At 41.0% G+C, this 72089-nt stretch overlaps 1 protein-coding gene and 1 long non-coding RNA gene across 3 annotated transcripts; both read left to right on the forward strand.

Moving 5' to 3' along the window:
* The first annotated feature begins 19906 nt into the window (after positions 1-19906).
* On the forward strand, positions 19907-45129 carry nr2f5 (nuclear receptor subfamily 2, group F, member 5). Of its 2 annotated transcripts, none has more exons than XM_031279447.2 (4): positions 19907-21143; positions 34135-34415; positions 38195-38441; positions 42983-45129. In XM_031279447.2, the coding sequence occupies exons 1-4, from the start codon at positions 20765-20767 to the stop codon at positions 43300-43302; spliced, it is 1227 nt and encodes a 408-aa protein (XP_031135307.1). In that variant the 5' UTR covers positions 19907-20764; the 3' UTR covers positions 43303-45129. The 2 variants fall into 2 exon arrangements, with proteins under 2 accessions (XP_031135307.1, XP_031135308.1); XM_031279448.2 differs by having other exon boundaries at positions 19911-21131.
* A 13361-nt stretch (positions 45130-58490) lies between these two features.
* LOC118496063 lies at positions 58491-66095 on the forward strand. The gene is made up of 2 exons (XR_004898537.1): positions 58491-58609; positions 65944-66095. It is a non-coding gene; the product is annotated as an uncharacterized LOC118496063 (long non-coding RNA).
* Positions 66096-72089: the final 5994 nt, after the last annotated feature.

Genomic DNA, 72089 nt, shown 5'->3' on the forward strand with positions numbered 1-72089 from the left:
TGTGTGTGTGTGTGTGTGTGTGTGTGTGTGTGTGTGTGTGCGCTACAGATGTGTGTTTCTGTCTCCTTTTGTTTTTGCACACCTGCACATTTGCAGGTTTGTGCGTGTGTTTTTGTGCTTCCTCATGCTCCAGGACGAGTGTGCAGGTTGGATAGCAAAGGTTGACATCTATGCTCAGTGCAGAGTCAGGACCTTTCACTTGTCCAAAGTGTTTTAAGAGGACAGGTCACACAGATAATGGGGAACCCGAGAGAAAAGACCAAAGACCAAAGCTTTCGTCTTTACTGGAGGTCGTGGACGGAGCCTTTGACGGCCTGTCACTCCTCTGAGCACCAGACAAACAAATAGGACACAATATATCTAGATGACAGCTTACGTTGGGGATTTCATTTGCAGCCGATTCTCTTCTTGCAGGTTTAGGAATATTGAGAGTGTGTGAATTATTACGTGAAATACAGAGAAAACATCAAAATTGAGGTTATTTATTAGGACAGTAGCCGTGAATATCTCAAAGCGTACATTTAAAAAAAAAAAGTCCTGCAACAGTGTTTTGCAGGACTTTTTTTTTAACAAACCTGAAAATATTCCTATATTTCTATATAAATAAATTATATAATTGAAAACTAAATTAACGACATGCACTAATGCCAACTCTGTTTTGACCAGAGGAACCGGTTGTTTGCTAATGGTGTATACTTTACTTTATACGTCAAAGCTGTTCCCACAGCCAGAGCACCTAATAAACTGATAAACTGGACCAATTACTGACTCCATTAGAGGGCTTCCATCCAATCCCAATGCACTGATGACTTTAGAGGGCCAATAAAAGTGCTAGGTTGTGACCTTAACGTTAAGGAACCTTAACAGAACGAGAGGGGACAGACAGAGGTCAACAACATCTCACACTTGTCACACCTCAGTGTGACAAGTGTGTTTACATCTCATATCTGTATCTATACTGTTGGAGATGAGGCAAATTGAACTGTTAGCTTGTTCAAAATAAAACATAAAAAGAAAAAGACAGTTTGTTTTCTTAATCTTTTAGGTGTTTTTTTTTTTATATCAATTTGCGGATTTTAAAGATTCAATGTTTGTTCATTAGACGGCATTAAGACGGTATTTTGAATTCTTGTGCGGAGGTTTTGATTTATTGGGCCAACATACTCAACAGAAGACAAGTCTTAACCCTTGTGTTGTCTTAGGGTCAAATTTGGCCCAATTTCTGAATTTCTATTTTAAAAATATGGGTTTCTTTTTAACTACCAAAAATAACATGGATGATTCCATACAACGTGCTTCGCGAGTACAATAAAAGATCAGATCTCTACTTTCATAGACTTTTGTTCAATTTTTTAGCATTTGAAAAAGAAATTGATTAATTAATTTTGAAATATTTTCAAAACAGTACCCTCACTCACTTTGTTATATGCCCTTCTGTGATTATCCTTCCTTTAATATGAGTCTACATAATTAATAATTTCTGTTTTTTTAACTCAAGGATTAGGTATAATTTTCATATAAATAAGTGTAAAACTAGTGGTAATAAGTTGGTGTTAGGGGTGTTTATATACATAGTAGTGAAAAGAAGTGTAAAACGGCAAAAGAAAGCACCAAAAACATTTTTAAAAAGCGCCGAAAGTGTCGAAAAAGGGACAAAAACTGTTGATTGACCCGGGAGGACGACAAGTGCATGGTCCAATGGAAGACAACAAAAGGGTAAACTTTAAAGAAAGGCAGGGGGCTCAATGATAAACTCTTAATTAATGTTACAGGCTAATTCAGATACTTAATAGGCTTTATTTTGTCCAATCAGATTAATATTGACTCCAATATTATTATTATTATTATTATTATTATTATTATTTATTTATTGTTTGTTTTTATTATTATCAATATATAATTATTAGGCCCATATCTGCCTTTTTCCCTTACTCTTTGGATAGTTTAGTTTTTGGATGAAAAAGTAGACTCAATGGCCACTTTATTAGGTACACCTGTGCTGTCTAAGGTACCTATTCTGCCATAAAATCTACTTTTATGATGCCTATCATTTTTGTTCAACAAGTTAATTCAATTATATGTTTTATTATTATGATGTCACAGTTAGTGATGGGTTAGGACTGCATTAGCCTATACATAACAATGACCTTAATAATAAACATATAATTGAATATACACATTTCTGGCAGTGTCTCCAAAAGCTCAACATTATAAACTTCATAAAATGTAGAATGTATATGGCAGAACAGTTGCTTTGGATTGCAATAGATTGTACAGGTATACCTAATAAAGTGGCCACTGAGTGTATATGCATCTATGAAATTAAAAGTAGTGGTCCAGAAGTCTGTTTTAACATTATTTTAATTGTTTAATATTTTCAGAGATATATGGATGTCGCTGCATGTAAATAAATTAGTAAGATTCATGATGAATTGTTGTGGCACTTTTGTCACTATTAACTTTAATTTTCTAAATCTCTTCTAATCTTTAGTTTGATGTCTTAAAGAAGATAAGAGGAGCACTCTGTTAAAGTGTGTATTGCAGGTGTATTAGTTGTGTATTGAGGACAGAAAGCCTGCATCAGTAGTACATTAGTGAGGTGAATAAATTAGCAGCAGGCCTCACTGAGAGGCCTAAAACTGTTGCATTAGAGGGAAAAATGGAGGGAAGGAGGATGAGGAGGAGGAGAGAGGCAGGCCTAATCACTTTCCCTGCTGACTTCACAGGAGGGAGGGAGGTAAAGATCACAGTTCCACCAGCACATTGCAGCCGTCCTCCTCTCCTCCCTCCTCTCCTCCCGGCCTTTTGAAGGAGAGCCCGGGGTGCCTGCTTCCCTCCCTCTGCCCACTGGGCTATTGAAGGAGTGATGGATGGCTTCATAAGGAGACAAGATCCATCTCTCATTCACAAAATCTCTGCTTCTTTAAATGGCCTTTACATTTTCAAGTCTGTCTTTCGCCGTCTCCTTTCAGTTTCTCTCTGATGTCAGCGATAACAGCCCTGACTTTTTTCTTTTCTTTTATTGCCCGTCTACTTTCTGTTGGTCACCTGCCTTCTTTCTTTCTGTTTCGTGGATGAAGGAATGTTTCCCTCTCCGTCTCATTCCCTCTCTCTTTCTGCCTAAGGCTTGGGACAGATGTGGAGGCCCTCCTTTCCCAGCATTCCCTTGGGATATTAGGGACAGGCTTTAACACCCTTTTGAAGAAGGGAGGAGGGAGAGGGAGAGAGGAGGGCAGTTTGTTGTCCGAAGGGTCACGTATTGGGAGTCAAGTGATGCATAAGTAATGCTTTGTTTGGACTGATCTGGGGGAAGGAATTTACTGGATTTGCCTGTAATTGGGTTATTTTCCTTTGAAATGGCTCATGAAAAAAGATTGGTATAGGTGAAAGAGGTCAGTGCATCATGGGAACTATTATAACAGTCGGTCAGAAACATCAGAATTCACAATGATGCCTTAATCAGCACAATATTTAAAATGATAAAATAGATATAAAATCTGGCTCTATTCATCCGATTGCAACCACACAAGTAAAAATGAAGGTGAGCGCTTTAAAGATGCATTCAAGAAACCTGGTTTTCAGTCTGGACCAAATACATTTTTCCCAAAGATGCTTTCTGTCATTATAGGTAGTTCTTATCACGCGGTGTATGGGCGGGACTTCGATACCGCGGCCAACAGTCTGCTGTCTACTGCGCAGACTCTGGCTACAAATTACAAGATGGCAGTGCCCGTATCTGGGATACTTTGGCATCACTTTTGTACAGTGGGAGGAAGAGGAGTCGGTTGTCCATCTTTATATACAGTCTATGGGACTGACCAACAGACAGACATGGCCATCCTTTGAACCACACCTCTAGCATGGCTAAAAGGTTTGCCCAGCATGTCTTTTGATTGTGTCTGTAAAGTTAACTTTGCAAAAAGGATTTTTGTGCATTCAAATCTAGGGATCACAGGTGACATATAGTCCACATCACACAGTCTGTGTGTGTATCTGGACAGGAGTATGAAGGTATAACCAGGTTCTTAAAACATGTACCTTCCCACTGTTCAGCTCTAAGCAGCCTGCTGGCTATCTACTCCTTCCTCCTCGGGCGATTGGAGTGACAGCACACTGTGGTTGTGCTATGAGGAGCCATTCAGGCCTCACGGACCTCACAGCACAGGCGTGAAAATCAGCTACATTTAATCAGCCATGGTAGAGGATTTAAAGAAAGGGATCAAGAGAGCTTTGTCTTAATGGATTGGCTACAGTTTAGGGGTCCAGCATACCGAGTTATACCTAGTTAAAAGCACATCACTTGCTAACAATATAACTCAAACCACATGGCACTTCTCTGAAACGTACTCGCTTGGATCTTTATTCCATATTTAGAAATGGAAAATAATATGTTGGTTCTTATATTTTTTTCTATGTTATGTTTCGACAGTTGAGAGCTGACTGAATTTGTGCAGTTAGACCCAAAGATGATCTTGATTGATTATTCAGTCAATCTTTTCATCCGTGTTCAAAAAACAGAAAATTATGGAATAAGTCAGCTTTTGTGTATTGGAAGTACATCAAATGACTCACGCATACAGTGGGACAATTCTTTCAGTCTGTCTGTACATTAGAATTTCAAGCTAACGGCCACGGCAATTTTTACCAATACAGTAAGGCCATACAAGACGTAGGCGACATTCAGAAAAGGGCCAGTGCAGTCAAACAAAGCACTAAATCAAGTGGCTTGACACATGCTCACCAGACAGTTTGGCGTTTGTCACAGCGCCTGAATGGAACTAAAAGCAAAGTTGTGGACGCATCGGGGTGATCGGCATTGCTCAGATACTGCACAAGAGGCCTTTTCAGACAGCTGCAACACTGATTACATTGTGTGAAGGCCAATCAAAGGGGAAAATGACGAGAGCAGTCATGCCGGACACACACAATGCACAAATGGCAGTGGTCAGATGGTGGAGGGGAGAGATTTTAAAGACGCATTTTGGGATACAGGGACAGACGTATGGGAAACTCTCTCTCTCACCCAGCATACAGTACATCACAAATAGGCACGTAAACAACTTTGTAATATGTGAGCGAGTTTGATTACATAAGTGAGATAAAATATCACAGCTTCTTTTGATAAAAGTTACAGGTTTACAGGTTGACCTGTGTCCGAATTTCATGTTAAATCTGTAGAATATGGTCATGGCGTTAGATTTTAAGATGTACATAAACAGACAAAACTTTAAATTGTTCTAAAAATCAGATTAAAGGTGCTTTAAACGTTGCAACCTGGGCACCTTTGTAACAATTTAGGAAAGAAATACTGAGAATCTTCTGACAATATCCTCTTAATAAGACCTATTTGAGGAACTGATTTCTGCCAACTTCTGTTGTTTTTTGATGTTATGATTGTTGTTGCTTAGTTTTGTTTCCCATGCAGTTATACCCAATATCTCAACTACAGTATTTACTACTCAAAAATTAAGACTTTTAAGGGATCAGTTCAACCAAATAAAAAAAAAAGCCCTCCATATTTTCTTTACCTTTGGTGGTATCTAGTAGAGATGAGCCGATACCGATTCCAGTATCGGTATCGGCTCCGATACTGCCTAAAACGCTGGTATCGGGAAGTACTGGAGTTAATGCGCCGATCCGATACCACGTAATAAAGCCCTAAAGAAAATCTACATTAAAGTAGTTTATTTATGTTCTTTTTCCGTTATAACTGACTGTCAAACTGGATAATAAAAGAAAGTTCTGTGGCATTCATTGTTTGTGTTTGTTCATGTTTCACAAAGAGTTTAACCTGAGCCAGGCCGACAACAAAGATAGAAATAATATCACATCCATACATGATAGTAGTATACAGTTGTTAAAATAATAATCATAATAAAATATATGACACACTGGCAATGGATCGGTACGATACGCAAGTTCAGGGTATCAGAATCGGTATCGGGAAGCAAAAAATGGTATCGGGCCATCTCTAGTATCTAGCCATGCGGATTGGAATTTATTTGTCCAGCTTTTGAGATAAAGGCATTTGTACACTTTAAACGAAGTGCTTGTCGGATCAGCAAACGTCTGAAACTTTCTCCACCCCCCACCAAAGTGTGGAATATTGGCTTCACACAACTACTTATATCACTTTATTTGTCTACAACATAATGCAACACCACTTTGTTTGTTCCAATCCAACCCTGGCTTAAACAATGTAAGATTTCTGCCACCCCAATTAATATGGAGATGAATGCAATTTGAGAGTTTGTGGTGCATTGAGCATTGAACAATGACATTCAAAACATTCAACTGGAGTGTATCTTTCATGTAACAAATGTCTTGATAACCCACAGGCCGCAATAGGAGCAGTTTTCATTGGAATTGCTTTCTACTGAAGAAATACTCTCTATGAAAATGATTGTTCTGAGTAACAAAAGATGTTAATGTTGAACTTTTTAAAGTTCTTTTTTTTTTTTTATTCCACTCACTCCACACTCATTCACACCATTGTATTTGGGTTGACGCAGAAATCTCAAAGATCTCAAATTAAACCAAAACGAAATACACGACCAAATACCACGGGATGAAAGTGAAGATTTACCATTTTTATCTGCAATCTGGAGGCAGTGATAAAAGTGTAGAGCCAAAATGTACAGATTAAATAACCTTTATTGCTACTTACGAGTAAATTACATCAGAATATATATTCTTACTGCCACTTCTCAGCCATTTGGAAAGGTAGTTTAGATGGAGATTTTAAGGCAGGTGAGACTCCAAACACACGAGAAATGTTATTTACAGACACACAAAACACACACTGACACCACATAAACACAGAGTAAGGGGGCAAATGACAGAAACACATGGCTGTGACACTGTCTGACTCTGTCTCCAGTCTCTTTCTCTCTGTTGATGAGGACAATGAAGATGATTGTGGCGATGATGATGATGATGATGGTAATGATAACAAGTACTAGCTGTTCTGTTGTCCCTTCACTAAAGCCTTTAAAGCTTTAACAGCTTTGTTGTCTCTTTGTGAACGAAGCAAAGAAGGGATTTTAAAAGTTCCTTGCTACGAATACACACACACACACACACACACACACACACACACACACACACACACACACTTATCTGCTACCTACATAATGAGAATCATTTTGATCATGCGCCTCACAGTAACCACAGAGAGTGTTTGGCCTCAAATTCGTCCCAAATGGGAATCAGTGTGTGTGTGTGTGCCTACTATGTTTGTGTGTGTGTGTGCCCATTTATGTGTGGGAGGGCTGCTAGAACAGGGGATTTTTTTGTGTTGGGGAAGAGAGAGGCTTGGGCACTTCATCTTCTCTTGTGTGCACTGCCAAAAAGGGCAGAGGTCAAAAGTCAGGGCGATTGGAGAATTCCGCGCTGCATGCCGACAGATCGGGTTTCAAGGGTGGGGGAGGTTCATGGATCGCCCTAGAGGGATAGGTGCTTGCATATGTGTGTGTGTGTGTGCATGAGTACATACATACATGTAGGTGTCGTGAGCGTGCATGTGCATGTGCATGTGCATGTGCATGTGCATGTGCACAAATACGTGTTTATGTGTGAGCTTGTTCGGGCAGCCCATTTTTTAAAACTTCTTTTTGCACCTTTAGTGCTCAGAGCATTTGGAACTTTCTCTTGATGTTTACTGCTTTGTGGGAGTCATCGAGGAGACTTACCCATCATAAGGCAACACCTAAACTCCCCTGACCTCAGTGTCACATCGTCCGCAGTTGAAAGACATCTATTCCAAAAATGCTTTAGATCCATTTTGGGCTGTATATCAGTCAGGAGCCTTGAAACCTGTCATGATTTGTAAAAACCGAAATAATTTTTCTTTTTTGTCTGAGTTTACTTTTATGCTATCGGTCATCTTCTTTGCAATGTGCTTGTTTTTTTTTTTAGTAATGGGTAATTCTTGTTAAGATGAAGCATCTTGGTTGCTCAGATAATATTGTATTCTGCCAATTGGAGACAAAGTAAGTTTAACCAGGGCTGATGGATCAAAACGTTGGCCTCCTTTTTAAATGGTTTCCAATAGGATGGATGAAACTTGGATTAAACATTGGTCGAAACCATTCTTCATTCAAAAATATCCAAAAGCTGCATTCTCAACGGACAATAAAGAACTTTTACAGAGATCACCGATTGAAGAAGTCTCTTTACAACTAACTAAAACACCTCACTCAGTAAGAGTTTAAACTGTCGACTCAACCGCAATCAATCGAGGGAGACACATCCTGGGTTTAAACATTTAGCAGAAGGTGCAGTCATTCAAATGGTTTGAGATGCAAAGTAGTACAGATCTCAGTAACTTGCAACTCCCATTGTGGCTTTTGTAACTGATCATTAACGAACATGTGCTCCGGGCCTCCGGTGACTCCCGGGGAGCCCGGACTGATCACCACAGCTGTGTTTCTATTGTGCTTACCCGCGGTGCCGAAAAATAACACAACACCGCAGCTCGGGCTATCTGCTGGAATTTATTGTATTTACTTTCCAAAGCGTAAAGAAGCAAAAGTTGGAAAAAAAAGCTGCAGTGGTCCAGCACGTAGGAAACATTGAGGAGGATAACGAGAGCGCTTTTATGAAACTGAAAAACAGAGTGATTTATGTCGGCGGGATGTAAAAGTTTCTTTAGGGATGATAATGTTACATGAAAACTGAAGAGAGTAAAGGCAAGGCAGGGTAAACTCCATAGGGAATGGCTTCACTCAGTGTTTGACTTTTGAGACACTTAAATGCAAAAGACAGATATTCAAAGACTGCCTTGTTCTTGGGTCACGTCTACGGATTTTAATTACATATCAGAACCCTTAGATTTCAGATACATTTATAAAAGACACTTTTACACCTTAGATTTTTGATACCGTTGCTCTTTGCAGCAGAACAATGAACTACAAAACATCCTGAAAAAAAACGCTAAATGCTATACATTACAATAAAAGCTCTTTGTCAGCTGTTTCAATGTGACAAAGAAAACTGCCCAGCTCCCTCATGACACTTACTTTGTCTTATATTCTGCCTCACAATATGTGAATTGTGGATTTATGCCTTTGGCACTCTGCGGTTTTTGTGTTTTTTGTGGTGGGTAGAGGAAGTGCCATACTTTGATTTTGCAATGACAGCAGATCCAGAACAAGTAGTCTTCTCTCTGTGCCGTTCGCTGTTTTCAGGGGAGAAATTGGGGTCAAAGAATCGGTTAAATCACACAGAACAGATATTGTATGCAAGTAGTGTATGCTAATTAATTTAACCCCTTAACAAGCCAGCCGGTGGGCATCGGTCATTACAAACTCATACTGTGCAGCCAAATATTGTTTAAACCCAATTTTATATTGAATTCTAGTGGTAATCCCAACATTTTCAAAAATACCAGATATGTCCGGCTGAATTCGGGGGAAATGTGTATACAAAAAGAGAAAACTGTATGTTAAGGTCTTTACTCAACAGATATTTAAAGTTGTTTCACATGACAGATATATGAAGATATTCATACAAACACAAACAACCTAAATACGTTGCACACTGGCCAGTCCTTGGTGTATGTGCATGATGTGCAAACGTATTTTTAGGTCTCCACCAGTTTTACGCATCTAAAACTAGAAGGGCTTTTGTTTCACAGTTTTTACTGCACTGTTGTACACACATGCTCACACCAGCACCTGTGCTCATGTTCAAAAGCATGAACATGTTATCCATTTGCTCACACACGCCTCACTGCCTTTACTTCTTCTACATGGGAAGGTTGCCACTTTAAAAACGCCTGTTACACTCAAGTCTTTTTACAATATCAGATCCTTTACTGCCCATTTCATGCTTCACTGTAGTTTTTGTTTCTTTTCTGACATGGCCAGGGATCATGAAAAAGTGCAAACGAGTCATTGATGGATCGGATGGAGCAGTCTAAACGTGGGGCTTGACCTCCCTGTCCCTCCCTTCCTCCACTCCAACGGGCTGTTTGAGCAAAGCGTTTGGATCAGGACCGACTCTCAGGCCCTAATGGAGGCAACTCATTTCGAGGGGGCTTGTATCTTTGATGCCGAGCCCGTTAACAATGTGTCCTTTCTGTGACTGGGTAAGAATTGGTCAGCAGGGTTCCTGCAAGAGGGGAAAATGTAAACGGGGGATTAGCCGGACTAATGGCCCCAACTTGTCATTGATGTTAATAAGCGTTAATTAGGACCCGCCTCATTTAGTGGGTTGGATTGAAAGGCCATGTTTGTGCACACATGGTCAAATTCTCATGCACGCTTTTTCACACTTACACACACAAGCCAGATCACTTTCTTGTTAATTTCAGCATCTTGTTGGTACTAGCACTCGTGCGCTGACGGCTTTCTTCTGTTTGTTCTTTGCTCGTTGTCAGAGGCCATTTGCTCTCGCCACAATGGCTCCCTTTCACTGGGTTTGATCTTTGCAGCTATTCAGCCTCTTTTCTAGTGGTCAAGAGAAGAAACTACCATTCCACCTCAACTCTTTGCACAGCCCTGAAGCCAACCATACCTCCTCCCCCTCCCCATGTGTGTGTTTGTGTGTCCACTGATCCAGGGGAATGACAGTGGTAGGATTTGGGATCTTTTTGCTTTTAAGGTTCCTTCACTGAGACGTAATCAGCCACTTTGTTGGGTCGGTTAACCCCGTATTGTCCCGGAGGCCCCTTAGTGCTCCGATGATATTCAGCTTGCTAGAATCCCCTCTGCTTCTGGTGGCAGCTTTGTGCAACACGTACATGTGCAAACACACACACAGTCAGGAAAGGGGTGACACTTACACATACACACACACACAGAGAGGGCATGTCCTGCATGCTACCTGAGGCTTGTTTTTACTTTGACATGCACGGCCACCCCCTTCCAACGGGCTCGCTCTCAGGCTCCATGTCCCAGCAGGATTCAGTGGTGTGAAATGGGGGGCCCACAGCTTGCTGCTGGTGGGAGTTAAGAGAGAAGAAGGGGGGAAAAAAACGCTTCTCTCTGGCCAACACCTGGTATCACTTTATTAACCCTCGGCTGTCTTGACCCCTGAGAGCCAAGGAACAGCAGGGCCAAAGGGGGCCGCAAGGGAGTGAGTGGGGGGGGGGGCAAGGGGTGTATGGACGTCACCGCACAGCCTTTGAAGGGGGAAGCGATGCCCCTGCATTGGAGCCCCTGCGATGACTTTACCAGTACTGTGACCCCCCTTGACCCTGACACCCCCCTCTGCCCAACCCAAAACCCCAACCCTCTCTCCCTGCAGCTGCTGGTTCCCATTGGCCCGCCGTGGGCCGCTGTGGCGGAGGGGAAGAGGGAATGGACGGAGAGAAGGAGAGCGAAGGAAAGAAGGGAGTAGGACGGGGGAGCAGCAAGAAGGGGGCCATGCAAAAAGGTCAACTGTTGGTCAGAGGTTTTTATTGGGATTGAAGGAGGGAGGGAGCGGGAGTGGGAGTGGGAGTATGCGTTAAAGACCACCGTCTGAGATTTTAACTGCAGGGAGGGGAATTTGGCCTTTTTCCACCCCTACACACGTTTAGCAGTTAGAGGACAGGCTCTGTGTAGACCTGTGTGCTAGCGGCCGTACACTAAAGTACAGAGCAATGCAGGGTCATTTCAACTGCAACAGCTTCAGTGACTGATTTTGCGGATTGTATACTGCATGTTGACTGGCGCTGCACAGCAACCAGACAGCAAAGTTGAGAGAATACCCTCACGTCACATGCATTGCTTATTCAGGGTATTGAAGATCTCTCGGGTCATGTAATTACCGTCGGTTGGTAGGCCTGTAGAAATTCCATCAGAGGGACGTCATACTGGAGGATTAGTGCTGATCCAATCAGAGGTTACGATCAGTCCAAGGAAACTCTGAAAACCATGTATGAGCCTCTGATTAGTTGCTGGCACAGTCAATAGGGATTCACGATCCACAAATAGAACCTGTAGGAACAAGTTAACTCCTCTGACCTTTCATTAAAATCACTGTCAAGATGCTTGCTGACCAGTTGTCAATCTCACCTGTACTTCATTCAACTGCTGCACTTTCACAGTCAAGTATAGGAGAGTAAGGCCGCAACATAAATGATTTATGGTATGAATTATTTTTCTGATTAATTGATTATTATAGAACACAGAAAATGGTGCAAAGTGAATAGGTCACTTCTTTTGTCTGAACAACAGTCCAAATCCAGATATTTAAAGTCCCCCTTTGCTCAAAAATGTTTTGTTTTTATTTTACTTAATTTGGATGTTTCACTTTCAATGAGCAGAGTTTGACACTAGAAGGCTGTTCCATCTGTTGAAGGAGGAAAGTTAATCTGTGCTCACCTTAAATCTGAGTTTAAGATGTGGATCTACAGGCAGGATTTTGTGACATCACTACTAGTCTGGAAGCAACTCTTGGTCGACTATGCAACTTACACATGTACACAAGTGTGATGTGGAAACTTGAAACCTCCCACGCACATACACTAAGAGTGGGCTTTTCAGTAAAGTAGGAGACATCTTGTGTGCAACAGTTAAACTTCTGAAATAAGAAATGACTTATTCATAGATACATAGATTTTTAATGAGGGAGAAAGAGTATATGTGATTTTAAGAAGTTTTAACTTATAAACTATAAACTACAAATTATTTTAAATGTTTACGTCTTAAAATGTGTCCAGAGCTTTGGCCTGCTAATACAAAGAAAATCAGCAAACCCTCACAGTTAATGTTTGGCTTTTTTTGCTTTTTTTTTTTTTTATTTAATCGGTATTTGGTTATTAAAATGGTTCGTTGATTAATTTTCTCTCAAATCACTGCGTACAAAAATACACCCTGATTTCTGATCATAATGCCATCGGTTCCAAACACACTCGATGTAGCTGACTTTAGACAGCTCTGAAGATCGTTCAACTCACTCAGGAGCCAATTGGAGAAGAATCAGAACTGCCCTCACTATCTCCAGTCTCTCATCACTCAATTCCCTTGTTGCCTAATTTTTTGCTGTCCTCCTTATCACAACCTGAGTGCACACAAAGATGGCCCCCAAGTTCTCTGAGATACACAGCAGTCCCCATGTCTCTCTGCAGGGGAACAGATTACAGGCTTTCTCTGGGTTATGTTGGGCATTTGGCCAGACTTCACTCCACGACCAGGAAGACATTGTGAAAAACAAGGTTATCTCCTGACTCAACCCCTGCAGTGCAGAGTCAACACTGTTCTGCAGCTCGCCTTGACCGGCGAGTCACAAGGGCTCAGCCTTCAGCCAGGGTCCAGAGGTTAATTTATTGCCTGATCGCATGACCGCAGTTTGAAGTACAAATGGCAGTAAACGTTGCATTATGACGGTGGAGGAAGGGTGGAGTATCAGAGTCTGCCTACAGAGTACACCGTTTGGTTAAGTGCATTGGTCACAGTCTGAATGCCTGACGGTTTATAATCAGGGCTGCTTGACCACAACTGACCAAACAAGACCGTATGTTTTTGGGCTGGAAATGAATCAGATAGATAGATAGATAGATAGATAGATCGATCAGTGAATCTTCACTGGTGTCACGATTCGATTACAATTATCCTGTCAACCATTCGATTCGATATCACGGTGCATCATCTGCTCAATATTATTATATATTGCTACACATGGCATTATCAACAAATTCAAGCAGTCAGATATGTATGAACTCCCATTTTTATCATATCTGAAGACACTTCCTGAATGTAGCAGAGTCTAAACACAGCAGACAACAGACAAAAGGCAAAAACAAAAAAAGCAGCGACCGGAAAATCAACAAGTAACATCATTAGGCAGTAATCGATTATGGTCTGTTGATGCAGAATCGTCCAGGTCCACATCACGATGCATTGATGCAATGATTAATTTCAACACCCCTAATAGATAGATAGATAGATCTCACTCTCTCTTCCTCTGTCTTCTTTCATCCTTCTTTCTATGTCTCTCTTTCTCTCTGTAGGCATCTTTTTATGGAACTGACATTCCTGGAGTGGTCGAAACAGAAGCTCTTTTTTAGAGGCGAAACCCTCCCACCCTATCCCTTTTTTCATCTTCCTAGTTTTGGAGCCCTGGGTCAAAGGTCGAGACCCCCTTCAGCTTCAGAGACATGTCAGGTCATGCAAGCCACATAGCATTCCCTGTATAGCCCCCACCACCCCACCCTGCCTCCCCTCCACCCCAGCAAAAGGCCCGCAGCCTCTTAACGGTGACAAACCCCCTTACACAAGAGGTGTGAGGGTATGTGCGCCTGAGTGAGCGTGCGTGTGACATTTTGAGAGATAGTGAGTACTAGCAATCACTTGAGGATTTTACGTTGTTGAAGGTGGTTTTTGAGATGTTGTCTGACAACCGATTTTAACTGTAAACTTTCATATAAGCACGATTTAAACACAAAATGAGGTTCTGGTAATCTAAATCTGGTAGCGTAATAGTAGATAATAAAACATGTAATGAAGTTGTGAATTATAGATATGTATCTAAAAAGCTGTTTGCAAATATTATCATTTACATTTTCTTGCTGACAGATTTCCTACAGTTAAACTGATTAATAAATAAATGCCACTTCTTAGAAATAGTTTTCAGTGTCCTGACACTGTGATGGATCTAAATGGCAAAAGTAAATAAACATGAGATGCTGGGTTGCAATAATACATTGATGTGATGTGTATTGATGATGTTTTTCAAAAAAATCTAGAAAGGTTATACATTTTCCTGTGTGAAATGATAAACCAAAGTTTCATCTGTCAGCATTGTAAGCTATGGTTCGCTGCCTTTGTGAAACATCCGCAAGCAATTTAATGAAATAATGCAAAAATAGGAAATAAAAGACCATAAATTAAAGTGGATTTGAATTAAAACTGTCAGGCAGCAATTTGGAAAACACCATAATTCCTCCAAATGGGGGCCAAAGTTGAACAGATAGCAAAATACGTGTTAAATGAAAATAACCAATTTTGGGAGGGTATCGCTGCCAAATGTTAAAGGTCACGAGACTCGGCGGGGCCTTCGCTCGTGTCCTCTTCGCTTAGTCAGCAAATGGAACCAGCGCCATAATCCCACAAGAAACGACATGAAAAATGGGTTTGAGATGCACAAACAGGGCTGAGATGTAGTGCAGAGAAAAGGGTGACCCCTTCCAACAGATAAACAAATAACCAAATAAATCCTGGGGACACTGGGGGTGAGGGAAGCTACCCCCGAGGGGTCAGAGCAGGAACAGATAAATCTCCCTTAAAGACGCCAATGCCTCTCCACAGTTAACCTCTTAATCAACCCCAATTGGCCAAAGGAAACAGCACTGACTTTCAAAAACTATCAGCTCTGTGTCTCTGCAGTAAGTAAACACCCTCGCACATTTGCACAGTGTACAACCAGTGCTGTGTGCGTGTAGAAATGTGGGGTCATCCACTCTTGCATAATGAGAATTTAATTACAAGTTCCCTGTAGTTCATCATCGGTGTGTCTGAATGAGATTCAAATGTTAACATTTAGGTTACACTTATTCACATGATGTCCTTTGTGTACACACACACACTGACACACACACTCACACACACACACACACACATTTAGATAACTACAATTCACTTTTCCTTGTCTGTCCATCAGTGAGTCTTTCTGGATCGCTGATGGACATTTTAAAACCAGGTGGAAACAGGTTTTAGAGCAGGGCATCAGCGATTAACCTCCTGTGAGCACAAGAGCTTCCAGATAGTATCTGTTCACGGGTCATGCAAGACACGGGCTGCAGACGTAAGGCCTCTTAACAAACATGTCATTCTTAGCTTTGAATTTCTATTTTGGTAGCGCACTCAGATTACATACCTGGTCGCTTGATGGCTCCTTTCCTCAATGGGATCATATTTAGCAGGCAGAGCGTTGCATTGTGGGCTCCGGTGTTGTCAGGCCGTCCATAAATTTTCAAGCAAACCGGTGGCCTCTGCATTTCCCAGGCCATCCGGTGCGGTCATGTTTACCACCCCTTGCCCCCGTCCTGACACCCTCGTGTGTCAGAGTCACACCGCACCAGTTGGTCCAGCCATCCGTCACTGAGCATCAAATACAAATTGGCAAACTATTTTTGTGCATTTGTTTAAGATACTTTTAGGTGTGATAGTGCGATGTTTACTGTGGTTAGACAATTTAAGGTGCGTCAGCTAAATCAATCACAGAAAAGATGTTAAATTCATTTTCCACAACTTTCTTTCAGTGAACTACCTAGAATATTTTTTACGGCTCTATGTGACTATGTAGCCTCGATGTCGGATGAAACAAAAAGTACAAGTGCTGTTTGATCCAGGTTTGCTTATGATTTTGAATTGGGAGTTTGAAAGTTGGCTTTTGAAACCAACGATTACATCTTTAAACCTATGTTTTATAACAAAACCTCTCAAAGGACATTTTTTTCATGTCTATTTTAAGACAATACTCACTTGCCCATGTGCATTGAAACAGGGTATGCCCCTGTAATTGTTCCTCCTGTCCTGTCCATACTGGTCAAGAAGAGATCCCTTCTTCCAATTCCAATATACTGTAAGTGAAGGGGGACGAAATGCACAGGCAATGCTAAATAAAGTTCAGCTGAAGCTTATAAGAGAATTCGGCAAATAAGTGAGTACTAAGTCCACATCTAAGTGAACTTGTATTGCAGGCGTCATTGTCTTAGCCTACTCTAAATACAAAACAAATCACAGTATCTTTAGTAAAGATACTAGTAAAGGTATGTGCCTGAATCTGAAAACAATATTTGGCAAAGCAGATACAGTGAGTTTTATACAAATATTTGCTCTTTCCTTACTTTACTTGAGTATTTCCTTTTGATGCTACTTTTTACTATTACTTCATCTCCGAGGCAAATATTGTTCCTTTTACTCCACTTTATTTGTCAGACAGCTTTTAAGATTACCTAATTGTTCTTCCCCTTCCTGTCCAGTAAAAACCATATATCTCCAGATGTGTGCATTGTCACAAAGCTGAAAACAAAGCTGTTTTTCATTAAAACCATATGATGATCTTATAGAATGTGATGCATTGCTGTAGATTAAACTACCCAACAGTATATAAAGGAGTTAGAATTAGCACAACCTTAAACATCTACAACAGTAAAATGCAACAGCGGGGATAAAAATCCAGAAAGATAATAGTAAAACACTGACACTGGGAACACTAAGAACATTCTACTGCACAATGAGTAGTTTTACTTTTGATACTTTAAGTCAATTTTGCTGCTAACACTTACATACTTTTACTTAAGTAAGAAAAAGATCTGAATACTTCTTTCACTGAAAATAACCAACAGTGCCCATTCAAGTTTTCCTGTTTACTGTAATTGGATGCAGCTCCAGGGCTCTTACTTTGAAAAAACAAAACAAAAACCAAAATGTCCTTGAAATAAGAGTGACCACATACATGTCAGAAAGGGTATTGTCTTTATTGAGGGATTAATAGGTAGACATCACATACATTACTAAACCTGTAGTTGATCCTCATTTAATTAACCCCTCTCTGGTCAAATTCATCATAAGCCTCAGCTGTATAGAATTACACTCTAATTATTAGGCCCCAAACCCTGAGGTGCCCTTGGTCACTGGCCTACAGCTCATGGAATCTCCTAATAGCGAGTCAGGGCTAATTGGGAGACAGGTAAGGTTACATGTGACAGCAATTAAGCCGAGCGCAGGGCCAACCTCATAGCCTCGGGCGAGGCCGGCGCTGCACTCAAGACCCTAGTGTGGTTTTGCCTTTTTAGCGCTTTCTTTACTTTTAGGAAAAAGCAAAGTTGGGACCTACAGTTCCTCTTTTTTTTTGTCTAAAGGTAGATACGATTGGTTTATAAGGTCCTGCTATTTTGTATTCAGCTGCTCTTGTTGTATAAATATAGCTGAATAATGACTTATTCATCAGCTGTTTCACTTGTCTTTTACTTTACTTTCCCCCTGTTTATTAGCCTATTATTATTATCATAGTTCTTTTTTCATTATGTTTATTGTTTTTAAACCTAGGGGTGTGATTTAATGGCAAACAATAGAAGCACATGCTGGGTAAATGTCATGACGTTTGTTGATAGGCCCACACACATATCAAATTAAAAACATATTTATTATTTATGATGGAGTTTCGTCTCGGGAGTAGGAACGGAAAAGCCCAAATATTTTAATCAATCAGATAGATAGAGAGGTATAGAGACAGATATATATATATATATATATATATATATATATATATATATATATATATATATATAGATAGATAGATAGATAGATAGATAGATAGAGAGGTATAGAGACATATATATATATATAGATAGATAGATAGATAGATAGATAGATAGATAGATAGATAGGATAATATATCCATGTCATTGAGAGGGGAAGTGTGAGAGCGTGTCTAAACACATTATCACTTTTCAAACCTCAGTCCCATGCAGCAGAGGGGCGGTGGGACACTCGACCCCCTGGCAGTGGTGTTGTTGGAATTACCTCCACATGACAAATCAAGACCCTTTCTGGGAAAATAATCAGGTCCCTGCTGCTCTCGGCGTGGAAAAAGCCCCATTAGAGAACAACACTGTCACTGTTAATTACTGCAGTGGTCTTTTGTTGTATTACACAACAAACCGTCAGAATCAACACTTTCTTGACTGGTAAACTATTTAGGGAGTTTTTATGACTCGGTGAGAAGTTTGGCACCTTTTGTTATTGTTGTGGAACTGAGAGGAGTATTTCTGGGATATTTGAAATAGTCATTCTGCAAGATTGGTTGTTTTTTTGGTACAGTTTAGGCCACAATATTTAAAGGTGGGGTTAAATAAGATTTTGTTGATTCCAATCAATTCCAGACCAAAACATCAGTGGGATGACATGCACTGGACAGCTGACCCAGGATTGATGACAAGGCAGTGCTGCAGGGTAGATAAAATGGTTGGTATACTGTGACCTCCAGTCCTTGCTCAAAAGAATAAACAACATCACATATTTTCCGAAAAAAACATAAATTTTTATTTAATGTCATCAAATACCCCTAAAAATACCCGGAGAATCAGACAGCCAGGGCCCACACACATCATTTCTTATATCTTAAAGACGTGTTTTACAAGCATATTCAAATAGTCTTTTTGAATGATAAGTTACACTGACTATAGTTTTCTACACAAACTAAGTTGAAACTTGTTAAAAATGAGTATACTTCTTCCCTCTAATTGACAAATCCAGAAGCGATGAAAATGCAAATATTCATTAAAAATCATTTCAAAAGTTTAACTCCTACCTAAGTAAATTCTCATTTTATGTACACTGGGGTTTCATGTTTCCATATCACACTTGTGCAAGCTGCATAGCCTCCAAATTAGTCACAAAACCATATGCTCATAAGTACAAGTCTTAAACTGAGATTTAAGACGAGCCCAGAGAAACTTTACGCCTTCCACCTGAATGTGAAAACAACCTTCCAGCCTTCATCATTCTGCACAATGGAGGCCAAACATCCAAATTAAGTAAGAAAAAACAAAACAAATTTTTGTGGAGAGGGACTTTAAATCCCTTCCCTACTCATTATGAAGATTAAGACATTATGCTGGTTTAACAGAATATAGATGCAGCACTAATAGTTTAAAGTTAATATTAATTACATATTAACGACAGGTTTATTAGACCTGGTCTGGGCGCACAAGATGCACAGCACTGTATTGTCAATGGGACACTAGTGTAGCCCACTTTAAAGTACTTGTATCACAACAACCGCTCCTGTCAGTCAAACCCAGCCTAATCGACCGCCGTCCAATCAGAAAGCTCCTTACTTTTTTAACAGACTTTGAGGGCCTATCACAACCGGCCCTTCACGTCTCACCTCTCCCGCTGAGGGGAGGGGATATGACCTTATTTGGCAGTTATGACCTTATATGGAGCGCCGCCAGGGGGCAAGCCGTACGAGGCAGCCTGCTGGAGACACTTTCCCCCAAATTGTAGCTTTGACTCTCGGAGATGGGGCAGACAGTCGTAGGGTGAAGCGATACACTCGAGCGGCAAAGATTGTTGTGCGGGCAAAGTGTCTCTTGTTGAAGCTTCTCCCACACGGACGGTCACCGAGGATATTTCAGGCTGTGTGTTGGGTAAATAAAGATCAGACTTCGCTCTCCAAAACCTCAGTGCGGCGCGCAAGAACAAGAGGAACAAGGAACGCCTCGGGACTGCGCTTGATACTGTTTCCACGAGCTTGATGGGACTAAATAAATCCGTCACAGAATAACATGAAATGCGGCCAGTGTTGACTCCAGTGTGTCATTCAGGAGGCAGAATTGATCTTGAGTGAATCCCAACGCAGTGCGGCGGACAGACTGGAGCGACCGGGGCACAGGGGCGAAACACGGTTGTCTGCTATTCCGCCGTCTTTCAAATTCTAGAGGGGCGAGAAAGAAGTGAGATAACATTTTATCTTTACAGCCGGCACGCTGACTTATTGGACTGACTTTTCCAAGAGGTCACACTCTGAAGAACAACGTGTTTATGGATTGCTGCGCAGCTAGGAACACCCGGAGTTGTAAGCTACGCTCGCATGCGTCGATCATGTTGATACCTCGCTGTTGCTGTGAACTTTGATAGATGTTTACAGGAAAAAACTCAGTATTACAGATAAACGATTTAAAATAAATACGCTCAGATTGACCTCTGGAGGAAGCGCTTTTTTTCGCCCTCCCTCGTTTTTTCTCTCCCAAGACGTCAGGACGGATCCCTATCACTCAGTCTCTCCTTCTGTGATTTAAACAAAGACCGAAGTGTTTGGGGATAGCATGGCAATGGTAGTAAACCAGTGGCCAGAGAACATTTCTGCAGATCCGGGGTCTCAGCTCCAGATATGCGGCCAGGAGCCCGGCGGGGCACCGGGAACTCCCAACGGTTCCACCCCAGGGAACGACGCACTTTCCGGGGACAAGATCCCCAACGTGGACTGCATGGTGTGCGGGGACAAGTCCAGTGGGAAGCATTACGGGCAGTTCACCTGCGAGGGATGCAAAAGCTTCTTTAAGCGCTCGGTGAGGCGGAACCTCTCGTACACCTGCCGGGGGAACCGAGACTGTCCGATCGACCAGCACCACCGGAACCAGTGTCAGTACTGCCGGCTGAAGAAGTGCCTGAAAGTCGGCATGAGAAGAGAGGGTAAGACCATAGGTGTGTGACAGATGTCAGTGGGAAGTGTGGCACGGGAGACATTTGCTTACTAACCGTATTATACTGTGTAAATTTGTGCGTAATGTTGCTCACCGTAAAATATCAATCTTAACAGGCCATTAAGTCTGGAAGGCAGCCGTAAAAGATTTTACTGTTTTAAAACAAGTGACTGACTGTTAACATCGACTGAGGCTCCTTTTTAATTGCTTGTATATAAATAATATATTTGCACCAAGGTAGATCATCGGTTGCATGAAAACACATTTGAGAAAATTCTGGGCACAAACATTTGAATTGAAAACAGTTATTTTACCACATTTTCGTCTTGCTGTAAGAAAAAGAAAATGCATTTAAGATTAAACATGACACGCTTTCTGTAATTATGCCCTTTCACATGTCACTAAAACATGCCAGTGAGAGATTATGTGCGTAAAATACGCGTCATGTTTTGTGATGCCTGTTGATCTAATGGTTATAGTTTATAGTTTATAGGCACTGTTGTTATAGGTAAATAATCAGTCACCACCTGCAGCAGCACAATGCTTATTTCACATTCATTTAGGCTACCAAATCCAAACCATTCGCCCTGGTTCGCTCTGTTCTGTGAAATCCCTCCTTTGTCCCGCTGTTTTAATTATGCTGTTTGCTCACCGACACCCAGAGCCGCTATAAGAGGATGCCGCTACATTTGTTGTATTGTGTTGGATTAACAACGGGTCAGTTAGTGTCAAAAGGGAGCAGAAACGTGTTGGTGGAGAAGAGGCTTCCCTTATCAATGATCATTCAGCAGCGTCGTCCCATTCATGAGAGATGGGACGCTGCATGTTTTTAAATGTTTTAAACCGAATGGAGCCAACATTTCTTTCTCTCACCATCTGTGTTGGTTACTGATGGGTTCTTTTTTTGTTTGTTCATGCACTTTGGATAACTGAACTCAATACTTTATTTAGATAATATCCTGATGTAGAGGCAACCGTTTTTATGATCAAAAAGCACTAAGAGTCTGTAGAAATATTAGATTGTCTGCATGTATAATATAGCCTATTTGGGAAATTAATGAAAATGTCAACAGCAACGTGCACACCGCTAACTATCACACAGCTTTATCACAGGTGAGCCATGGGCAATAAGGCTTTTTGTGTTGTGTGAGTGCAAAAAAAGTGCGTTTCAACCACTTATCCTCAAAAGTTTTAGTCTTTAATGAAGATGTCACCCTTCGCCCAGTTTATTTTCCCTATCAGAGGACAGAATAGGGTCAGCAGCCGCATCTCAGTGAGCAATCTTGCTCACGGACACTTCGGCAGGGGATTTTGAAGGACAGACAACCCCGCCGCCCTTTGAGTCCAAATGTAAATCCACAGACGGTGGAAATACCCGTCCTGATTAGAGCCTGAGATGAGATGATCCCTTAAGGGTTTCCGCTGCTATGCCTCTCTGACCGTGTGTGTGTGTGTGTGTGCGTGTGTGTGCGTGTGTGTGTGTGTGTGTGTGTGTGTGTGTGTGTGTGTGCGTGTGTGTGTGTGCGTGTGTGTGTGTGCGTGTGTGTGTACTGTACACACAGTCTCCTCATGTAAAATACCCGCAAGGCACACCGACTCGGTCGTGCTTGTTTCCGACTGAATGAACCCGAGGTGATCGCCTGACGCGCCGCAGCGTGTTTACTGCAACAGCAACAAAAAAATCTGCTTCAGTCTGGTAATGAGAAAAAGTTCATTCATTCAAACAGGCGAATCATTCTATCAGTAGAGGGGAGATTTTTTTTAATGTAGTCTATGTAAATCCACTCATCTAATTTGTCTTATTTTGGAAATAGCCTACTTTATCACTCAAATAAAAACCGGAAAGTTATTTTGCATGCAAAATAGAAGGGTTATTTTACTTCATGTGGCAAATCCTTAAACTTTTTCGAAGGGAAAAGGTTTCTAGCATTCAGTTCAATTAGTACATGTTTGGTTAAATATGAGATTCTTGCAGTGCCGAGCTTACTGCGTCGAAGGCTTCATATTCTTCATGAGATAGGCGATACGCCTTAAGAATGGCATAGAAGGTAATCCGTTTAGATGAGATAACATTACGATGATTTGCTTATAGACTGTAGAATATAGTCTACACTGAAAAAAAAAAATGCATCTTGACAAAGCAATTAGTGTCTTGATTTTCTTAAAATAAGTGAAATATATTCTCCAGCAGAAATGATTTCTTTCAAATCATTTTGAGATACTTTCAAATGTTAAAATTGTGATGAAATAAGGCCAGAAAAATCAATTTAAGGTTTTAAAACTCATTATCTGCTCATTATCCTCTTTTTTTTTTTTTTTTTTTTTTTTGCAGTGCTGGCTTATAGTTGTGCGTAAAAAAAAGGCTTAAATGTGGAGCAGGTCAACTTACATTGGCTGAGCTCATATGTTGGTGCATTTGGGGTCAGCAGGATTAAACTGGGCCATTAAATCCTCTTTGTCGGCTGACTTCTGTTTATCAGCATCCATTTGTCTGCTTAGGACAATTTTTGTTAGGACGTTCTTCTGGCAATTTGTAAAAGTAGAGAATTAAAAACCAGAATTTATCATCCTATACTGATAAATGTTCTGCATCAATTAAGTAAATCACAGGCATTCAATTCCCCTAGCTATTTAATCATCACTCCCATTGTTATTATGAAGTAAAAGTCACAAAAAAGACATATTTGAATATTTGTGTACACATAAATATTCATGAATATCTGAAACAAAACCCTGGCATCATTATTTTATCGTTACATCTACAGGAAATTAAACACTGCTGCATCCTAGAATCCAAAGATTGAGGGTGTCAACTGAAAAGTGGCCGGGCTGTTAAGGCACACATACTCTGTCATCCTCCCCTACATACATAAGTCATGTTTCATCTACATTATTCATAACAGGTTCACCTCAGGTTGTCAAAGGGACGCAGTGTTTATTCTCAGTTATGATCCAGGTGAAATATGCATTTGATTTTTCTGTTTTACATTCCCAACAATATGCGAAAGTTCCTGAAAAGATACTGTCGAAATGAAGCGGAAGATCACAAGTGAAAATGTATGTTTGCTAAAAGAGTTTGGCATGTTATTAATCATTTAAAAACCTTTTTACTTAGTTTGAAATGTACAAAAAGTCTGAGGGAAAGGGCTGGTTCATGGAACAAGTTATATATTTAGGTATAACAATTTGAACTTGTTTTATTCACAAATGAAGTATATTGAGCTACGTAAAGAGGATGTTTATGGATAGCCCTGTGATGTAACTCCACCATTTCCTCTTACAGAAAATCAGCAGGAGAAAGTCTGATATTGGTAATAAAAAGTACAGCATCGTTTGGTATCACTAACACTGCTGCATGACTTTTCTGTTAAGACTGAATTAATATTTAGCTTTCTGAGAAGACATGCTAAATGTTTCATGAGATTTAGAAAATCTTTGCTTTCAAGTGAGTTTCCTTTTTCTCCCAATGGAGGATGTTTGACCTCTTTCTGCAGACTGCTGTGTAGAACATAATATCATTTGTTGGATACTTTTATCCAGAGCAGCTTTCAGCACCATGGCAGCAAACTTTTTTGCTGGGCTCAGTGGGAATCAAACCATTGAAAAACCTTGGCAACATTACGTTTCATTGTCTCACCACGCAGCTACACAGAACTCTGCTCTTGTCTCTCTGTCAGTTTCTTAGCTGAATAGGAAGCAGAGAGGCAAAGAAAATCAGCCTGACAGTTCCTTTGAACTGGAGTGAATGTTTTAATTTCCAAGCAGCCCACAAGGACGAGCTACTGACGTCACTGAGGACAGACAGACACGCGTGGTAGTGTACTGATTAATGCATTCGTGCACAATGATAATGTCATCTTGTCTGTTGTGTGTATGTCTTGAATCAGATACCTGTGTAGCTAAGAGCACACCAAATACATGCAGACACACAAAGTTAGTAGAGTGTAGTGATAGTAAATAGTCTTTTATCACAGGTAGGGCTGGATATCGTTCCAAAATTTTCAATAACGATACCGGTGACAATAATCTTTAAATCTTTTAAAATCTTTTAAAATCCATTTTAAAAAAGGAGTTACAACATTACACATTTCGGTACAAATCTTTTTTTTTTTTTTTCTTCTTAGCTCCATTACATCTATGTGACTCACACTGTAATCAAGCCTCTCAAAATACAACATACACACGTTGGCCCCGTTACTGTGCGTAACGCATTTCCTGCCTCTACGACGTGTAACATTAGACAGCCAATCACAAGCATTAAATAGATCTTGGTAGAAGCATGCCGCATGCTAACTGGCTCACTGACGCTAATGAGATTTGCTCCTTGGGTATTGAAATTTGGTATTGAATGAGAAGGCATTTTTCAAATCTCGATATTACGGAGGCATTTCGGTCGGTGCCAAAAAAGTATCGAAGTTCGGCACCCAGCCCTAATAATAGGAATCTGTAATACCTGCATGGAAAGTGTGCAGTGGAAATGCTGCTGCCTGCTCTGACCCATATTGCACTCTGACAAAATACCAACAGTAGCGGGAAATATAGGTCAACCAAAACTAAAACATTAATAACAGACCGGCTCGAGTCAAAGTCCCAATGTGTGAACCGGCTGGAGCCTCTCCAGTGAGTAAACACCACTTATTTGGGAAATTAATGAATGATGACACCACTGCCCAAACCACTGGGCAATTTACACCAAAACACTGCCGTCTGGCCTGCTTTGGCTCTGAAAACCTTTACTTATCCCAGTAATTTAGCTATTGACAAATTCAAATACTTAACCCCTGTCACCACTTGTCGTTCATTATCAGAGCCACTCAGAGAAACATGGTTCCTATTCACATATCGCTCAGAACTGCCCAGCCTCCATTAAAGTGATACACTGGAGGTTGCGGCCTTATCTCCAAGGCTAACTTTAATGTTACAGAATAGATGAACGATGCCGTTTTTTTAATGCTTCTGGACACATCAAGGTGAGGAGGCTTCATGTCACAATATAACACAACATGACCTCTTCCCTATAAAGGTTGGGCTTCTTTCTGCACATCCCACTGTAGCACTGATCTCACAAAAGTAATGTGACCCTCTTCAGGTGCATTCAGTCAATCATTCTAACAAACCGACTGACCCTGGACTGTTTTGTTGTTGACTTAAGTAGCTCAACCTGTTTTTGCGTGTCACTTGTTTCACTTGTAATGACACACACACACACACACACACACACACACACACACACACACACACACACACACACACACACACACAAGAGAGAAAGAGGCACAGAATTTGTCAGAAACATTTAACAACCAACAAGGCTTCTATATTTTTTTGTGTAATATAGCGCTGTGGTGGGATCTGTGTGCATTTATAATTTAGGCATTTAGTTGATGATCTTAGACACGTTCACCGAGTGGGATTTCAGCATGATAGGAGTAGATGAAAAAGAAGCAGAGGAAGCCACACGATGCACCAATAACTTTTACTATTTGTCCCAATTTCGGATCAACAGTTTTATGTTGATGTTTTATTAAAGACAGGATATTGGTCATGTCTTCCACCATAATATGATGGAGGCTCCCCTCTGACCACAGTTATATTATTAAATAGTCATATCATCAAATTCCTCCCCCCACAAAAGGTTATTTAGCTACTTAACCCCTTGTATTTGCCTTAGTAGTTTTGGTTTTATTTGCTTGGGTTTAGAGGTCCGCCACCCTACATACAACAGAAAGTAATGGTTAAGTAATGCTTTAAGTAAATGTGAAAATGTGTTGTTTTTTGTGTGGACCTTTGTCGCCAATAATGAAATAATATATTCCTTTATGACAGAATGAAAAAGCCTCTGAAATAGCTTGATGTGAAGCTAAAACCTTGTGCTGCAACACAGACTAATACTTGTCATGTATGTTGGTTAGCAGCTCTCTTATTGGGTGAATGGTTCTGGTTTTGAGCACCAGAAACCAAATTTAATTCCCTTACACTGTATTTGGATGGCAGCAGAAGTCTCAGTGGCAGATATCTCATATATCAAAAAAAATAAAAGTGAACCAAAAATATCAGCATGGCTGGATACCACGAGGAATAAGTGGTAAATAAATGTTTTAGGTGAACTGGCCCTTAAAATTTATTACCTATCTTACTGTAAACATATTTGGTAAAGTAAGGGAAGCTCCAGCACAAAAATTGGTTTACCATCAGTTTCAAAAACTCAAATAATTCAAGTCATAGGCTCTTTTTTTACTGATGACACATGCTGATAAATTACGGATGTCTTCTCCAAAGGCTAAACTCCCAGAAAACACATACAACGTATTGCCCTCCTGTGGCCCATTGTGTGTTAAATAAAGAGGGGAGGGGTGGTGGTGTGTAAGTATAAATAAGGATGGCGTGAATCACTGAGTTGGGGGTGAATTTGGTCTAATTAATTCAGGAACTGCCTCATCAAAGTCTGAGAGAGAGACTGAGGCAACAGCATGCACACAGAGCAAAGCCATCAAACTTCCTCACGCAAATGTCCTCTGCCTTCCATGTCTCTGTCTCTCTCCGTCTGTGTCACTGTTTTCCCTCTCGTTCCTGCACTGCCTCCAGTTTTTCTGCACTCTCGTTCTGTTGTGTCTCTTATGTTTCGCCGCTCGACACACAACTGAGGACAGAGTCAGTCCTCTTTCAGTGTGCAGATGCAGATGGCCTTTTATTAGCAAGGTTAGCTGAGTAGTAAAGTTGTTATGAGCAACGCGTTTATATAAACAATTTTGCTATGCTCTATTTCTTTCTCTAATTTGATGATGTGTTTTTCTTCAGTGGGGCACAACAACTAACAATTTTTAGCAGGCCCTCCTGTACGGTGGCTGAGACAGTTCAGCACAAATGCAAAAGCCACAACACAAACCCAAAAGCCACAACACAAACCCAAAAGCCACAACACAAACCCAAAAGCCACAACACATACCCAAAAGCCACAACACAAACCCAAAAGCCACAACACATACCCAAAAGCCACAACACATACCCAAAAGCCACAACACATACCCAAAAGCCACAACACATATGCAAAAGCCACAACACAAACACAAAAGTCACAACACAAACGCAAAAGCCACAACACAAATACATAAGTGACAACGAAAGTGAGTGACAATGGAAGTGAGCATGTTGTTGACAAACGGAGCTGGCGGATGAGCAGGAGGAAAGTTCTTGTATGTTTGAGAAGTAAGTGAAACATGGTTCCTTGCTAATTATGTCACTATGTGATTGTCACAAATAAGCAATGTTATTCAATATCTTTTTTATTTTCATATGTATGTACACTGCCATTTAGGCTACGAATATAATATTTGTGTGATTTAAACAGCTTCACTAAACATGACAAACTATAGACTTTAAACGTAGCACTCGCGTGTTAAAAGACGCTGGGCGCCATTTAGATAATGTTATAGCTGTAGCCTCGTAGTCTAAATGGCAGAGTACATGCATATGAAAATAAAAAATATATTGAACAACATTGCTTATTTGTGACAATCACATAGCCACATTAATCATAATTAGCAAGGAACCATGTTTCACTTACTTCTCAAACGTGCAAGAACTTTCCTCCTGCTCATCTGCCAGCTCTGTCTGTCAACAACATGCTCACTTCCGTTGTTGCTTATGTATTTGTGTTGTGGCGTTTGTGTTGTAGCTTTTGTGTTTGTGTTGTAGCTTTTGTGTTTATGTTGTAGCTTTTGTGTTTGTGTTGTGGCTTTTGTATTTGTGTTGTAGCTTTTGTATTTGTGTTGTGGCTTTTGTGTTTGTGTTGTAGCTTTTGTATTTGTGTTGTGGCTTTTGTATTTGTGTTGTGGCTTTTGTATTTGTGTTGAACTGTCTCGGCCACCGTACTCCTGCACTATCGAGCACCTTTTGTTCCATTTAGGTTGTAAACACTGACACTTTCAATGTTTTCTTCTCAAAGATACACAAACCAGCATTCACTTACTTTTATATTAGCAACTAGTATCAAGACATGCACCTACAACACCAAAACAAATTCCTTGTATGTGTAAAAAATGTACTTGGCAATAAAGCTTTTCTGATTCTGATTGTAACAGTATCTTTAAACAGATTTTTTTTCACCACTTGGGCGGCAGCAGAAACAACTTGTAAACACAACACTGACATATGTCTTTATAAAGTTGATATTTCCACTAACTCCTGACGGACACATCTTTCTCTGTAGCTGCTAAATGCTCCACTATGTGTCTGTTTGGTGCTGAGCAGGTAGCATACAGTGGTTTTTTAAAGCTTTTTTAAGAGCAGCGAGAGTAAACCAAAACAGTAAAGTTTATTGGCCGGAAAACTAAAACAATAAGCTGAAATACGCTAAAAAGCCCTGTAAAGTAGTCCTGTGATCTGTTTCAGCTTTAATGGATAACCGTTGTGAAATGTGTTGTAAATGCTCAACTAATTGTTTTGACCATTGTTTTTCTGGCAGCACAAAATGTTTCTGTAGAATAAACAGAAGAAGAACTTGCTCTTGCACAATAGCATGCAACGGGACAAATACTGTGGACCATGCACTCAACCAGACTGTGTGAAGCCACAGTCCACAGTATATGTACCTATCATGTTCATAGGCAAGTACAAAGTTATGCATCTTATTAACAGTCTAGTGACCCCCCTAGAGCAGTGTCAGCCAACCACAAAGGCTCCAACAAAAGAGAGCATCACAGAACTGCCCGCTGTTTGATTGACAGATTGTATATGAGAGTATAGTTCCATAACTCTTTCTGCTCAGTAAAATCCCGTTGTTTGTCTCTTTATCTCTAACTCTCCTGGTTTACACATTAGCTCCTCTCTGCCTCCTATCTGACTCTCGTTGGGAGCTTTGCCCTGCTGCAGAGCAGTGACCTGCAGGTCAAAGCTCAAAGCCAAAATAAAACTGTGAGAGCAGCAGGGATATTACCTTGGTGTCACATCACACACTGCCCTCTGAGCTGGAGCACACCCACGTACATCTACACAGGCTTACAGTGGCACACACATATAGGCACTGACACATATGAAATTATATATTTCTTTTATCTTCCAAAATGTGTTTTTTTTTTAGCTTTACAACCATGTGTTTTGATGTTCTTTTGATTGCAGGATTGCAGAATGTTTCTAGTGTTGTAAACCTCTCTCATACACAAAAGCACATATGCACGCTGTGGGAAGTGGTGACGTCAGGCACAGCTTCATGCAGGGTAACGTGTTTATTTTCCGCTCGCCGTTGGAAGCTTTAGAAATGGAAAATCTACTCATTGAACACAATTGTCTGAGCCAAATCTATAATGCGTCTGTGTTGCCCCGGCACCGTGACCTTTGAGTCCAAATGTTGATAGGCCTTAATTGTATTTAGCTGCTGTAATTCCACTAACAGTCTGACCCAGAGGCTAATCCAGGGCAGCCAGGCAGCAAACTGTGCACTCTGCCAGCTGCCGTTTGCTGAAGTGGCTTTTTAAAAGTCACAGCTGAAATGTCCCAAGATACCTCTGTTTGCATGCACTTTCCTCCTCTCCCTCGTTCTCCTGCCCTAATTTTTTTGCCCTACCTATGTACACGGGAAGCAGTTTTGCTTTGGGTTTTAGGGATTTGTAGCTCTTTTTTTGTGCTTTTTCTGCCCTCAATTTGGAATCAAAATATTTGTGTTTGCCAGGAAGAAGGACGTTGTATATCGTTAAGATTTCAAGTTTTCTTCCCCTCTTGTTGTCTGATGACGAGCTCAGTTAATAGCATTAAGCTCACCCACAGTGCACCAATTAAAAAGCAGGACACAGCTTATGGCAGACACCCAAATCTATCGGACTTTATACTCCCATCCCCCTTCTTTATTCTTTATCTCTGACCCTGCTTTCCTTTTTTGTCTTATCCTCAGGCATCTGTTTTTTACTAATGTCATTTCTGTCTCTCTCGCTCTCTTGCTCCCCTCCTCTATGTCAAAATAATACAGCTCTCTGCCTCTACGCTTGTCCGTCTTTCTCTCTATTCCTTTGGACATTTCCATAATTACCCCCTCTTTCCCTTTTCTTTCTCTCTGCTCCTCAGTCTCGTCCAGCCAGCTGTAGGCGAGGAAAAACAGAGAGTGATGTGTCTCAGTCAGAAGTACTCAAGTGCTCTGCCTCTCAGCCATGAGTGACCCCCCACAATGAGGCTTTTGAAAAGTCAAGTGGATCAAGTAGATGCGCCACAATCTGCAGGATTAACCACTAATCAATATGAGAGCAGATTCCTAACTGTGATTTCACATATCAGAGGCGTGAGAGGCAGCAGGGTCCCAACAGGTTGTGGAATTTGTGGAACGTCATTGAATTTTGAAGAATTTGATATATTCCCCATCAAGGTTAGGGACAATGCATTATTGAGAAGCCCAAAAGCCAGGTTGCTCACCCCAGATTTTTTTTAGATGAAATTAACAAGCCAGGGCAGAGTGACAGTTCTAGGTTATGGAAGTGATCTGACTTAGATATGTCACGGTAGAGTCTTTCAAGACTGTCCTCTCAGGGAACAGAACAGAATCGATCCTTTTAGAAAGTGCTCCAAAATGACACAAGTTCAAGCCTTAAAGTGCCCATATTATGAAAAAATCACTTTTTCTGGGATTTGGGGTGTTATGTTGTGTCTCTGGCGCTTCCACACACATACAAACTTTGAAAAAAATCCATCCATGCTGTTTTGAGTGAGATACAGTTTCTGAATGTGTCCTGCCTTCAGTCTCTGGGTGAGCTGTTCAAAATCGGCACAGCTTGTGACGTCACAAGCCGAAACGAGCAGGCTAACCGCAACCATTAGCTCGTAGTGTTAGCATGCTAACGCTAGCATGCTACCTCGTTCTCAATAGCAAAGCACTGCTACAACACACACAAGTTCACCATAATCTACAAAAGAACTACTTACATGTGCGCCCTCATTTAGAAGTCTCCCAGCTAATCCTGCCTTGTAACTGACCGAAGTTGTAGAAACAGCCTTTCTTTTACTGTCTATGGAGCTAGCTGACATGACATGATCTACATCTGAGCTACTGGGCATGTGCAAGTGCAATCAAAGATAGTACAGAAGAAGAAAAGAGGTCTCACTTTGTAGCTAAAACAGAGACCAGCTGAAAAGAGGATCTGCAGCAGTGAGAGAGAGCACTGCAGTACAACAAAAATATGGTGTTTTTTGAAAATTAAACCATGTAAACCTATTCTGGTACAACCTTAAAATACAATTATGAACCTGAAAATGAGCATAATATGGCTGCTTTAACTAAGTGCTTCTTTGAACCAAAACTACAATGATTCCCCAACCCTAACCACAATGTTTCTGTGCCTAAAGCCATAGCATTGTCAGACAATGAAACAGATTTATTCTTATAACAGGCAGTTACAAACAAATTGTTTGACGTTAATTTGGAGGACTTGTCGAGTCTTTCACTAACCTGCATTACAATAACTTCTCTGAGTGACAGCAGCAGCACTGTATGATTTAGCAGTCTTTCACTTCACACTCAAAGCACCTCAGAGTGACTGAAAACATATTTGGCCAGGTAATCTTTGTGGAAATTGCAGTGCCTTGCTCTACTTTCACCCCTGCTGCTCACGGCGGTGTTTCATTTTTCAAACCCTGCAAAGACAGACATGTGGGGCTAATCTGACAGCCGGCCTTTGCAAAGCAAGACGAGAGCGGCTGGAGTGCCAGTGACAAGGAATGTCCCATTGTGCAACATCTTTGTGACAGGCAACACCTCTTCATAGATCAGCCCAGCAAGACTGTGCTGTTTGCCAAAGGAGACCGCATTCTTTTCTGGGAACACGCGGGTTGACACAAGTTCACAGGGAAAATCAGTCGTTTGAGGTCAACACCTTTTGTGCAGAGGTATTTTTTTCTGCTCAGAGGACAGGCTAGAATTAAAGGCATTTTTATAACACTCTTGAGTGTTTTGACCTCTCGTTTTTCAGACGTGCCACGTCCGCGTTCAATTGACACAGCTGCTGTGTGTGAGGTGACAGGTGATGCAAAGTTGAAAAGCATTTTCCAAACCCCTCCTCCTCCCTTTTATTACACCCCTCTCTCCACCTCCTGCTTCCACCTGTCTCTTTATGTAAACCATTGCTCCCTATCTGAAGCCTCATCTCAGACTACATTCAAATACATTGAACTCTGCACCTTTTCTGTCTTTCCCCTCTCTCTGCCCTCAATCTCCCTTTTCTCAACGTATCACCTCTTCCTCTTCATCTTATCTCGCCATTTCACCCTTTTACCTCATTTTTCCCCTCACACGTCAGGCGCCTGTGTGTGTGTGTGTGTGTGTGTGTGTGTGTGTGTGTGTGAGTGTGTGTGCACAAGAGCTTGGCCTCTGCGTGCCCTTTTTGCCTCAGCCTGAGCCATTTGCCAGCAGAGAGAGGGGGGGCATCGTACCGTATGTATTTGTGTGGTGCGGGCATGTGTGTATGAATATGCGGGTGCATAACATATGTAGGTGTGAAGAAGCGTTATATCTTTACCAGCTGCTGCTTGTCATTACTCGTTGATGCACAACAGCAGTGCAAAATGGCCTTGGCCTGGCCACTTTCCACCGCTCCACTGAAAAGGCAAGCGCTGACATATTTAGGAGTAGGAGAAATGTTCCCGTCTCCACACTTTTTGCCCCTTTGACCCCATTCTGCAAACCCCCCACCCGACACATTTGACATGCCCAATTTCACTCCTTCTTTTCTGTCTTCGTCTCCTCTCCCTTCGGCGTCTCCTGCAGGCTTTTAGGATTACTTGGCTTTACATACAGGCTGTGCAGAGGCCGTTTGGATGTAGTTCAGGTTTAGGTGTAAAGCCGGCCTCCTAAAGCATAAAAGTGTAATAACAACCTGATGACAGATATTTACTGTTAAAAGTTGGACTGAGATGAAGACAAAACACAACCACTAACAAATGTCACATTTTCATTGATTAAAAGTTCACATTAACGCGTCCGAATTCTCATCTTCACCTGTCTTGTTTTCCATCAGCTGTACAACGAGGACGTACATCGAACTCCCAGAGCAGCCCAGGACAGTACCTGACCAATGGCACCGACCCATACAACGGCCAGCCCTACCTATCCGGCTTCATTTCTCTGTTGCTGCGCGCCGAGCCCTACCCCACATCTCGCTACGGGGCCCAGTGCATGCAGGGAAACAACCTGATGGGCATTGAGAACATCTGCGAGCTGGCAGCCAGGCTGCTCTTCAGTGCTGTTGAGTGGGCCAAGAACATCCCTTTCTTCCCCGATCTGCAGCTCATGGATCAGGTGAGTCAGCGATTTTCATGACTGAATAGAATTTACTTTAAAATATCCGACCAGCAACTTCAAAGGAATAGCTTGACATTATGGGCTTATCTAGGGTGACCAGACGTCCCGGTTTGACCGGGACAGTCCCGTTTTTCAGTTGCGTGCCCCGAGTCCTGACAAAAGCCTGTCGGGACGCTAAAATGTCCCGGTTTACACCAACCACGATGAAATTGTCCCGGCTGTCATTGATTACATAGCTGACGTGGTCTTATTATAGCCCGATCATTAACTAAACCCATGTAGAAAGACTAATAAAGCGTCCAGCGTATGGTTTTAACAATGTGTGTGTGTGTGTGTGTCAGTCAATCGTAGCGATCTGCGTCTGCATAATCTGTGCAGCCAGCATTACAATGTATATTTGTAAACATTGTTACAATGCCTCTTCTTATCTGTCTCGTTTTAACAATAGACAGTGAAAGAACATGGACACAGCGACACTCGATGGAAAAATTTGAGCATTTCAAAAGCAGGGAGATTCCGTTCAAAAATGTAGGTCTCCTTTGTCAGTTCGCCATGTATCTACCGGGCACAAATGCTCCCGTTGAGCGGATCTTTTCGCTCATGAACAACACATGGACTGACGAGAGGAACCGCATGACCATTCCCACGTTAAAGGCACTACTCGTCACACGCGACAATTTTGCTGACACCTGTGTGCAATTTCACAGTAGGCTTTCAGCCAACAAATTGATTCTTGAGCAAATTCACTCCTCTAACATACAGAATTCATGTTTCCAATATGGAAGCTATCTGCTCTATCAAATGAGATTACATTTGTGTGTGTGTGTTGTTGGTTAGAATAACACTGGTAACACTTTACGGTAAAGGTACATGAATTATCACGAAATGTGGTCATCACTGCTCAAATTCTTATTTGAATACAACTTGTGCATAATGATGTACCCACCTTACCTAATGCTTTAGTTGATGTGTTATTCATGCATGTGCATGGGGTCATGAGTGAGAGGCTATGAACTCATGTCAATTCCTGATGATTCATAAGATATAAAGGAATGAAGTACTGCACAAATCATGAATTAATTCATGCATGAATTCATAATTCATGTACCCTTACCGTAAAGTGTTACCATAACTTTAGTTCAAGCCTGTGGCAGAACTTCCAAATAATACGTTTAGTGCCATGCAATGAAAAATACTTTTTCACAAAGTTTTTCACAAGTTCAGTGGGTGCATTTTCAAAAAGAATGCTTTAATTCTGAAAAATAAAGTTGATCCCACACGAAACTCACTCAATGTCTTTTAATATTATTTCTTAGTTATGTAGGCTACATATCAAGAAAATTCATGAATATTAACTGAGATACCCCATTATGTTGTGAGCAGTAGGCCTACATGTGCTGTTGGCAAAATTGTGTCTGATCTGTCTGTGTCTATGTCTGACCTGGGCTGGCACATGTTCACGTTAACAAGCCGAAAGCATGTACGTGCACGAGCACTACGGTCACGCGCAAAGTGTCCCGTTTTTAGTTCCGGGAAATCTGGTCACCCTAGGCTTATCACTTTCTTGCCAAGAGTTCAATGAGAAGATCGAAACCACACTTATGTCTGGACGGTATACTCTACAGCCAGTAGCTGGCTAGTCTAGCTTAGCATAAAGACTGGAAACAGGGGGAAACAGCTAGCCTAGCTCTGGCCGAAGATAACAAAATGAACCTACCGTCCTCCAGGACGTTACTGTACATGGCCTCATCAGAGTTTTTCTCCATGTTTCCAGTCTTTGTGCTAAGCCAAGCTAATTTGCTGCTGCCTGTAGCTAATCATATTTAGTGTCAGCAATAAGAGTGGTATCATTTTTATCATCTAACTCTCTACAAGAAAATTGATTTAGTAAAATGTTGAATTGTTCCTTCAATAAAGCATGCAAGGATCACACACACACACACACACACACACACACACACACACACACACACACACACACACACACACACACACACACACACATACTAGGAGAGGGGATTTGGCCTCCAAATGTAGAAACTACACTATATAACATACTGGGTGCCTTTCTTATATATATATATATATATATATATATATATATTTCTTTATAATATCAACCCAAAACTTTGCAACATTTTTCGCATCACATTTTTTTCTGTTCAAGTCTACTTCTATAGAAAATGTTGAGCCAGTAAAAAAGATTTGTTGCCATAATCATAATTAAATTATCCTGTTCCATTTAATCAAAACCAAAAAAAGATGTAATCCAATGAAAGATCATAGTTTCATTAAGTATTATCAATTAACACATTATTTATCACATGCACCCTTTGCTTTCATAAACAAAAAGAGACTATAAATAATTAAAAAAAATGATTTTCCTTATTTGTGAATCAGTTGCATATCTGTTTGGTTAATATTCACTGAAGGCGGAAACAGACACAACAGACCTGATGTCAACCCTGTACATGTAGATTTATACTAGCTGTAAAGTGTTGGCACGGAATAATCGCCTGACCTATATATATTCACAAATATGTCATGCTGTAGCTGCACTATATCATTAATATATCATTAACGTCATGTCAAGATGTAGAATACATGCATCCTGTCTCTCTCAGTAAGTGCTTTGTGGTTCTCTGCTTTCTATAAACCCGCTTTTCATGATTCTTTTCAACCTGCTATCAAAAGACTGTTTACACCTGGAGTCAACACGTGTCTTGTAACTTAACTGCATCTAAATCATACAGTATGTGTCTAGATTATCCAGGGTAGACAAAATAATGTAAACACCTATTGAATGCTGATTGCAGGCCATGTAAGCCCCCTGTGTGTGTGTGTGTGTGTGTGTGTGTGTGTATATATATATATATATCTATATATATATAGATATATATATATATATATATCTATATATATCCATGTGTGTCATAACGAAGCTTGTCATATCCTTTTGCAATCTTTTTTATAAAGATAATTTTTTGGGGCATTTTTACAGGCCTTTATTTGTATAGGAGAGTTTAGACCTGAAAGGGGAGAGAGAAGGGGAATGACATGCACCAAAGGCCGCAGGTCGGAGTCGAACCTGCAGCCGCTGTGTCGAGGAGTAAACCTCTATATATGGGCGCCCGCTCTACTAACCAGACCGCCCCATTTTACCATCTTTATGACCTTTTAAAACTGACAAAGGTTTCATCACATTATAGTAATTCGTCCTTACAATCAGTTTTTGACAGTTAAGCTGATTTGTGTATGCTTCCTTCTTTTTAATTAACATATTACTTGTTGGGGGGAGAAATTGTGCATGAACGGACCTGTTCTTTATCTAGTTTGCATTTCCTCTTTGATAATGTGACCACATTACGACTATTTCCAAAGGTGGTTTGAATTATTGGATGTTTAGTGCATCTCGTGTTCGTTTACACTTAGAATTAATGTGCTTTTGTGCTATTGAATTACAGATTGACTCTGTAACTCAAAGGCACTTGTCGGTGTGCAAATGTGCTGTAACTTTTAAAATCATAATTCCTATTGGATACATTTGAATTTGATTTGACCCTGTAAACACACGTTTAGTAATTTCAATGAATTCTTAGTTTTATATTTACGATTAAAAAACAATAACTGTCTTAAAGTAGAAATCTCAAATCCAGATCTGCGGACCACATGTCATTTAAAAATGTATGTTTTTTTTAGATATTCTGCTGAAAGTCGAGCAGGAGTAAAAATAATTTCCTTCCTGTAATAACCACTATATGCTACCTGTATTCTAGGTGGCCCTGCTGCGCATGTCATGGAGCGAGCTCTTCGTCCTCAACGCCGCCCAGTGCTCCATGCCGCTTCATGTGGCTCCTCTGTTGGCAGCGGCAGGCCTGCACGCATCGCCCATGTCAGCAGAGCGCGTGGTGGCCTTCATGGACCACATCCGTGTCTTCCAAGAGCAGGTAGAGAAGCTGAAGGCCCTGCAGGTTGACACGGCTGAATATTCCTGCCTCAAGTCCATCGTGCTCTTCACATCTGGTGAGTTCGAATGAAGCACATGTGTCATATAAACAGTGGAGAGTCACAGGGAAACTGCATGAAATGGCAATGGTGTCACGTAATGTTGAAACAGGATGTTAAAGATTTAACTAGTGGTGGAAGGCTCCAGACTGGGTAATCAAAAGTTTAAAAATGATTCGAAAATTATGACCCCAAAATGTTGAATCAATGGTACAGTATTACTGTTCTCTAAGCTCTCTAAGAAAACGAGACAAAACTTGGACATTGGAAGAGAAATAGGAGAAACCACAGGAGAGGAAATTCAAAGAGCGATCGTGCCAGATGGTTGAGGATGCAATTGATGTTGCAGGGAAAGAAAATTGTTAAATTATATAAACAGACAGTTGTAACTGTTCGTAATAAAATAAAGTTTAACAGTAGCATTATTATAAGTCAAATTTTGGTAAAAGAAAATCAAATACAAGTCCTCCAAAAAAAGATCAAATGATCAATTACTTGTTAAGACTAACTAGCATTCTTTTCACTTGCTCTTTACCCTCGACTCAGACTCAGACTCACAGAGGATTATGGGTAGATTCTGATCATCACCTGTCTCCTGTGAGTAGCTTTACAATTGCTCACGCAGAAAGAGAGGAATTAGCAGGCAAGTGAGCTGACTTCCGTTGGCACGGGAACATTTGGCACAGGTTTATTCATGTCGACAAGGACACTTCATCACAGGATATGGGAGCACTTGTAAACGGCTTAACCTGAGTTAGAGAAATGACCAATAGTAGGGTTATTCTGTACATTTAAAGAAGGTAAACTCGGCAGATAATAACATTTTTTAATTATTAGGGCAAAATACATTGAATTAAATAATAATTAATACATTTAATAAATATTGATTTAAACAATATTACCGGTAAATAACTTAAAATGCAACCTAAAATTTCCTTATATTGCTGTTGCCGTGTCTGAATAAGCGCTCAAGTAACTTTTACGTAAAATTCATAACCGCAATCTTACGACATAGATTGGACCTAGTAACATTTCTGCAAGACTTTCAACACACCACGAGTCTGAACTGAATTCCATCAGATTAACGTAAAGGCTGCGGCAGCACAAGGTGAAACACGCACAGAAACTAATTACATGTGCGTCTTCTTTTGCCTTTTTAAGAGCACTGTAATACATCTCTCAACCATCCTCTCCTTTGCACAAAAAATAAAATAACTTTAATAAGTTAAGTCGTCCAGGAGATCCTTCTCATGTTCGATCAGTCTATAAAAATGTCCGCAGTGCAAGACAAATGCTTTACATACAGCATGTGAGTAAATAGGAATTGATGTGAGTATCGAACTTAACGTTTTGTCATTCAATGCTTGTGCACCGTTGGACAGTATAAAAGAAGAGAAGAAGAGGAGGCGAGCATCTTTTGCACTCAAAATGGCGGCAAATTAAGGCTTTTAAAATCTATCAGTTAGAAAACGTTATGTACATTTACATAACTGACACCTATGTCTACATGACAAACGGCCATTCAACTTATAGATGAAGCCAGCAATGTATTCATGTCTAAAAAGCTGGCTCATTGCAGCTTTATTGTTTACTAAATAAGAAGCCAAAAGGTCCTGCAGGCATTCATCCTTGATCAAGAGAGAACCAAATTCCTGTCCATGATTGTACATTTTTTCTTAGTGCCAACAAACCTTTCTTCCGTCTACTGTGTTGGAATCCAGTTTAAGCTCACGGACGCACAATGCCGACTTCAACTGTACTTAACCTGCAACCTTTTCACCTCTGCTGAGCCTGACCGAGATGTGACCTCTAATAATGCTGCAGCAGATATTGTCTGATTGGCTCCATATGTAAATGCTGCTGCTACAGTCTTCCCACCAGTCAGTCATGGTCTCTGCCCTCCATGAATTTCACTGTAATTTGATCACTCTCTCATACTGTAAAAGACCGCTATTGATCCCGTGAGTAGCTGCTTGTGCCTCACTGTAATCACTTTTGCTGGAGTTAACCATAAGCTTTTACCTGAAGCTTTTACTTTGGTATTTAACTTTGAGTGCTCCTTTGCTAAGCTGTATTTTGGTTTCTGCCCATGCAATACGTTGTTCACAAAATCTTGTGGGAAAGACTGATAGACAAGTATATTTTTTATTTAGCCTACAACACACCCAGAAAAGTATATAGATACATACATGCTATCTGAACCCACCAATCCATGTTTTTCTACCTCTTAACAAAATCTTTGTGACATTGAGTTAACATGATGATGATGGCAATTTCTCACCTAAATTACACCACTCTCCGTTTGATGTAATTACAAAGAAAATACCTTTTTGTCTATTTAAGGCTGTTTGCGTCCAAAGCTCTTTACAAAAAACAACAGGGGACTTGTCCCTCACACTCCCCACTGAGCTGCAGACAAGATTAAATAAAATACAATTGTGTTACACCTTGAGGAAACTCAAGAGATAGGCATTGTTTTGATACTGAATGTATACAAACCCTGTTGAGGTTTATCCCAACAGTCACTGTGCTCTAGTGCCAGCCAAAATACTGTCGCACCTGGGATATTTCACTGAGAGATCATGCTTTGTGACCCAAGGGGAAATGGATGGTGAAGAAGCCAACACTGAGTCTCTCATCCTTGTATTTTTTTTTTTTTATTGCTTTCCCCTTTTTTTCCCTTGCATGGCTTGTCAGATTCACTCTGCATGTACCTAGCGTCTCTCTTCCATGCATGTGGGTGGCTGTGGATCCACCTCTCCCCTCTCTTCCTTGCTTTCATCAGCCACCTCTCCTTCATGATCCTATCTATTATTGAAACCAGTCATTCACCCCTCCTCCCTACGCTCCCCAAACCCAAGCCCAGCCCAGGCCCGGGACCCCGGCCCCCACCACGGGAGTTGAATTATGTATGGTGGGTTTCAGTGAGACGGAGGATTCGCAACAGCCACAGCCATGACCTACATAACCCCTGTAGCCCTGAGCATCCCATGTGACTTCCCTCCATGTGGGCAGATGTGCAGAAAACAGCAAATGTCTTGGCAAAAGAAGACGATACATTTCGAAAAAACAAGCAGATATTAACACAGAAATTTGAATTTAATGGAGACAGACATGCACACATGCACACACTTGATAGACCTGTTAATGAACCTGACTCCTGCAGACCTGGTAGGATGAGCTAACAATCTACGACAAACACCAATCGTCTCTCACCTCCCTCTGATTCCCCTCCCTCCACTCTCTCAGTGAAGCACAGTCCCATCAAGGCACATCAGAGAACAGGCATCTCAGTCCTGCCACCCTGATCCCTCACCCCCACTGACCCAGTGTGTGCCCAAGGATCAGACAAAAGAACACAACGCTTGGCGTGTATGGGCGCCCACAGAGCTGTCGCTTCGGCACGCGATGTGGTTTCAGTCACACAGACAGCTTTACTAATCTCAACCAGGCAGTGGCGGCTTTGTCACGAAGGACCCAAAATGGCGGCCCGACAAAAAATCAGTCCAGCTGCCCTTCCGAGTGGACGGACACAGCTGAAATGGGAGCAATTATTCACTCAGAATGATGAGAATAATTGCCACTGGGGGTGGGGAGGGCTTGACACACTCAGTTAAGATATGACGTAAATTAAATCTTTTGGTTGTATGGATCTATGGCTCAGCAGGGTTTACACAGGGGTCCCCTTTGTCATTGACAAAGGGGACCTATGATGCAAGGTGACAGGTTTAAAAAATATGTGCCTGCGCTTTTAGACTAAAAGAACGTGCTTAAGAAGACATTGCCCTCATCTAAAAAACCCGTCTTTCAAATGAGGGTTCATTCAGGGGGCAGAGTCAGAGAGCGCACCCACTGAATGTACAGTATGTGAAATGTGTCTTTGTTTTGAGTTCACATATCTCTGACCTCCTTTGCTAAATCCCCCGTGCTCTCCTCTGCACACACAGGGTGTGAAAAGTATCGCACACAGTGTTACCCACTCTATCGGTTGTGTGAGACTCTTGCCAAGGCGGGGGCCTGAGGAGGTGTGAGGAGGCAGGAGGCAGAACATGACCTCCAGCTGCAGGGAAAGGAAATGCTGTAGTGTGCTGTGAACACAGACCACGGGGGTGTAGTAGATGCGTATCTCTGTAGTGACAACCTCGATTTCCTCAAGTTTCAGCAAGATTTCTCTGACTTGAGAAATTAGAAATTAGAAAAAATTTCATGTCAGCTTTTTATTACATTTGATTACCCCACTGTGATGGCATTTATCTGTTTCAATCAACTAGATGAGATTTAAAGTACATGTACAGTACCAGGTCAAGACTTCACATTGAGCCACCCACTTAACATCCACCACGAGTTAAATCAAAGTTAAATTCTCAGTTATCAGACACAATATCAACCTGATAACAGGAACAAAGATAAACATCAGATATGACAATTTATCATTTGACGCCTGTAGTCTGTCATTGCTAATGTTTTGCAGATTCTCTTTACTTTCTTGCAGTTTCCTTTCAGACACTATAATAAGAATGATAAACCATAAATCTTTACATTGTCTTCCTTCCTTCTAGATGCTATGGGGCTGTCAGACGTTGCCCATGTGGAGAGCATCCAGGAGAAGTCCCAGTGTGCCCTGGAGGAGTATGTAAGGAACCAGTACCCCAGCCAGCCAAACCGCTTTGGACGCCTCCTCCTCCGCCTGCCTTCCCTGCGCATCGTCTCCTCTCCGGTCATCGAGCAGCTGTTTTTCGTTCGCCTGGTAGGCAAGACACCCATTGAGACACTGCTTCGTGACATGCTGCTCTCGGGCTCCAGCTACAACTGGCCTTACATGCCCACCGTGCAGCGCGACCGACCCATCTCCCTCCACTACAACGAGAACGGGCCCTGAGGTGGAGAGACAGACGGAGGAGAAGCTGTGGGAGAAATACAGGCTGAATGTCCATCTGACTACTCATCCATCCATCCTTCCTTCATTCTCTGCGTTCAACTTCTCAGCTTTCCCAGAGGAAGCATCGCTCTCACCATTCCACTCACAAATCCAGGTCGATGATATAATCCGTTACCGTCCCGGTTACACAAGCCAGCCAATCATTTACCATGGCCATTTCAGAGACTTGGTGGTCCCTCAGCCGACGGTGCAGTCTACATTTGAGATGTGGCACGAGATGGACAAGTTGGTAGAACGGGTTATTGCAGTTCACCAGCAGGTCTGTTGGACTCACTTCAGATGTCAGTCTCACACCCCATGAAAACAGGGGCAGCAACAGACAAAACATTTGCTTTATTGTTGGTGCTATGCCTACATTTACAGAGGCTGTGCAAAAGCACCTTAGCATGGTGAATACTGAGCAAGGGCTTTGCCAATGGGACTCTACAACCAAGAGCACAAGGCCCGTTGTATACTTACCAATTTTTAAAAAGAAAGCCAGAAGCCATTAAAAAAAAGACAAATGCAAAAATGTCTTGGACTTTTGCAGAGGACATGTTTTGATGTGTGTTTGTATTAGCACTGTTTATATGGAGAGAAAAAAGTCATGATTGTGTCCATATGTACAGTATATCGTTGATTCATCTAAAGCATATTAGGGTAAAGCTCAGGTTCAAAGGGTGGGGAGACAGACAGACAGACAGACATGCCAATATCAGTACAAGAGCAAAAAAGACAAACCCACTAAAAATTTACACTTATCAGCAGCCTGTGCCAAAGCTGGAAAAAGCATATTGTTTGGATATTTTTGTGGTAGTGTTGGTGATGAAAGTTTAATGTTTGGTTTGTCTATAATTTGACTATATACTTGTTTTTGGGTCTCAGGGGGAGAGAAGGAGTTTGTAAAAAAAGAAGAAAAAAAAGCTTAGGCACTTGCATTGTAACCTAGTCAGAACCTACACTTATTCACTCCTGTAAAATCACAGCACTGGTAGATTCATGCTACCCTTATGCCATTTGATTGATCTACATTTTTACTTAAAAAGGCCCATTAAAACTCCTTACATGTTGTTGTCAATATTGGACCTTTTGGACTGGGGGGGGAGCATTTTACAAAACTAGCTGTACTTGCCTTAGAACAAAGATTTTGTCACTGAGCATTTATCTTATGACTGTGCCATAATCTCTCGTTACCTGTTATAACAGGTATTATGTCCTGTCAGGAGGGGAAATGGACTCACATGATGTCAAATTGATTAATGTGCACATAAAGTCACATATAGAAAAGTGATGCAAAATACAGAGATTTTATTAATGCATCAATAGAGAGAATAGGCATTTCTGCTTTATCATCAGCACTTTCATTTAGACCTCATGCGAGTTCTTTTCCACTTCCTGAAGATATTGTCATGTAGGGAAAACCCCCTCGACTCATGTCGTTTGAGCTTATCGTAGCGATACCGTAGAGAAGTATCACTAACCTCTGAAAACCTCAGTCTATGTTACAATATTATCGCAGTTGGACTTATGACTGTGACTTAGCTTAGGACTATTTTAAGTTTTTTTTTCTTCCCCTTGGTGGAAGCAAGTTTGTTTTGACATTTTCACATTTCCAACATGGCACTGTGGTATCAACATTGGTATTGGAAAAGCCATCTGGGACCTTTAGAAAGCTGTCTGTTGATAAATGAATTCACAGAAAGTTCCTATGAGTTTGTTTTTATCCCCTCTACTTTTGTTTGGAAATATGGATTATCCATTAATTGAAATAAAATTCTGTTGTTCACAGTACGTTTCCTGTAGTCTTTTACTGTCATATATAATGTCTTGTAGCACAAAAAATGAGTACTTTAGTCTGGTCTGTGATTGGATGTTTCTTGAGGGAATGCACCTTGGAAGACATATCTTCTCCCCCCAAAGTTAACAGTAACACTCTGTAAGAGATACATGTATGTTGAGTGTGAACAACAACAAAAAAGGAACAATGCAATAAAAAATTAAGGATCATGTTATTATGGGTTATGGTTAAGTTAAGGATTATTGTTTCTCTACATAGTTTAAAGAAAAGGTTGCATATACATTACAAGGTTCATTTATTTGTCATTTTACAACACAAAATTGCACAATGAAATGTAAGTTGTAGCCCTCCATGCTATGATGCTACACACAAATAGAACTAGCCACAAATATTTAAATTAGAATATAATGAAATAAAATAAAACAATAAGCCTTATACAGTTATTTATATATAAGAATCCTTAAACATATAACAATATAGAGAGACAGTTTATCGTGGGAATGAGGGTCACTGAGAAATCACGGATTTAATGCACCACCCGGCCAGCGCGCCAAGTGACCCGAATCAAACACACCTAAGATATGTGAGTAACAGGTGCATGCTGGGTGTAGCTAAATGGTAACATGCGCTTGGTGGATCCTGACTTCTGCATCCACTGAGGAACTTTTTAATTTTTTTTATTTGAGGAGCGAGGTGGGAAAGAAAGTTTGAGTGGACTGGTGTGGTGGTATTGTGCATTGAGACTGAACGAGCAGAGAAGTGTAACTGGAGTAGATTGTGGAGGACATCGCGGGGCTCAGGGACGCCTCGCAAAATGACTTTCAGACTGTGGTTCAGACAGGTAAGTAACGTTAGCCTACAATAACAAACATTGTGAGTCACTACAGAGGAGGACTCAACAGCATAGACAGTATATAAGAAGCTCAACAGGCGTGTTAAACTGTGCAGACTCTCTTTTTGCTGTAATGTGATTGTTTGGGCTGCAGCTGCTGTCGAATTCATTGTCTTTGACGTATCTCTATGTTGATTGCTATGCTGATGCTTTATTCTGCTGTTAGGGTCTTGTTATAAATGCATAATGTTTGCCTATTGCACCCGCTGCGGTGTAGGTCTTTTTATTTATTGTCGGTCATTTTAGTGTACTTGTTTTGTCCCGTCAATTCTTGTAAGGTTATACAAAGAAAGGTGTTTTTTTTCTTTTTAAATAAAGGTAATTGATGCACAGGCTGTAAATATCCATCTATAGAGGGTGAATTGTTTTGCAGTGTGGGATGTAACTAAATACATTTACTTAAGTACTGTGTACAATTGTGACGTATTGTAGCCTACTTTGCTTTGCCAGTGCTGCCAGGTGTTCGGCTAATGCCGCTGTACCACAGTGGTATGCCATCAGCCACCGACAAATGCCGCTGTAATGAGCGACATGTGCCGCAAGGGGATTGGCATCTACCACATGCCAATGTGGTCGATCTGGGCCTTGCTGCTCTTTTGACTGTGTTGAAATCTATGTGGAAATCTGTGATGCAATCTTTTGATTATAGTTGCCCATCTATCCATAGAACCAGAGTTTTTTCAAATTTCATACACTAGTAACACACTTCCACCTAAGATCATCAAAGATAAGTAATTCTACTGCTTGCTTGCAGACATTTCTTTTTCTAAAGAGCACTTTGATTCAATGAGGGAAATAGACACATGTGCTAATCAATACTGCAGATCAATCAATGATTTTAAACCAAGTGGGGGGTTGTCCCGCACTCATGCTGGGATGCAGCCAAAATGTTGATACAGGCCTGCTTGGTGCATGACAGAAAAGTAAGCAAACACCATGACCCAGTGTGTGTGTGTGTGTGTGTGTGGGGGGAGACACACAGAGAGAAAGAACACACATGGTCTTTGACCTTTGGGTTCAAGGTGTGTGTGTGTGTGTGTGTGTGTGTGTGTGTGTGCGTGTGCGTGCGCATAGTTGCGTGTTCAAGTTTGGGTAAATAGCTGCTGGTAGCTCTCAGTGTTAACAGTCAGACAGAGACCAAAAAGACAGAAACATCGACAAGTACAGGTTTGTGCATTTAGATTCTCACACATGATGTCTAATTCCTCTTTCTCACACACACATGCACACGCACACACACACTCCCCTCACATGGTAACCTTATGCCCCTTACACCTAGCCTCCCCTCCTCCAATTGCCTCTCCCACTCTCTATCCTACCCGCCCACCGCCATTCCGCCTCCCCGTGTGTGTGTTTGTGTGTGTGTATGAAGAGTAGCCGATTGACTTATGCCTTCATTTCAGAGCTGTCACTCCTGGCCAAACACTATGACCCCTCAACCTCCATTTTGGAGGCACACTTTTTTTTCCCTTCGCCATATGAATATAAAAAACACATGTGGCCCAAAGGTGTGTGTGTGTGTGTGTGTGTGTGTGTGTGTGTGCGCGCATGTGTGTGTGCATGTTTATGTCTACAGGTAAATCAAACTGACACAGTTCCTTTGAATGGCAGGAGCTGAATTACTTTTGCACTTCAATTTTGCACACCTGCCATTTATGGCAAACACTGGGCTCAGCATAAACCTTAAAAGCAAAATACGTTGCTTCGAGATACAAATCAGAGCCAGTAAATATCAGAACCAGGTGCAGCAATTACAGGTCATTTCTTTGTGGGTAAATTACTTTGCATAGTATAAATACATGGTTATGATTGTAGGTCTACATTGTACGCTAATGTGGGAATTTAGTGCAGATTCTTTGCTTTGTTGGAACAATTTGTATTTATTTTCAATCGTAAAAAAACAGACCAGTCAATAATAAATAAATGAAAATCAATAATACCACAGATTAGGTGAACATGTTTAGGGTTGTCATTTGATGCACTGTAAAATATGCTGATCAGCGTCTTCTTGCACCAGAAAACACAATAATTTTAACCTGTGTAGGGACAAACAAATCTGGATAAAAAACAGTTTTAAATCTGGGTATTTGTATGTCAAAAGAAGTAAAAACCAAAAAGTAATGAGCGTTAAGTACTTTAAAAATTGAAGAAAATGTCCCAGTCCCAACATGCTCTATATAACACAAAACAAAAATACTATTATAAATCCATTCAAGCCAAAGTTGCATTCAAAGACAATACACAAAACCTATGCTCTCGATCTTTTTGCAAGCGTAGTTGTTGTATTTGTTTCTAAATGGATGACTCATTTCATGACCATTTTTCACCCCATGACAAGAGAGTACTTCACCAAACCAAGTGAGGGTCAATTAGGTTGTAGTGTAGTGCTATGATGCACACATTTACACATGCAGGACAGAAACAATGCATCCATCTGAGCCGTCTGTAGGTTGGCGACCATACCAATCAGGTCCCAGCCAGAGGTCGAGATGACAAACACAATAAGGCAGCGGATTCATCACCCCGTGTCCTCTGACAGTAATTGTCCTGGGTCCATGTCACAGTCCCCCTGTTAAAAATACAAGGGATGCTCCTTTGACAGAGATGACATCGGCGCCAGTCACATGCATTTAAGCTAGACACCTCCTCTATTTGTTATGACACACTTTCAATTTAGCAAAAGGGCCCCACCGAAGATGAACAGTGCCCTACGTGGGAGGACAAAGGCCTGGTGTAATTTAGACTTGGATGGAGGAGGCGAGACATGTGGAGGGATTTTGTTTAATAAAAAGACATGTTTTGTCATGTTGCTAAATGTGAATGTTTGCAGTACAAGGGCGAGCTAGACGTCCATCTCTGGGGGATACGGCAGCCCAGATCGATAGGTGGGATGCCAGATTGAATTGAGGTCACTCTTTGTCTCCCCAAAGAGGTCCCACTTACCATGGCTCACCATCAAAATGCAGCGGGGTATAAAGTGCAAGGGAGGGTGTGGAGGGGGAGGAGAATGGACAGTTGTATCGGTGACCCTTGTCTTGTCAGAGCAGAGAGGCTTTCTGTTCTGCAACATGTTTATTCTCAGTTGTTCTGAGAGACGGTGTACGCTTGACACTGACACTGGTCTTTGAGGGATCAATAACCTGATGAGATGTGATGAGACTGTTGTTGCTTAATTCTATCTAAATGTTAAACAGACTGACTATGGAGTCTTTCTCCTCAGCCAAAAAGAAAAAAATCCACAGCATAATTTCAGGCACAGCAGTTGGCTGTTTTTTAAGCAAAAAGAGCTCTAAAAAAACTCACAGTATGCAACCTGCCCAGCGTTAAATGACAGACACACAAAATTAGCAACTAGCTGGTAAACATAGTGGAGCATTTAGCAGCTAAAGAGCTGGATATTTCCATTAGGAGTTGTTGGAGACCAGAATAGAGCTAAAAGGAGAGTGAATACTGGACTTGCATTCGTCAGGTGGACAGAAATGCTAACCCGTGCCATTTCTACTTTATAAGGTGGTAATACGGTGTCATGTTTACAGCTCGTTACGCTGGCCAAAAAAAAAAAAATTTCTTGTTAGCAAAACTTGCACAGTCCATTCTTGTAAAAAGCTCAGAGATGTGTGTTTAACTAGTCTAACTGATATTCAATGGCTTTAACAGAATCGTAATTTTTTTGCTGCTGTCACCGCATTAGAAAACAGAGTGCTTCTTAAGGTTTCCATGGCTTTCACAACCCACAATATTTTATGTAGCATGACAAATGCAGTTGAAAAAAATCAACCACCAATGTAGGCTTTGCAAATAGTTTATGAGAACAAGACAGAGCCAAAGTTCATTTTGAGTTTCATTAATTTCTTCTTGTTTTTTTTGTCTTGCATGACAAAAGAGCCAGGTCTGAAACTCTTTACCGAGCACGCCCTCTAGACATTTGATATATAGAGCAATGCATCTCCAGAGCTAATATTATAATGAATTGGATCTGTGTCTACGTGTGTGGCCCAACAGTGGGCTGTTTGTGAAGATGTCCCAAAAGCAATACCCCTTTCTCCAGAATCAACAGACCCCCATTTAGCATTCCCAGATCCCCTGAAATGAAACGTTCATTTTTCCATAACTATCATCTCCGGCAAAGCATTGCAGGGGAATTGGATCTGTCTCGGCACAACCCCTCTCCACTCAGATCTCATCAAGCGTGGGCTGGAGTCACCCCTCTCCCAAGGAAATTGCTCTGAACGGCCGGAAAATGTACATCATTGAGGTGCAGACCAAAAATGGCATTGGCCCCCTTCCCATTCAGACACCACCCCCCACCGGCGTTCCTCTTATAAATCCTTAAAGAGGGCCCCGACTACAATGTATGGCAACACCATCAATATTGATGTGGGAGAAAGTTCCTCCAAAGCCGCCTCAGTCACAGAACATTAATATTGATAGTGTTGTGCACCAGCCCGGACGCTCTAAAATGGTAATGACATCTAGACTGGGGGTTAAAGGCCAATATCATTGCTGAATATGGACATGGCTGTTTAGCTGCAAGCAGGACAGGAGGCCATGCCAATCATCATGTCCTCTTCGTCAACCTGGCTAACCAAAGAAGGGCACGTTTGGGGTCACTGAAGAACTTTGACTCTTACTTCATTTGACTTGATTCTTCTAATGAACTTTTCACAGGACAGGCCCAGTGAGATTAAAGATATTTTTCAAATGAGACCCCACCAAGATGTACCATCAAGAATAACTTTAAATAAGAGGTGGCTCAATGAAATGCTTTCCATGGCTAGGATGGAACAGATTTATTTTGGCAGGGGGAATTCACAGGGTTGCTTCTTGAAGGTGTGGAAACCATTTTTGATTTTGCTTGATGAGACCTATTTGCCTGATTTGTGTGTTTGCTGCTGTGCTAGACCCTTAATCCGAGCAGGTTTTAAACTTGTACTCCGTTGTTCAGACGGTTCTCCATCTGTGTTTTATTATTAAAAAAAAAGAAGAATATTTTTAAAAACATTTCATGGGTCTAACCTGTGGCAAGGATGGCTGAAAATATATTTTGTCTTTTTAGCCATGGCTCTAGGGATAGCAATGTCGGTTGGTCCACCGTTTGGGTCCAGACTGAATCTGTATATCTCAACACATATCTCAACAACTGCTGGATAGATTGCCATGAAATTTGGTACAGATATGCATGGTTGCCCGGTGATTAAGCATACTGACTTTGATGATCCCTTGAAATGATTCCCTAGCGGCAGGACGCGTTTCACAGTTGTGGCTTTAAGCGAAATGTCTCAACAACTTTTGGATTGATTGCCATGGTATTTAGTGCACACATTCATGTTCACCGCATAATAAATTGTTGGTGATCCTCTCACTTTTTTCTAGTGCCATCATCAAGTCAAAATTGTAATGTGTCCAATAGTTTTGGTTTTTGACTAAATACCTACATCAGCCTCAGCTGTAGTTTTTGTTTATTGCTAATTAGCTAATGTTAGCATGCTGACACGCTGAACTATGATTGTAAACATGGTAAACATTATACCTGCTAAACATCAGCATGCTAACATTGTCAGTGTGAGCATGTTAGCATGCTGATGTTAGCATTTCAAGCTCAAAGCACCCCTGTGCCTAACTACCGCCTCACAGAGCTGCTAGCATCTCTGTAGACTCTTAGTCTTGTTTGAAGGTGGATGGCATTCAACTTCTGGGTTTGGGATTTCAAAAATCGAGTCACTGAATTACACTGGACTGGAAAATGTTTGATCCAGGGGCTTGGAAAACACAGAACACAAAGTCATAATTTGTTGTATTTATTGTAGCATTAATGTTAGTACTGTACATATACTTTAAATCTACATTTTGCAAAATAAAAATACAACACAAGCTTCTATGTTGCTTCTATGTCATCAGGTCGTGGCACTTGATGCTGCTGGTTGCATTATGGGAAATGTACGATCCAGGGTTTTTGAAAATTGACTCATACAAGCTAGGGACTAAAAATCAGGATTCTATTGCTTGCATTTTTTACCTTTTTTATTTTTATTAATCTGTCTCTTGTGAAGACCACATGCTTCATTTGCATGTGACTAAATTGCTGGAGTGCCCCTTTAAAGACAGATGATGCAAAGTGAGCTAATTTAATCATTCTTTGCATGATTTTATCATCCTTATATAATTGGCTTAACAAATAAAACACATGATTTATTTGCGTGTGACTTTGATGCATTAACCTGCAGCAGACGGCACTGCATGTAGCATGCATTTTATTAAGAGCTACCGTCATCCCTAATGATATCATGGCTCTGTCGCTGTGGTGTCCTCTGCTTGTGCAAACATATTACACTGAGGCTGTTTTCTGGGTCAGTAAGTTAAATATTTCAGATGGTTTATTTTTAGCGCCGTCTGCTTCCACTTTGTGTATGCGCTACATGTTGTGTGTGTGCGCGTGTTAGTGCATCTCTCTCACTATCTGCAGGCTGGATTTGACCCACTAAGTCATCTTCACATGGCCCCCGGGGTTTATCAATTGAGTGTTGTGTGCAGAAGGGGGCCATCATAATTGGTTCCCAACTGACTGTTAACACATCCAACAATATAAAGGACATGTATCGGCTGTTTCGACATTAAAAGTACTTTATGCTTGGCCGCAATGTCAGTATATACCCACAACCTATCAGTTAGGTTTCACTGTGTGTTGGTTTCCATAAAGCTCAGTTTTAGCTGCTTTGGTTTACAAATCAATGAGGGGAGGACATTTTCCCACCGGTTAAACTCACGAGAAAACTTGTGTTACCAATTACACTGTAAACGCACCACGGCTGTGTCTAGCTTATCTTGCACGGCAGCTAAATTTTCATGAGATCACATGAGAATCGTAGGATCACATATCATACGAAAATCCATCTTGTAGAATAACCAGCGGTTTGACCAATGAGCATCCTATGAGCAGCTACGGGCGTGGTTTAGGTGTGTTTGATGACTGGGACTGTGCGCCTTAGGTAAGTGTCTGGCCTTTCCGGTTGGGCTTTTGCTCCGCAGCTCATTTTGACAGCCGCCAATTATACAGTCAGGTTGAGACAAGACAAAAAAAATTACTTGTTTTCCAAACTTGAATATACATTTCAAGAACTTTGGCACCAGACAAAAACAGCTCCCTGCCTGCCATGTTCCTGAAAATAATAGACATCCTCCACCGTGTACACATACTGTAATACGGCATACATCTTCTTCTTCTTCTGTTGAGTTTTATGGCAGTTGGCATCCATAAATGTTGCATTAGCGCCATCTGCTGGACTGTCCTTTGCCCCATCTATTCCGGCATTGCCATGGCATGTGTGAAAATGTGCAAGATGGAAATGTTCCTGAATATAGTGCATGTGTGAATAGTGAAAATCACTAGTGGTGCCTGGTAGGTTATCCTGGTAACTGGGATAACCTTGGCCTTACTGGTAACTATGTGTGAAAGAGGCTAAAGGCATATTAATTATCTTCTTTTACAACTCTGTATTAGGTTGCTTGCATCTAATCAATTCAACGTGAATATAATCGTCCTGCAGTAGTTTAAATATTCAGTTTGCTTAAAGCAATGGGAAAACTAAATCACATTAGATCACTTGTACATGGCATTGAACTGTCCAGGTGACAAAGAGGGCACAGTAATTGCTGCAGAGACAAGTGATCATTGAACTGTGAAAAGCAGAAAGGTTTTCCACAGATTATGAGAAACAGAATGATTGGAAACTGCCCAGGGGCAAAGGTCCCATGATAGTTTTTTAACCTTACCACATATGTGGAATCAATGCAGGGCTCTGTTGTTGACCTTAGCTGTTCTCTGCAGCACATTCCGCTCTTCTGTTTCCTAAAGACAGCGTTCCTACATTAGCCATCCTCTTCCCTTGCTTTGCTTCTCTCTTCTCTCTCCCTCATTTCACCTCTACCCAACTTTCTTGAGTCTTCTAGCTTTAATGGCGAAGTCCCATCAGTTTCCTTCCACTTAGGTTTTACCTCATAAATTCAAAATAAATTCTACTCAATATATTATGGTATTAGATTTTCCTTCCAGAATTGGATAAAATGTAATTCATATGTTAAATTTAACTTAATATGGTTTCAAATTTGTATTGACAAAATGTTACTTTTATTTATTCACTTAATATTAATTCACCCCATTCTCCAAACTACTTGTTTGTGATTTTGATACAAGTACTAGAGACTGCAGTTTGTCTACCATCACCTAGGGTTGTAACTTTTTTTGTCTCAGCACCTATACGGTAACTCCCTGAAATTTCTGTACAAAGTACCCTTATTCATCTACTACAAATAGCAATGTTTTCAACATCTCCAGCAATATCACAGATTATTCAATTTATGTCAAATACATTGTATTCCATTGTTACAAAATCTCTCACACTACCAGGGTGAGTTTTAACACATCCTGGGGTTAGTTGTAACAATAAGAATGAAGAATTAAAAGTGGTTCAAAAGTTTGCTTAAAATTCACTTGACAATTAAATGAAAACACAGCTATTGTTTAGCTAGCTGTAGCAGCATGGTGGTTTAAAAATGGGCATAGATTAAATACCTCACATTTTACCGAAGAGACTACTCTTTAATCTAATACAAGTAACATCATTCTAACTTTAACAGTATCTGAATTCAGTATTCAAAAAATTACTTTCATACCCGAAAATCAGTGCTTTGGCTGTGAAATCTGCATACTTCGTCACACAGTTATGAGATTTCACATTCCAGGAAGGAAGGAAGTGGTAATACATTACATTAATCTCATGACTCTTAAGGTCATCCCTTCTTGGTGCAAGTGGTGCTGTTAAAACCCTCCCTTTGTTACAACGTTCCTGGGCGGTCTCTCCTAAATGTCATCATTGGTTTGTGTTGACCAAGAAGGCAATCTTTTCCTAAACATAACCAACTAGCTGTGTTTGTCTTAATTTAACCAGACCGTAACCATAGAGGTGGAAGATCCAAAAATGCTCACATAAGTTTTATGCAACAATCTGTTTTGGATGTTTCATTAAAAGTGTACAACCTAAAATGAGTTAGAAATACCATGCACTATTGTATTCATGATTACATACATAAGAGCTGCCTGGTTTTGTGGTAAAATAGTGCTTTTTTTGGAGCAAATCTGCATGGCAGATAATAAAACTGAAGTTTAAAGTTACACAAAAATAAAGTATTTTATTTTTCATAAAGGCATGCACTATGACTAAACTGCATGTTCAGCTTGAAAATGAGAGTGAAGAAAACAAACAACAGACTGTGACAGGCACACACAAGACTTTTCTCATTTTCATCTCTTATGATCAATCCAACATAAGAGCTGTCAAAACTGGTCAAAAATGACGTTTGAATGTTTGTTCTAAAAAACACACCAGTTCAAACGATTGGAATAACTATTTTTGCACATTATGTCCATAAAGTAACGTTAATAAACTAATATCCTATAACGTGATATTTAATATAAAGACCGTAATAGACCTCTCTCTCTCTGCACCCTCTGCACCACTAAAAAATTAACCCCCTAGCAAAAGCAATCAAGCTAGCTTTCTAGCCAGCTGGCCAACCTCTAAATAAGTTAAAATGTAACAACTTAATGTTTAATTCACACGCTCATGTCACATTGTAGGAAAGCACATTGATATCACCAGATAAGTGACATGTTTGTTTGGCTTATTTTCGGTAACCGGTGTATGATGAAGGCATGTTGGGTGGAAATTACATGAAATTAGCAAGCTAACGTTAGCTAGCCATTCGGTCCCTCCGCTCCGCTCCCACTGTAGGGAGACATCTTTGCTGAGAGAATGGATGACAGCCAGGGAGAGGCACAGTCTGGTTAGCCATCTCCCACTGTCTGCTGTCTTCCCGGCAGGGAGTGAAGCAGAGGGACCGTAGGCTCTGCTGGGTTCTGCCGCTGCTTGAGTAAACGCTGTTTGTTGTGGGTATCATAGCAATATTATCCGTTTTCCCTTGTTGAATGATGAATAAATTACCGCCGCCTGCTGGTATGGAGAGTTATTTTCTCTCACGCAGGCGCAGAACTTACTTGGTACTTGGCCGTCGGCTGTAGTCTCTGCGGTGTGTTCCAGTGCTGGCCCAGACAAGGGGCGACGAGGGCCGACGTGAGGCGACGCCACAGTCGGCCATCGACTTGGAGTGTAAGGGCCTTTACACTGTCAGAAGTCTGTCAAAGCATAAATGAAGTGGAACCATCTTAACTATCTTGCTCACAAACACAGTGGAATAAGCTTGTGACAAAACTCCGTTAATAAAGACATCTCATCTTGAAAACCCTGTTTTCAAAAGAAGTTCTACCCTGGTACTTCATCTGTAAACGGGCTTGCAGCCAATCCAGGCACTGTCATAGGGCTTCATTGTGCATCTGCCAAGCTGTGACAGGGCCCCGTCCAACTTCTCACCTGCAGCATTGTCTGCCCAGGGAGCTCAGTGCAGAGTAATTGGGAGCTTGCGAGATTCCAGGACAAGTTTCTTTTTGTCCATTTTGTGGGAATCACTGACCCGGACGTGTGAGGTCACAGCTGTGGTAATTTGTGTGTGTGTGTGTGTGTGTGTGTGTGTGTGTGTGTGTACACAATCTGTGAACAATTGTTCTTAATTACACAGATTGTGTATGGACAGTATTAGCAATGCGTGTACTCATGTTGCAGGCTTTGTGTGTTTTCAGTGTTAGCGACTGACTAGTCTCGCTTTGCAGCCCTGCGGTGGAGGAAGGTCTGGCTAGTGCACACAGCATTCCGGGATGGGAAAAAAAACGTGGTCTGGTTTATTGGCATTTCTTTAAACCAATCACAATTGTCTTGGGCGGTGGTAGGCATCGGGAAAAGCAGCGGTGCCGCTGCAAAATAGCCTCTGGAAGGAACTTGTTTTGGTGAAACGTGTACTTTCAAAAGTTGTTTTAGTCGTGCAACAGAAAACTCAGATTGGAGAAATAGTTAGCTGTCTGGATTTACCTTGCAGAGATCTGAGAAAAGGTTAACCATATAGTCCTCATAAATCGACCGGGGTATAAAATTCCAACACAAAGGTAGCCCAAGGCAACAGATATCCGGCCTAAATGAGTGATATCCGGCGGAATTTCAGTCGGCAACGGAGCAATCCCGGAAGTGGAACGTCAAGGATATAGACTAGCCACTGACTCTCTGTGAGCTACAAAGGCATGAGCTCTACAAACTGAGGGCCTTTGTTGGATGACTAAAAAAAGTTAGCACACTGGGTACCAGATAATCTTTGCTCTATCTCTGTGGAATAGGCAACAATAATTATTCAGTCTTTGAGAAATACTATTCTCTGAGAAGGGGTAGATCAAAACTCAGTCTGGCTCTTTCCCAAACTACTTTCTCTCCACCTACAGATTGTCACTCTGCATGAAGCCACACTCGCAGCAGTGAAGGACACTCCGGATTAAGGTTAGGGGTAAAAATAAACAGGTAAATTAAGGGACACACTCACAACTCTTACCCATAAGCAGGGAACAGGATATGCCACTGTGGATTCTGATAGACGCTTTGCTCATTAAGCTGTTAAGTGCTGTTCCTCTATGTGTAACGCACCCAAAACAATGAGCATGTGCAAATGGTACTTCCTTAGAGGAAGAGATGATACACACACTTGCTGACAAGTTATTCAGCATGTGTGTGTATCATTTCTAACTTTCAAATAATTTCATATGAGGAATTTTAGTTTATCCACAGCTGAATCTGAGAGGAACGTAAAATCAGTAATGATACACTGACAAAGAGATCAATTCAAATTAAACCACATTAATACATCAAATCCACTAAAGATTATGTTAAAGGGTGAAGATAAAAGTCAATCATTCATCAATTTCAATGATCAATTTAAATGGTTGAACATACTAAGGCGTGACGCTAGTTAAAATACAGCAGGTAACGTTAGCCTACTGTTAGCTAGTAACGTTATTTATCTTAAACACGGTTAAAATGCTGACAGCTAAACGGTGTAAAGTGTGACTGTATTTCACTGGAAAGGATTCCAACACTGTACAACAGTCTGCAGCTAAAGACACAGAGGAGACTAGCAGCACTTTTGGCAGCATGTACACTGCTGGGACTGTGAGTGTTGCGTTTGTGTCTTGCTCTGTAAGCTTGTGTTGCGTTCCATGTTGTAAAATGCCCTTTCAGCCATCTAGTTTCTTCTTTTTGTTGTTAAACAGCAAACAACTGGTGAAAAAAGTTGTTGTTATAAATTATTGTTATTACAATTACATTTAACCATATGGCCTTAGCAATAAACAAGCCTTTCTTTCATTTTTTATTTATTTTTTTGTTATTTAAGATAACTGTTTTGCACAGTTTATATAAACAAAGGAATGTTTTTCAGTCATTTAATTCTGTTAAAAAAAAATTGTGAATCATATCGAATTTGGAACTTGGAAAAACTGACCTCTATTTGGCCCTAGAGGTGAAACCCCATCCCCCCACTACTGACCACCTGTCAGTCTTCACCCATGGTCGGAGTCCACTGCCTGGTCTCCATGGCATTGGTTTCCAATGTCGCGGCTCCGGGACGCCACCACCTGTCATGACCTAAGGGTACACTGACTGTAACTGATAGTGTAAAATTTAGGGAATCAATCTTGGATGATTTAGCAGTGTTAAGCCTGTAGCATTGTTTGTTGCCTTTTTATTTGGATAGGACATCTTAGAATTGAAAGGGGAGAGAGAAGGGGAATGACATGCAGCAAGGGGCTGCAGGTTGGAGTCGAACCCGCGGCTGCTGCGTCGAGGAGTAAACCCTCTATATATGGACGCCCGCTTTACCAGGTGAGCTAACCAGGCACCCGCCTGTAACATTTGAGAGATAGAGACATGACTTTCCAGCCGTAGACTAATCCTCTTTAGATTAGGGGCCTGGGTGTAACAAGGGATATTGACAAGCTTTTGACCCTTGCCTGGGCCAATTTACTTGGAGCTGTGCTCAAAGTTCAGACTCAGGTCATTGCCATCAACAAGAAATCTAGCTGTACTAAAAAGAAAAAAAGAAAATAGCTACTTTTTTCAAATAAAACTCGAATGTAGGACTTGCCATGTCATGAAAAGAATACAATTATTACATTATTTCTTAGAATTAAGTGTTTTGCACCAGGTTGAGGGAGGCTTTTTGGGGAAAACTGTCCGGATTTATTCAAAAGACAAACCAAAATAGAAGAAAAGGGACATTGAACACTGAACTACAGTATTTACTCCAGTGAAAAAAAGATGAGTCAGTCAGATTATTAAATTATTACATCTCATGTGGTCAACTTTAAAAGATGAGTCAGAACAGTAGTGTTTCTGCTTGAGTTTGGTACTTCCACAGTAGAAATACACAGTACTTAAAAATGCATGTATACAAGCATGTATATAAGAACTGCTTGATGTTTAAGCGTGGTGATGTCGGACAGTGATTCCAAAACTAGTTGTCAGGATCCCTATAAGGGGTCACAGGACAAATCTCAGGGGGTTGTGAGATAATCACCAGGGAAAGGATCAGAAAAAAAAGTCTGCTAAAGAAGATATGATTATTTGATATGATTGTTTTTACTGGGGAAATGTATCTCTTTAGGCCTCTAAAAATAAGGTTTAAAATGAAAGTAGATAATGGTTCATTTTAAGAGGTCACAAACCAAAATGTTTGGGAACCACTGATGTAGGATGCTATCATCTTCATGGACATAATGCAATACACCATGGATATTACTCATGACTGTAAAAAAAAAAAAAGTGAAAAGAATGGTAGACAGAACAGGGCAGCAATCAAATAAAAGTGTTTAGCCTGACAAAACTCACGAAACAAATGTAAGCTTAAAGAATGTGTACGTTTTTTGTAATGATTTCTAACATTTTAGTAATTATTTCTGTTCTGACATTTTTATAAATCTTAGGGGTTGCGAGAGACTTTATTCTATGGAGGCATTAACACTGTTAAAAAACACATTCATTTCTTGTATACAACCTTCAAAAACTCAGTTATTGTAGTTGGCGATGGAAGTGGGCAGGGTGCGATTTGACAGGGGGGGGGGACGACAAAATGTATGCTACTAACCAAAAGAACACAGGCCCTATATTATATACCTAAAATATAAGTAAGTTAAACTAAGCAAAGCGCTGTAACATGAACACATAGTGCCATAGAACGATAAAACCAGCGGCAGTTGTTTAGCTGCCAGTAGTTGGCTGTGAGCCGGGTACAGGCACCGCCTGATGACGGACCTTTCAGGGGCCATGCCATGGAGTTTAGCCAGAAAAAGTGAGCGTCATGTGCCGATGACAGTTAAGTTTAGGCACCAAAACATAGTTAAATTAACTTTAGGAAAAATATTGTGGTTAAAACACTTCCAAGGAACGAACAAGCGTTTCCTGGATGAAAATATTTTGTTTTGCCGCGAAGTGAACTCTGCTCTCCGGCTTAAAAGCGCTGTGTTTTATGTTGAACCACGTTGTGCTGGCCGAGTGGCACTATATCCGGGGTATTGAAAGGAGGATTTCATTCTTGCATGATTTGTTTTGCATGATCAACCCCCCCCCCTCCCCCTCCCCCCCTCTGCTTTTTTCACAAATTGCACCCTGGAGGTGGGAAACAGTGTCAGTCTATGAACAGCACAGGGTCTCTCAGCCATTCCTCCAGGGACAGCTCTGTGACCTTTTCACATGCAATGTGTGTGGTAGCACAAGTAACACAACTTGTTCTGGCAGAACTCTGTGATGCCCTCTAGGCTGGACACCAGCATGTGGTCTATGTGTCACACGCACACACAGACACACACACACTCACACTCACACGCACGCACGCACGCACGCACGCACACACACACACACACACACACACACACACACACACACACAGACGCAGTGTCCCCACGATCTTCGGCTGACTGACACACCCTGTGACCTTACACAACAACAGTGTTGAGCAGAGTTATGAAACAACTAGGGATCAATCTGAAATCCTCTTTTTATCCCAGAGACTCTGTCAGTCTCTAGATAAACAGCGGTGTCATTAAAGGGTTTGACACATAGCTAGACCACATAGAGTAACCTCTTGATAACCTCTATAATAAGCTTAGAAACATTGTTTACAAGCTTTCTCTACACTTTGAGGACACAGACACACAAATCCATTTGTTTCTGAATCATGTTATTGAATGTTTTTAGAGGGACAAATGTTTTCATGTCTTTCTGTCTTACTGTAAATTAAAAAAATAAAAATGAGTTGGATTAATGGCAGTAACATTTCCTCACTGCATTGAACCACAATGTAATGTACTGTATTTCAAGTCATTTATTTTGGGCCCATTTGTATTGAGTCTTTTTTTCTTTTTTATCTTGTGTATACATTTTAAATAAAATGTTTTAAATTGCTTTTAGATGTTCTAATGCAGATTTTCACCTTTATCCAAAGCACTTTGAATTGCCTCTGTGTTTGAAAGGTGCCATACAAATAAACTTCCTTTCCGCACATATATGCATATATCTGCTCATCATCAACAAGTAATAAAAAAAAGACACCTTGTTATAAAATTTCATTTTCTGATAGATTATTGTGGTCCCTTAAATATATAATGAGTTTTAGAATATAAGTAGGTTAAGAAACTTTGTGGATGGATAGGCGGACATTTGTTGATATCTTTATTTGTATGTAAATGTTGTCTCTAGTCAATCATTGACGTTGAGAAAAGCAGCCTTGTATTTACAGCAGGCTTGCTACAGGAGCTTAAAACACTGAGCTCAGACAGGCCTGCCTTCAAGCAGATGATGCAATTTATCAGCTAAAGCCTGGTTCACACGGGACGATTTTAAAATTGTCGGCCGATTTTCCAATCCTGAGAGGATCACGGGTCTAACAGTTTTGGTCGTATAGTGTGTGGTGCGCAGCACACGGCAAACTCAACACATCACACACGAACCGATTTGACTCCCGAGCATTCCCAGGTCAGACGGGAAATCTCGCAAAATCCCTCGAGATCAAACGTGACTTCAGAGTAAACAATCATGGCAGACGAAGAGGATGCAGTGGCGATAGTTTGTAGTTTGTTTTTAACCGAAAAAAAAACGTTATCAAAAGGAAAGGCGATGGTCAAAGAAGTGGAGACAACGCGAGCATGGACTATACTTGCTATGCTTATCTCCGACGTCCACCGGACTTTCTGGTGCGCCATGCCGCCGGCTGTTTTGATTTTGTTTCCCGGTGCTTTCCTCGCCGCCTCGTCACCTCGCTTTCTGATTGGCTACACGCCACAGTCCACAGGCTGCGTGCTCGTTTGTCCCCGGGGGACACCACACACGAGGAGAAATCGGGCCAAAAAAATCCAACATGTTGGATATCCCCGATTTGAGATGGGAGCGGTCCCGACGTCCTTCCGAGCAGACGAGAGCAGTCTTAACACACCACACATGGCAGGAATATCTGATCAGATTATTTTACGATAATCGGAGCATCCTTAAGGTTGTTGGAAGGGGTGAATCGGGGCTAAAATCGGCCTAATTATCCTGCCGTGTGAACCAGGCTTAAGACATGTGATGTAGACTTCCATTCAACAGTCCATAACGTTTTCAGCCCAAATAAGAGGCTCCAGATTTGGGCTATTGTGAAAGACATAGAGGTGTTTCTAAGGTTTTTTTTGGGAGGGGGGGGCATTTTGGGCCTTTATTTGTATACGACAGCTGAAGACATGAAGGTGGGGAGAGAGGGGGGAATGACATGCAGCAAAGGGCCGTAGGTCGGAGTTGAACCCGCGGCCGCTGAGTCGAGGAGTACACCTCTGTATATGGGCGCACCCTCTACAAGGTGAGCTACCCAGGTGTCCCTCTAAGTGGGTTCTGATGAGTGTTGAGTGTTTATTAAAAGTATTTTAAAGTCAATACAATATACAGTAGATTTAGTGAAACATAAGTAGCTTAATACACAGTTTGTGGCTTTTGGGAAGCAATGCTGTCACGCATCATTGGCACACAACTATGTCATGTTTGATCTGTACCCTTTCTATTATCTACTGCACTTGCTGATGCTGATGATAATATGGAAAGTCGTTTTGAACTTGAGTTCTGCTCCAGGGGTTAAACCTTTTCTATCTGCCACTGCCTTTTATCAAAATTAACCTGGAACTATTCATTCAAATCTCTCATTTTTGCCCTGCAATTTAATCTGCTTGATTACATTTTTACTTCTTTTTATCCTCCGTTTCATTTTACTAATTAAAATCCCATCTTTATATCTCTTTATCACCTTGTGTTTTTTAATATCTTGTCTTAGTGACTTTTTCTGTTTAATGTCAGTTTGAATCACCCCATTGTTGAAAGTTGCTATACAAATAAACCAGCCTTGCCTCTGCACTTTATGGTTAAACTCCACCAAGGACATTATCTGTGCCTCCAGAAAAACTCATGAGTTTGTGTCACTAAGATGCCTGCAGTCGTAGGCTGTGGTTGTACTGAACTAACTGTGAGGTATGGTGGTAAAATGAAAATGAGCATGCATACTCAGAATGCATTTGGGATAAAGGTTAAAAAAATCTTTAACACTGACAACTGACTTACTGTTTGCTTTTAAGGTCCATTTGTAGAAAAACAGACTTCCAAATCCTGGCATTTTTCTTCCTCGCATTATACCTGTGGGATATGAATAAGTCATTAGAGGAAAGTCTTTATTTCACCAACTAGCTACATGTAAAACTCAGGTTACTTCCCAACTCAAAGAGGAAGGTGAGGGGGTAGTTTAGTCCCATAAGAGGGGCCGTTTAATATGTTGCTGTTGCCATGAAATATTTCTTTTGCTTAGTGTGTGAAGTCAGCGAACAAAAGGCGCAGAGCACACAGCACTCGGTAACTTGAACAGGAATTCAATCTTTTAATGCATTTCCACTGTACTGTATATACTGGGGCAGTATGGTAGGTCAATATAGAACTTCCATTGGTATATTGTGGAAAAGGGGATGTAGTATTACTGCAGACCAATTATACTTTACCTTAACGTTCTGCATTTTCTGTGAATAACTGCATCATGAAGTTTAATCAGATTACAAACTGCCCCCATGTTTTTCACTTGTCAGAACTTGGATGGGATGGAACAGGGATGACAGGTCACAAAAATATACAAAGAATTTAAAAAATAAAAAGGTGAAAAAAGAGAAATCTGACTCAGGGATTGGAAGGACAGTCTGGATCTGGTGTAAGCGTTGCGCTGTGGCATGGTGACATCTTGAGTCGGTCCTAAACCGGACTGACAGTGCAGGAGTGGCCTGAAAGGGGGTGAGGGTACAGCTATGAAAGATCTCACAAAAAAATCCTTACTTTACACGCTGTGGGATCTTCAACTGCAGCCTAAAACTGACCAAGAGCAATATAAATTCTACTGCCAGAACAAAAACATGAAATGCCCTCGTTTTCATTTTTGCTCTAACCTCAGCCATCATCACCCCCTCCCTCTTCTCTGCATCTGTCTGTCAGCTGAGCACAAGACAGAACCAGGATCATTATGTGTTGTGGTGACCGGTCCTTGACCCCACAGTGCATTCTGCTGTGCTCTCCTGGGTGTGTCACAGTGGGGGTAGTTAAAGAGCCACCACAACCTCTGACATGTCTGGTGGTGTTTGGTTATATGCACAAAAGCGCATGCATGTGTGTGGGTGTATTTTGGTGTCGGTGTCTGTACGTGGCATACCTTTTAGGTTGTTACTTTTCTACAAGATTGCAAAGCTCTGTAGATTAGCATGTGCCCGCTATAAAGGTATGTACAGCAAAGGGCAAGGTTAACATGCATGTTCAGAGGATCAATGTGTGTGTGTGGGTGGGTGTTTTTGTGCTTTGTGTGGATGCAACTCTGAGTTGATTTACCTTGAGATAGGAAACTCTGAGTTTTTGGTTCCAGGGGTCTGTTTCAGAAAGCAGGTTTAGTGAAAACTCTGAGTTTGTTAACCCTGAGATGATGGAAACTACACTTTGTGTGTGTGTGTGTGTGTGTGTGTGTGTGTGTGTGTGTTCCTGTAGGCTAGCTTCCGCGGTTCGTAGCTCCCAGGGAAATCCGTGACCGAAGATCCTCAAGTTTAGAGTTCATCTTCAGTTCAGAGAGAGGTTCAACTAGCGGTCAGCAGGCTACTGTTAGAGCAGCCTCATTCTCCCTCTCTGCTCTTATTCTCTAATACCAACCCCCCACCCACACTCTTCCTTACTTTAGATACGGCTCTCTATTTTACTCAAATTCTTCCCCGCTCTGTTTCCTCGCAGCTAATCTTTTGCCTTCTGGTTGTGAGGCAATCAGGTGGCAAACTAAGTCTACAAAAACAAGACTTTTTTTTAACTCTTTATTCTAACATTCATATTATTATCTTAGCTTAGATCAAACGAACACTGGAAAAAAAAAAGACTGTTCATGATGATGGAAATGTGCCGATGTGGCTCACAAATAAGGAGATGGATTAAAAACATACATGCAATATGTAATATTAGATGTAATATATATATGTATGTATATGTGTGTGTGTGTGTGTGTGTGTGTGTGTGTGTGTGTGTGTGTGTTAAATATGGCTCTGCAAGAAGTAGCAAAGTGAAAATATGTGCAGGTGTTAGTTACAGGTCCCTCACTGCCTGTTGCAGAAATAGTTTGTTAAATTGAGTTTGTTCATCTCCTCTGATATGCCTTTTTCAGTACATAAGGCAAACAGCTTGTCAGTAAAAGCCAAAGGTTTTGATTTGTGGGCTTGAATTGACTCAACTTTTCAGGTGATTTACCACATCATACAAATGAAGCTAAAAGCTTTTGTTTTGGTTTCATGATTGGAATTTTGATGAGGACATACTGTCCTTTTCTGCTTGACTAGCGCGTGCCGTGAGCCTGATGACCGTTATGGCTGCGAAAATTTAATCAGAAACCCCTTTGTCTCTCATTACAGGAAAACGATGACCTATTTCAGCAGCTGACCTCAAACAAAGTGGTGCCGAGAGTGTTGGGACTCGATTTGAGAGCCTTATTTGTTGGCAGTGTCGTGCAAAGTGGCCGACCTGACCTGACTGACGAGATTAAAACCAAATACAGGAAATCACATTTGAAAGCTGTAAAACATTAAATTCCATTGAGTTGCATGCTGTCTAACACACTTTACTCAATTTCACTTTGTAATGTATTACTAGTCGTAATACTAGCAGAAATAGTATTGTTCTTGTTATAAATCTAAGGCTGACTTTACCCTAAATAGCCCAAGTACCGGTTTTCATGTTTTCGCTTATCCATTTAACAAATATTGAATTATTCTGTTAATGTTAATACAGTCTGTCTGGCAAATACACTGTATAACTAATTGAATTATGTTCAATGACCAGTTTTATTATTTCTAAGCAGTGGTTTCCTGTTTGACCTGACGGTTCAGCTAAAATGCTACTAGCTTTTTTCAGAAACATAGAATGAAGTTAAGGCTTTATTAAGGATGTAGTCCTAAAATTTGTCATATGTTGTCAATTGTTGAAACACTTTAATTGACCAGATAATTTAACGTGCATATCAAAAAGAAATAATTAACTCCATTTGAATGTTTAGCTTTTGGAGATTAATTATCAATTTCCTGATATTTTACGAATCATCTGGCCTTTTTTGTGTGGAAAACAAATGAACTTCTTCGATTAGATTCATCCCCAACTTTATGGTTGAAGATAAAACTCCCCAGTGGAAGAACAACCCTAATAAGCAACTGCTACAGTACTAAAGTGGACTGTTGTTGTTTCGGCTTCATCAAATCACAATCCATTGTCACAGCAAGCTTTGCCATAATATACAGTGCATGTTTGCTTGCTGTGCTCACACCTCAACCCCTCACCCCCCCATGCCTGTCTGCTCTGATGTGACCCAGCTTGTTAGGCCAGCCCATTGGCTTTGATCCAAGAGGGATAATGCCAGATTGAAAGGGTTATAGGCAGGGTAAGAGTTTACCACATGATGCAGCCAGGACGTGACACAGGACAAAACAAACCAGTCACACATTATTGGCTAAGTTAAGCAGAGAGGCTTTAACTCTCAATATGTTGCTGTCGGACTAGTTGGTAAGAATATAAAGAGATTATACACCGTAAAAAGAGGCTTTACTGTAGTCCACAACATATTATGGCCCATGAAGAATATGTCTATCACATAACTTATATACACTAGTTAATGTAAGTTAATATAAAACAATATTAAATAATGTTTCTGCTGATAATGGTTTGTTTTAGTTTTTTATCATTTTATTCTGCGTAATTCTGTAATTTCCTTGTTCATAAATAGCATTCACCATTTAAAATCAGGGAACTGATGGCTTACTTTAAATACAAAATATGGTACTTAATGATGAAGTTAGTGTGGAGTAGAGGTTAAGTGGTTGGTAGATGAAATAATAAAAAGCATTTCAATTCAAAATGTGTGTGTGTGTGTGTATATATATATATATATATATATATATATATTTGATGCTTAAGTTTTCAAACAGCACACTCATACAAAAACATTAAATTAGTGTATCCATAGGGATTTATAAGAAGTTATTAGAAGGAGTGACTCTAAGCAGAGGCAGCTTTTTGCATAGTTGGACCAAACTATGGGCTCAGCAATGGCACCTGGTGATGAAACCATCTTATCAGAACACAAGCTCTGCTGCCTCTGCTCTTTGGCTCCCGCCACGATATCGTATTGCTGAGTCTCACTTTGCATGAGAAATCGAAGCGGAATCCCGTTCTTTATGGCAGCTGCCCACGACCTTTGTCAACCCAGCGAATTAACCTAGAGGCATATCAGCAACGCTGGCCCTTTTCTCCTAGAGCCTGTCCTATTAACTGAGTGAGAAGCACAGTGCGGGTCACACTTAAGTAACCTTATCTTGTAATTGGGTTCAAGGTTAAGTGACCCTGGAGCACGGAGGTCCGGAGGTTAAGGTCACAATGTCAGGCAGAAGGGGGAGCTTTTAATCACTGATGGGGCTGGAAATCAAGGCCCGGGCTTCTGATATCTGGCTAGGCCGGATCCGCCCACCCCCATCACCTCCAGCCTCATCCACATCCCACATGAAGCTGTCTGTGTAGGCTGGAACAAGGTGGGGGTTAGGGGGGTCGTATGGAGTAGTTGCCAGGCAACCCATATTCAAGCCAAGGTCTTGCAAGCTTTTAACCTCAGCATAAATCGATGTAGACGGCAATTGGGCTAATATTCATCGAGCAGATGGGAAAATTAGGCGCAAGTCTGCCTGCTGGAGATAGAGGAGAGACACTCTGTTGGTCAACGGTCATAGCATCACTCAGACTCCTCTAATTGAATGTGTGCACAGCGGGGGGAAAGCTCTTAATATTGGGGAAAGGATGGCAGGGAAATAGCTGTGACAAGCTTTTTAATGAAGCAACATCTCGTCGGCCTGTGACACTTTCTTCCTCACCTGCAATATCCTTTTCATCATACATAACACTTTCTCTATCATCACTTACCCTGTATTTTTTTCATCTCCCTCTTTCCTGCCTTTATAGCCTATCATCTTTCTTCTTCCTTATTTATTCTCTTTCTTCCTTTGCTGAATCACATCTTTTTTAAATGATTATTCCATTTATTGTGACATATCCAAATGGTTTCTTGGTAGAAATGCATAAACTGCTCTTTAACAATATATACACACACCAGCAAGAATTAGCAACAATGGTGGAATGCATGATCTTATGTATTGTAAAACAAAAATGGTGTTAGGTGTTGCAGTGGCTAAATGTTGCTAATTTGTGTGTGATTACCAGTGAATAAAAACATGCATGATCCATAGTTTCACATTTCTCAGGTTATTGTTGAGTAAAAATAATCGGAAGATCTCATGAAAAGAGCAATCTTTTAATTTTTCACAACTGCCGTCCCCCCCTTTTTCCCTCTCTCCCTCCCTGTCTTTTAGAGCAGGAGATGGATGACCACTGGTGGAGGGGTTCAGGCAGCATGACCCATAGACCTATCCATTGCCAAGGGCGAGGAAATAGCCCAGATTAAAGAGCTTGTAAATAATGGCCTATAAACATCTGCCTGTTAGCCCGGCCAATCCATCTCAGTCTCCCATCTGGTCCTCTCTTTCTCTCGCACTCTCCCGCTTTTGATTTCCTCATTGCGAACGGTCCACAGGGCAAATGCATCATCAGACCAAAGTCAGTCATATTCCAACACAAACAAACACAGCGATTGACCCTCGGGTCGTGTACAGTTCAAATCCCCACCAGTCACTGAACCCATGACTCAACCAAAAGACAACAAAGGAAAGCATTAGCTTTGTTTTCTTTCCTTGGGCTTTCTTCCATTTATTAGAGCCTCGTGTATATTGCTTTGTTAGATTAGCATAAAGCAAAAGTGAGTGCGTGTATGTATTTATGTACAACTACAGTCATGAATTTCCCTAATTATTTTTACATGATTACAGTTGTTTTACAGTCCACCCTCCTCTAAGTCGAACCTTAACTGGGGCTCTTGTTAGCAGGGCTTCATCAGAACTCCTCCCTAATTAGTCATTAGGCATTGTTAATGTTGGGCTCCCAACATCTGCTCCAAGGACTGGCCACTTGCACTCTCTCAGATCTCCTGTGAAAAGACCCCTGGCTATTAACCACCTCAGTCATGGCCTGACTGCAGGTGGTAAATTAGACCAAACAAAGGGCCGATTGCAGGCAGACCGAGGCTGTGTTCTCGCCATCAAGCCTCATGTACGGTAAATGCTTTGGCTTTTATGTCACATCCGAGATTCAAACAGCTTCACTGATGATTGATGGCTCAGGCAAAGTTAAGGGATCACCAAAGTTCTTACCGAGGGGAACATTGAGCGATATTTCACTCTGGAACTAAGTAGTCGTCCAACCTACATTTTTACCCGCTAGCATGGCAAGAAATGTTGCTTAACGGAGCTTTGAGTGCACATGTTTTTATTGTCTCAGAATCTTCATCCATAAAAATACAAAGCTGTAGATTAATGGTAAGTATGTGTGATGAAATTTACATACAAAGTAAAAATCTATCTATCCTGTCTTCATGTGTATGCTCATACCTTATGCAGTTATGTGCTTACCTTGACAAAGCAGCTCCTTAGGTGTCTGACGGGAGTGGTTTGGAAGTAATTGTTATCAGCAACGCATGCGAAATTGAAAATGAGTGAAATGCAAGCTCAGAGAATCATAAAATAATGTATTGATCCCATTGAACTTCTTAATTGTTAAACTAGCAATCTTGTCCTTTTTGTAATAGCTCAGCAGACCACTAACGTGTGACTTGGTGTTACAGTATGTCATGTAGACCAAGCATCAACTTGTTATTAGATCTTTGAAAAAAAACAACAACTTTGAATCAAGACCAAAGTCAGCCCTAGGTAAAAACAACACTTGGGGCTGTGTTAGTGGTGATGTGTTGCTTCGAGTACTGGTGAAATCAGAAATATGATCCAGAAAGCACACTTTAATGAACAGATCTGTGAATTTCAAGGCTTCTCATATGACAAAACACTGCACAGCGGTTTATAATACTATGAGACAGGATCTTACAACTCTGAAACATTATCATGGCGGCAATTATTTTATCTTTCGATGTTCCAATCACAAATTAAATAGTAGAAATATGATGTTCACATTACAGTAATCCAGCAGGAATGTGCACTTGCACGTTTTTTGTTGGCCAATGCAGTGCCTTGCTGAATGACGTGTTGCTGCAGAAGTTGAGCCAGAGCACACAGACCCAAAGTCGGTCTGAACGGGACCTGTGACTTGCACATTATACCGAATTTTAGTTGGCTACTTACCAAAAACAGCGATCATTTGACAAAAGAAATCAATAAAAAATGATTTTACTACAACTTAAAGTAACTTTCAAGCTTCTGCCAAAAAATAGTTTAACAGACAACAAACCAGAAACGTTTATAGCTATGATCTGGGCTACACTGTGGCTCTGACCAGCATTTAAACATATTGCATATTGAGTAAATAACACTGGTAAAAGGTATTAAAAAGCCGTGTCATTCACCAGATTACACTGAGTGTAGCCTACTATGGTAATGAGAGAATGCTCTCAATAGTGGGGGAAATATAAGAACTCCGTTCATGATTTTGAAACTCCAACAACACCGTTTGCACATCAAAAGTGGATCTACAGTAGATATAAAAAAACGCCGGCCTGTTTAGTGAAACATTTCATTCATGACTGGACTGAAATGATGAATTTTAGTTCCAAACAAAGTTTCACAAACACTCTTTTGCAAAGTAGTGTGTTCAGAGATGGCAGTCAGTCATTCTACTCAGTGACACTCAATGTCACAATAGACCGCACACACGAGCCGCAAGAAGACTTATAAGTTTGAATGAGAGGCAGGTGGGTAGATTTTCCAGGCAGGTGAGCTGAAACTAAAGCTTCATGATCTCACATCACTGAGAGGGACACTGGCCTTCACTTCTTAAATGAGCCCTCTAACCTCACACTGTCAAAATGACTGATATATCATCTTAGCGCTGGATCTCACTCAAGGTAATGTGTCCAATGATCGCACCTTATGTGTCTTGCTTTTATGCATCTCAAAATTGCACCACATTCTTCTCTAGATTGTTTAACTTTTTTAAAAGTCATCACATTTTTCATTCTGAAACCTTTTCCCACAAAATCACCATTTCCTCACTTCCCTTTTTAAGTCACGCATCAGCCTCAATTTATGAGCTGCCATTTTTGACCTAGTAAGTGACCCCACACCTTAAATACATTCCAATGGAGCCAACACATTTATATGGTAGATAAATCATTGCTTACGGTACCAAATGCTGGTGGTGTGCAAGGTCAAAGTTGTGGAAGGGGATAAAAATGAAATCCCAGAGACAGTGGGTTGAGCTGAGTGCCTATGAGTTGGTGCTTACACACAATTTAAATAGAGATTTGAGACACCCATTGTTAGTATGCAGTTATCTAAACCAGGTGCATATGGAGCAGGTCTTGATCAGTATCCTCTTATATGATTGACTATAGTATCTATCATTTGTCCATGAGCAGGGAAATATCTTGACTCAACAAATTTTAGTCCTTTGAAGAAATTTC

Source organism: Sander lucioperca, chromosome 10 (genome assembly GCF_008315115.2).
Source record: "Sander lucioperca isolate FBNREF2018 chromosome 10, SLUC_FBN_1.2, whole genome shotgun sequence".
NCBI classification, from domain to species: domain Eukaryota; kingdom Metazoa; phylum Chordata; class Actinopteri; order Perciformes; family Percidae; genus Sander; species Sander lucioperca.

Bases quoted from the DNA above. Each gene is read 5' to 3' on its own strand.
- nr2f5 (XM_031279447.2), top strand. From the start codon at position 20,765: ATGGCAATGGTAGTAAACCAGTGGCCAGAGAACATTTCTGCAGATCCG. The intron at 21,144-34,134 runs GTGTGTGACAGA...GTTTTCCATCAG, and splicing joins AAGAGAGGGTAAGACCATAG to CTGTACAACGAGGACGTACA. The intron at 34,416-38,194 runs GTGAGTCAGCGA...CCTGTATTCTAG, and splicing joins ATCTGCAGCTCATGGATCAG to GTGGCCCTGCTGCGCATGTC.